The sequence below is a fragment of the Triticum dicoccoides genome, chromosome 5A, assembly GCF_002162155.2.
Source record: "Triticum dicoccoides isolate Atlit2015 ecotype Zavitan chromosome 5A, WEW_v2.0, whole genome shotgun sequence".
Classification (NCBI taxonomy): domain Eukaryota; kingdom Viridiplantae; phylum Streptophyta; class Magnoliopsida; order Poales; family Poaceae; genus Triticum; species Triticum dicoccoides.
In genome coordinates, this window is record NC_041388.1 from 53637028 (window position 1) to 53698556 (window position 61529).

Genomic DNA, 61529 nt, shown 5'->3' on the forward strand with positions numbered 1-61529 from the left:
GAAAACTTAACATCCTGTAAAAGATGAAAATATTTTACCTCGCCGGCAAGACGCTGTGAGCTGAATCCGCGGTCTTTGGAGGCGGATGTGGGAGCCTCGGCGCCTTTGGTTAGCCCCTTCCAGACATCTTCGTATGTCGTGTCGAAGAGCCTGCTCAGAGTTCGGTGCTGCGTCGGGTTGAACTCCCACAAATTGAAGTCCCGTTCTTGACACGGAAGGATCCGGCGGACGAGCATGACCTGGACTACGTTGACAAGCTTGAGCTGCTTGTTCACCAGGGACTGGATGCATTTTTGCAGTCCGGTCACCTCTTCTTCGTCGCCCCACGACAAGCCCGTCTCCTTTCAGGACGTGAGCCGCGTAGGGGGTCCGGATCGGAATTCAGGGGCTGCGATCCACTTCGGATCGCGTGGCTCGGTGATGTAAAACCACCCTGACTGCCACCCCTTCAAGGTCTCCACAAAGGAGCCCTCGAGCCATAGGACGTTGGCTATTTTGCCCGCCATGGCACCTCCGCACTCCGCCTGGTTGCCGCGCACCACCTTTGGCTTGACGTTGAAGGTCTTGAGCCAGAGGCCGAAATGGGGGAGGATGCAGAGGAAAGCCTCGCACACGACGATAAACGCCGAGATATTGAGGATGAAGTTCGGGGCCAGATCGTGGAAATCTAGGCCGTAGTAGAACATGAGCCCACGGACAAATGGGTGGAGAGGAAAACCCAGTCCGCGGAGGAAGTGGGGAAGAAATACTACCCTCTCATGGGGCCTTGGGGTGGGGAGAAGCTGCCCCTCCTCAGGAAGCCGGTGCGCGATGTCTTTGGATAGGTATCCGGCCTTCCTTAGCCTTTTGACATGGCCCTCCGTGACGGAGGAGACCATCCACTTGCCTCCCGCTCTGGACATTGTTGGGGAAGGTTGAGGTAGGAAGTGTGGGCTTGGGCGCTGGAGCTCGGGTGCGCAGAAGATGGATAGGCAAAGGAGGAAGAAGGCGTAGGTAAAAAGGTGGATCCTTATCCCCTTATATGAGCGGATGCGACTATGCGTCCCACCAGCCTAGTAAAACTCGCTTGCCTCCCAAGCGCCGTGATAGATGGCGCGGTTGGGTTACCCACGTCCGTATTGATGAGAATCCCGTAAATGGGGGACATGATCTCTGCTTTGACAAGAGGTGCCAAGAAAACCGCCTCGCAAAACATGCTGAGGTGGAAAAGTAAAAACGATTCGAATAAAGGCTTGGCCGTAGTGTGATGTCACGCTGCGGAATACGTCAGCAGATTAGATTTGTGTTAATATTATTCTCTCTGTGGCAATACGTGGAAACTTATTTTGCAGAGCCGGACACTACTCTTGGTGTTTACAAACTTTTATGAAGAATTCGGAGGAGGAACCCGCCTTGCAATGCCGAAGACAATCTACGCGCCAGACTCGTCGTCATTGAAGCCTGGTTCAGGGGCTACTGAGGGAGTCCTGGATTAGGGGGTGTTCGGATAGCCGGACTATACCTTCAGCCAGACTCCAGGACTATGAAGATACAAGATTGAAGACTTCGTCCCGTGTCCGGATGGGACTTTCCTTGGCGTGGAAGGCAAGCTTGGCGATGCGGATATTCAAGATCTCCTACCATTGTAACCGACTTTGTGTAACCCTAACCCTCTCCGGTGTTTATATAAATCGGAGGGTTTTAGTCCGTAGGACAACTTCATCGTACAACAATCATACCATAGGCTAGCTTCTAGGGCTTAGCCTCCTTGATCTCGTGGTAGATCTACTCTTGTACTACCCATATCATCAATATTAATCAAGCAGGACGTAGGGTTTTACCTCCATCAAGAGGGCCCGAACCTGGGTAAAACATCGTGTTCCTTGCCTCCTGTTACCATCTGGCCTAGACGCACAGTTCGAGACCCCCTACCCGAGATCCACCGGTTTTGACACCGACAGGGGCCTTTTCTTAGTGGGCAGGCCTGTGCATGCGGTTGCAGCAAGATAGGAGGCGATGGGACCCTTCTCATCTTTTCTTAATGAAGCGCTTCCATCTTTAATTTCTGCCCAACACCGTTGCCCTTGTAATCCTCTTTTGCCAGGTCATCTAGGTTCAACAATTTCAGGCTTGTCCATGGTCGATTTGGACTGGTCAAATTGGTTGCCTTATTTTCTGCTATGTTATTTATGGCAAGATTTCACATTCAATTTCTATGCTCAAGTGCTCATTGATGTTATCTGTTAAAGGGTCCGGTTCATTGCAATATCAGCGTGCCTTCATGCTCTCTTCTTCCTTCCACCAATGATATTTATGACTCAACAAAAATTCCATACCTTCATGGTCAACAGCTGCATCTGGAATACGTATGTGAAGCATATCTTAATATTGTACTTTAACTCCTCACCTGAAGCTATTCTCCTTATTTCTGCATTTGTCTTGAGCTAATATGGATATGATACATTGTTTTCTTGCTATCTGAACTTCATGACAGAACATTAATTATCACACTGTTGTGATGGATGTTTTTATTTAGGCTAATCTGTGAAATGTTCAGGATGTGTTTGCATAAGCTGTGTTGAATTGACACATGTTTCGAAAGAAATTACATAAATTCATACCTATGGTATATGTCCCTTCAGTCCTAGAAGCATGAACGTTCTTGTATGCCAGGTTTTGTTTTATTCAGCAAATGCTAGGAGTTTTTTCCACTTGAAAGTTCTGAATATTATGAACATAAGGGTATATTTTAATATTTTATAGCAGACCAGATTCAGGAAGGACCTCACGAAGGTTGGTTAGCAAGGTGATTATCCTAACAGCTATGGTTGTACTAGCAGGATTATCCTAGCAACAAAGCAATGTTTTTATTTAGGTGATTACACAGTTAAGGTAGCAGATTTTTTTGTAGATTTTTAGAGTGCCTAGATTGATCAATAGACATCATGATGTTGTAATTCTTGATTTTTTAGGCTTATACAATTTATATGCCAAGTTGCAAATTGGAGATAAAAACTAAGGTGTATCTCAGGTGTCAGTACTAAAAGAAAGAGCCTTCAGCAATATACAGAAACTAAAGGATGTAGATTCCCTGGAGGAGAAGCGGAGTTAGAAACAAAGCCAAACAGCATTGCATTGCATGTCAGGTGTTCATATTTGTTAAATGTTGTCAGGGTTATTAGTGATGATCTAGGCTAAGTAACCAAGACCTTTTCTTTCCTGCTAATAGAATGGGCAGCGCTCCTGCCTTACTTTACAAAAAAATCATTGAGGTTTCTATTTAGCTTTTCTGGTCGATTAAAGGGACCATTGCTTCTGTTGTTCTATTTCTTAATCGCTTCAATAAAACCTTGTTCACTCATACCCTTATTTGTTGCCAGGTATGTAATCACAATATCGTGGCAGGTGATGCAATCTGACGGTCATGCAAAAACTTGTCCTGTTAGGGCCTCATTATCCCAGGAACACCGGGACTAAGAGTGTGCGAGGACGGCGTCTGACACATTTTCGCATGCACACCTTACCAGTGGACAGGTAGTGTCGACCGCATGGACTGCAAGTGGACACAGGTAGTGTCCACTGTAGTGCATTTTTAAAAATATGATCCGACACACTAATCCAATATCTTGCCCCAAGTGGATAAGGACTGCAAGTGGTCAGGGCTGTGATTTTCTTGAGTGTCAGAAGATTATGAATTGCAATCTTCTGGTGGCTACATTTAGCCATAATGGAGAGAAGCTTATGACTGTAGTTTGATTGGAAAACTCAAAACACATTGGGAAACTTGGTTCTTTATTTATGCCTTACAATGTGCACTGTTTGGTTGAAGGTTGTTCTGACACTGATATAAAGAAACACAGTGCATTCAAGACGATACCCTGATAAGTGATGAAACCTGGATTTTCATATTTATGAAGAATTTTTCTTGTATGCAACTTGATATGATGTTGGTGCACGACACATTTACTAATTCTTATTTATGACCTATAATTAATTCTGGTATATTTCATTCCATTTTTATTCATATTATGATTTGGATATAATGTTTGGGTTCAAGAACCATTGCATCATTAGACGAGCAGTGCAAATATGAGAACAAAACAATGTATACGTGCAACAGGTTGAGTAATTATTTGTATTTTGCTTATATGTTTCAGTCCTTTAGTGTGAGAAATGAAAGGAGGTATCAACAAAAGTCTTGGATTAGTGTGTCGGATGATATTTAAAAGAACTCACTACGATTGCACTAAATAATTTCAGCTTTTCAAAATATATGGTTTTGCTGATCGGCTCAGGGATATAATGCTTGATGCATAGATCTAGGTTGGTATGCATTGCTGATACTTTCTATAATGTCTGGATCTGATTGTTATGTAGTAATCATCAAAGTTAACATTGACCAGGATGCTGCGTACAGGATCCATGCAGTGTGCAGAGAAACCAGGTCCACGTCACAGCCACTTTGCATCTTGCAAATTTAGAAAGTGGGTAGAGGATATAACAAACCAGCCCATGATCTTTTGGTCATCACCCAGGCTGATAGGATTAGTAAAGTTTGGATGGGGCGTGTAATATTGTACTGTTTGAGGGCGCTGTAATATTGTACTGTTGTACAACCAAAAACAAGTAAAAATACATTGTACATTTCGTTGGAACAGTTGAAAATACTAGGGAAGCATGGATAATCAAGAGCATGCTGTTTCTAAATTACTAGAGGCTTTTCTTATTTATCTGTTAAAAATAGAGGGGCAAGATATGGTCAAACCGCAATTTCTGTAAGTTTCAAAAGATGTGAACTGGTGCTTCATTTGGATTTGAGACATTAATCGTACAAATGTTGCATTTAGATCAAAATTTTACTTTGCCTAGGGATAGTAATCTGAAACGTTTAGTTGTGTAGTGATATTTATAAAGTAATAGGGGAATAAATATTGGTATTCGTTCCAATGTCTAAAGAGTTCATTGGAGTTAGGGGTCTACAACAACAAACGGTGGGGAAGCAGGTGGAGAGGAAAAATTCCTGGCCAGTAGGAAGGACGATGGGAAAACAAGTATTAGCTTGTCATCTCCGTTTTGATGTTGTCGGCGGGCCCAACTTACGAGGGGTGCCGGAGGAGGATGAGAAAGGGATCGGCGATGGAGGATTGTCTAGCTTTTCCCTTGATCTTCTAAGATATGGCAGACCTCACCGACAGAGCTGCTTGAGGGGGCTTGCTTCCATGTGTTTTTTCAATGGTCGTGGGGAGTAGTGAGTGAGACGCCCAGCGAAGAGACTTCGTTTAAGTGCTCTCACTAACTATCTATTATAGTTAAATTTGTACACCGCAAGTCACCATGCGACACAATAAATAGGAGAATTTTAAGGAAAGGGCCAGTTTAGTTAATCATGCTGTTGTTTTAGTTTGATTTTCTCATAACCGTATTTCTGTTTATGTTTCTCACGAGTACAAAAGTGTTTCTTTGTTGTCATTGAAGAATAAGGGGACATTGTCATTGTCACTGGACTATCATTATCTCCCACGACAGATGATAAGTGTTCTGATTTTAAATCAGAGGTACAACATGATGGTATCTCTCCATAGATGGTAGCCCTTTTAAGAAATGCCAATGCTAGATCAAGGGGTTTAAGGAGAATGGAAGTCGGTGGGTGTGAGGGATCGGGCTAAAGTTGTTGCTAAGGAGACATTGTCATTGTCATTGACTTACCATTATTTCAGGTGATAGACGAAAAGTGTTTGCATTGTGAATTAGAGATAGACCATGATGTTATGTCTTGCTAGATGATATCCCTTTTAAGCAATAGCAATGCTAGAGACGGGAGTTTCAGAAAATGGAAGTTGATGGGTACGAGGGGACATGCTAAGATGTTGCTAAGGAGACATCACAATTGTTAATGATGTAAGAAGTGACTGAGAATTGCATCTTATCGATGTATAAATGGAAACCACATGCCATCAAGAACGACATACATTTTGGTGTAAACTTTTTTTATTCCGTGGCAACGCACGGGCATTCAGCTAATGTATGTAAACGTATTTTAGTTTTAGATACATCTCTTTTTATTCATTTTGATAACAAATATTTTCGAACGGAGGGAGTATACAATGCTACTTTCAATGTTAAGTGCTTTTAAATTTAAGTGGTGTGCTATTATTTCTTCTTCTGTAACGGGGTCAGTTTTTTCCTTTTGTAATCAAAGTTCAATTGTTGCCTTCTTTATTTAGTAAGAGATCAAAAAGAATTAGGACCCCAGTAAATCCTGAATGTTCGGATTTTAAGCATGTCATCCTGAACGTTTTTTCATGGCAATTTTAGTTGAAACGAGGTGACAACTTTAGTTATTAAAATATGGCAATTTCGTCTCTGTTTGTTTTTCTGTCAGATAATTGTCATGTTTTATCAATCTCGCGTGAACTAAAATTATCATGAAAAACGTTTCGTTGTCATGCTTAAAATCCGGATGTTTAGGATTTATCATTTCCGAAAAATTATTGTGAAATCTTCAAACTGGAAAGTGTCCGGTGCAACGATTCTGCTATTCATGTCACCGGAAAGCTCGAGACTGCAAGTCTCGGCGTTTTCCTTTTTTCATTTTCCTTGAGTGGATCCTGTGCGTTTGATGTAGAATGAACGGCAGATTGCTCGGTGGCTGTGCTCTCAAAGTCGCTGAAGCTGACCTCATTTCTTATGTCAGTCTGACTCCACAAATGACAGATCGCTCGGTGACTTTGCTCTTCAAAACCATCGAAGCCGTCCCTCGAAAAAACAAAAACACTGAAGCCGAGTCCGACAAAGCACGCTCGGCCGGCGAGGCGAGTGAGAGTCAACCCAACCATGGAGTCCGGCGGTGCAGGCGAGGTGCGGCACTGGAACGCCGACGTCAACGGCGTCTCCCTCCACGTCGCCGAGCAGGGCCCCGCCGACGGCCCGGCGGTGCTCCTCCTCCACGGCTTCCCGGAGCTCTGGCTCTCCTGGCGCCACCAGATGGCCGCTCTCGCCGCCCGCGGCTTCCGCGCCCTCGCCCCCGACCTCCGCGGCTATGGCGACTCCGACGCCCCCGCGGACCCCGCCGCCTACACCATGCTCCACGTCGTCGGCGACGTCGTCGCGCTCCTCGACCACCTCCGCCTCCCAAAGGTGCGTACCTCTTGGTTTCTTTTTCCTTGGCCGCCGCGAGTGACGCACTGACGCCGGCGCCGGCGCAGGTGGTGGTGGTGGGGCACGACTGGGGCGCGCAGGTGGCGTGGCACTTCTGCCTGTTCCGGCCGGACCGGGTGCGCGCCGTCGTCGCGCTGGGGATCCCGTTCTTCCCCCGCTCCCCTCGTCCGATGGCGGAGATGTTCGCCGCGCGCGGCGATGGGTTCTACATCACGCAGTTCCAGGTGCTGTGATCCTTGTTCCAGGTGTATTCTGACTTAATTTCAGCATTCATTCTTCTTCTTGCCAATGCCATGGGGGGGACCTGATACAGCATGGAAGCAGTGAATTGGTTGTGTGAAATACTGAAATGGAAATTAATCACATACAAACTGAAGCAAATGTTCAAAGGAAAAATTATGAAGCAGATGCTGATACGAGGGGGCTAATTGGTTTGAATCTTTGAACTTCTATGCTGAAGAAGCATAGATTTATTAACCGATATTATGCATCTAAATTGTGATCCAAATTGTTTTCTGAAAATTAGAACAAATACATCATCTATTAACATTTTGCCAGGGTAACATTCTATAATCAGGACACAAACGCTAAGATTATTTTTGTGGGTCCAAAACTACAGTCTAAGGTCCAGGATGGCACCAAGATGAGAGCGCGGCGATTTGGTGCCCGCACTCAGATGAGCCCAGACATGAACAGTACAGCATTTTGAAAGGGGAAAAGGTTAAAAAAATCAATGTATTTTGTGGTGCAAGATGCTTCTGTGCGTGAACTCCGTGCAAAATTTTGTGAAGTTGGAGCTCGTGGCAAAAAAGACAAATTTTGGACGAGCTCCTGAAATGTCCAAACTTCACAAAATTTTGCAAGGAGTTCACGCACAGGAGCATCTTGCAGCACAAAAAATTTTGGAATTTTTCGAACTTTTTTTCTTTTTAAATCGCGGTACTGTCCACCGGGCTCTGGGTTGAATTATCGGTAAGATGAGCATATATTTGCCTTGTAGTTGCAGTCATGATCTGCATACCAACTTCGCCTTATTTAAAGCTCATCCCTGCAGGAGCCTGGAAGAGCTGAAAAGGCATTTGCTCGGTACGATGTCGCAACTGTCCTAAAGAAGTTCTACTCCCTTCAATTAGATGACCTTGCTGCCCCTCCTGGAGTAGAGGTCATAGATTTTTTTGAGGCATCATCATCCCCACTTCCTTGGATGTCGGAGGAAGAACTGGGACAGTATGCCGAGAAGTTTCAGAAGTCTGGCTTCACAGGACCCCTCAACTACTACCGCGCCATGGACACGTAAACTTCATTGCTTACATTCTTCCTATGATTTCCATTTTATGTAGCTCATACGCACGAATTCACGTCAAACACAGGAACTGGAAGCTTACTGCGCCCTGGCATGGTGCAAAGATCATGGTGCCTGCGAAGTTCATCGGGGGTGAGAAGGACATCGGTGTCGAGTCCTTTGGAGTCAAGCGCTACATCGAGAGCGGGGGTTTCAAGTCCAATGTTCCTGATCTTGAGGTTTCCATCATTGAAGGACACCATTTCCTCCAGCAAGAGCAGGCCGAGAGGGTGAACTCTGAGATACTGTCCTTCCTGGACAAGCTTTCTGGAGAGGAAGCACATAATAAGAACGAAGTTGGCGAGGAGGTGGGTAACTAAGAACCGAGTAAAAACTAAAAAGATAGTGTATGAGCTTGTTTTAGATTGTGAAAGTTGTCTTTTCTAAACTGAAATATAAAGCTGGTGGACCGACATACTCAAATAAATGTCAGAGATAGGCTTCAATAAAGTGTACTCCTGGTTAACAGAATACAAAGGGGACCTTCGAAGGTGAACTCCTTTCTAATGTGGTACTCCCTCCGTTTGAAAAAACTTGTCCCAAGCTTGTCCCTTAAATGGATGTATCTAGCACTAATTTGATGTTAAATACATTTATTTGGGGGACAGGCTTTTTCGGACGGAGGGAGTATGGAATAAGATTGTGTTGGAATGTATAGATTCTAAAATTCTAGTTGCTGAGCAGCCTATGTTCGGAGATCTTGTACTGAACAGTGAACATGGAGATAGTATTGAAGAAAAATGGCAACTTAATGTTGCATATATCCTTATGAAACGATAATAAATACCTCAATGTTGTCTTTTTTTTACGGGAAGCCATCCGGCTAGCTTTATTGATTGGCAATAATAGTTACACCGTTCAAAAGAGAAGTAGTGGGTTCATCGACCCAGAATACAATATTTGCAGAATTACTAGAAGACCTAGCATCCAAATTGGCTTCTCATGGGCATCCAAATTGGCTTCTCTTGGACAGAATTCAAAACTAGCATCATCAGAACCGTACTGCAGAACTTGCTGTTGATGAGAATCCACTATCATGTAAAGTTCCGATAACTTGATGAGCATAATCAGATTGAAGTATGATTTTTATGGTGCCCCATCTGCTGGTCTAGCAAGCCCATCTCTTGCTGCACTTGATTCGGCCATAACAGCGTCAAGGGCGTTGTTAAATTTTTTAATTTTTTTTAAACCGAGGCAAAAGATTTGTCTCATATATTAATTAAGAAGGAGGATAAAATTTGTTACAATTCACCCAAAAAGCGACAGGAATGATTACTCTCGCAATACAATTGACCCTAACTTCTTTGCCCCGGCGATGACCCAAAGTTTCGCCTCCCCCAAGATGATGTTTAGCAAGATTGGTGGGGGCGCGCTCTTGTGCCGAAATACCCGTGCATTATGCTCATTCCATATGGACCACGAAACTAGCATGGTGAGAGAGGCCATTGCCTTCATATCACGCGTGTGAGCACCGGTTCGGCTTGCCCACCAATCCTCAACATTGTCCTCCATATGACAAGTGGAGGTGTCCCAATCCTCAAGGCGAAATTTCTTGATGACCAAGTTCCACAACTGAAGAGAGTAACGGCATTTGTAGAAGAGGTGGGGTCCACATTCTTGCACCCTCCCACAAAGGGGGCAAAGGCCGCAGTTTGGCCGTCCCCTTTTAGCCAACCTATCGGCAGTCCATATTCGATCTTGAATTGCCAATGAAGCAAAAAACTTGACCTTTGACGGTGCCCAAACCTTCCACACCATTTGGTCCATGGGAGAGAGGACCATGACGAGGAATTGCGCTTTGTAGGCGGAAGCCGCCGAGTAGTGGCCATTGAGAGTATGCTTCCAGACAATGTCATCCTCAACAAGTCCATCAAGATGGATCTCCTGAAGCAGCATCCAAAGGGTGAAAAATTGACAGATGTGCTCAACGGTAACAATGGTTTCTGGGTTGATCTTGAGAATCCATTGTCGTTCTTTAGGGCCTCCCCCACCTTCCAAATCTTCCTCGATGAGGCCTGAAAGATGAGCAGGGCAATATCAATGGGCTTGCGCCCAAGTAGCCAGGGGGGCTCCCGAAAAGGGGTCCTCATCCCGTTGCCCGCTCTGATGGTTGTCGAGGCGTAGAAGACGTTAAGGTCCTCCTCATCACACGGGTTTCCCATCCCCACCCACATCTTGCTTGGCTCCTTCCACTTGAACCATGGCCACCTCAAGCACAAAGCACGCACAAAATTGTCGGTGTTGAGAACCCCAAGGCCTCCATACTCATGCGGTCGGCAAATAATCTCCCAATTCACCTTACATTTTGTCCTGGCCGTCGTATCGGAGCCAGACCAAAGAAAAGCTCGTTGAAGCTTATTGACATTACGAAGGGTGGTTGGTGCAACAACAACAAGGGGAGCCACTCGAAATGTCCATATTTCTTCAGAACCTGAAAAACAAGGTAAACAGGGGGCGACGGCGGCATGAACCCTAGATCAGATCCACCGCCCAAATTCGACGGAAAAATAAAGACATCGGGAGAATTTAGATAAGCTGCTTGGTGTGGTACACGGATCTAACCTGCCCCGGTTGTGGCCTGCTCAAGCATTTGATGAACTCGCGCCCACGGTTGCCATTTTCCTCCTTCACACAAGTCAAACCCTTCAGAGGCTCCATGCGCGGGCAATCGGGGCATCTTGTCAACGGCATTGGATCGTACTGCGGCCATGATTGGCGGGAGGCCGAAGTTGAGCTAGACATCACTCGTCGGCGGCGCGCTTCGTTGCCAGAGAAGAGGGAGAACAAGGTGGGGAAAGGGGAAAGGGGAAGTGCAGGCAATGGGGGGTGGGCTGACTCGGGCTCGTGGATGGCTCGGGTCGGGGCACACTGATGAGCGGGATGAGCACAAGCATGCTTATGTGGATAAGTTGTGGGTCCCGCACGCATGTGAGTAAGTGGTGGGTCCCACATTCATGTGGATAACTGATGGGTCCCGCGTGTCATAACTCAAACCACTGACCCCTTATGTTTTGCATTTCATGGTTAAACATGGCAATGTCGCATTGGAGCTATAGTTGGCTGCAAATACGTCGCACTAGAGATATTTTCGTCAACTACGTCGCTCCTTATCCAATTCATCTCAAAGATGTCGCACAGGAGCTATTGACCCGCAATAAATCCCCGGTAAAATATGTGCTCTGATTGTAGGCCGCATCGCCATTCAGCATATATGCTCCCTCCGGAGGCCGCTTCCAACGAGCATTGGTTTTCTGAATTTGCCTCCTACAGCTTCTTGTACAGTTCAACGTCAGTCGGCGCTCCAGTTGACATGATTGCCCTGTTAACCGGCTGGACATCTTCCGCATGTGTCAACTGCCGTCTTTCCCGACAAAATAAACCATTCAGCCACAAGAATAAGTCCCCTCACACGGGTTTCTGGAGATAATAATAATACTCCAGAAGCTCTTCGAGAACAGCCGCTCCTTCCCTGTCAATTCTTATTAGCACGCTACGAACAAGGTCGTCAAGTCTCGGTTTCTTCCAGATATCCTTAGTTCTTGCGCGCCTAAAGAACATATGATTTGTGCTATAGGCCTACTGTGATTAGCTTATGTTTAGTCTTTTTTCAGGAAAAAAGTCTATTTTACTACCCTGAATAAAATTGATGGTTCACATGACCTTCTCGTCTATTTTTGTGTTCCTTTCACCCTTAAACAATCTCATACCAGATAAAATCGGTCCCTATGGTGATTTTGACTTAAATGGCTGCTGATGTGGCAGTGATGAACGGTGGTTTTGACCACAGGTGGGCCTCCCTCATCAGGCTGGGGTGAGATCAAGGAGCTCCAGCCTCCCCTTACGCCCGACCCCGCCGCCTCCGGCCGACGCCGGCTACCGCCGGAGTTCCAAGCCGCTGCCCCGAGCGCCCTGTTTCTCCTTCCTCCCTTTTCTTTCCTCTTCCTTCCCTCTTTTCTAACCCCAAATCTTCCTCATATCCCTTGTTCGTCGCCTGAGGCTCATGGTCGCCGTCGCCGCGTCGATCCCGTGGCCGCCGACCTCCCCTCGTCATGCCAAGACGTCCAGTAGCTCCGCCATCGTCGTCTCCTTCACCCTCGCCGAAGGGCTCGAGCTAGGAGGCCACGTATGCTCACCATCGCCATCGTCTTCGTCCACGGCCGCCGCATCTCATCATCGATTTCGTCGTGTCCGTCGACACCCGCGCTCGCTAACCTCGTCCACGAGCTCCGAGGTGAGCTCCTCTGCCGATTCCACCTTCGATCTATGCCCGCGTGTGCCGCAGCTGCAGCTACCCACGTGTGCTCGCCCGCTGTTGCTTTGCTTGTTGCCGCTGCTTGTGCCGTTGTTGCCTTGCTTGCTGCTGCTGCCGGGGGTACGTGCTGCATCACGGGGGTCAATCCGGTGGTCGTTGCTCCGCCGGGGGTGGCCTGTGCCGCCGAGACGAGCGCCCGAGCTCCTCTCTGTCCCGCGGGAGAGCAACAGAGGAAGGAGACAGACTTGTCAAGCGGACCCCGCCTCCTCTAGGCCCCACCCATCAATCTCAGCCGCACCTGCCAAGGAAGGCCCACCCGCAGGTCAAAACCACTGTTGACTAATGCCACATCAGGAGCAAGTGGAGACAAACCACCCAGGGGTTCTTTCATCCGGTATGGGTTTGTTTAGGGGGTGAAAAGAACAGAAAAATAGATGAGGGGGTAATGTGAACGAAAAAAGTCCATTTTACTACCCTGAATAAAGTGGGTGGTTCACTTTACCCCTGATCTATTTTTTGGCTCCTTCTACCCCCCAAACAAACCAAAATCGGACAAAACACCCCCTGGCTGGTTTGTCTCCACTCGCTACTGATGTGGCACTAGTCAACGGTGGTTTTGACCTCGGTGGGCCCCCCTTGTCAGGTCGGGCGTGGGCATCCCCGTCGCTCCCTCGCGCATCGTTCCGGCTCCAGCGCAACCCCGCCGACGAGCCGCGTCGCCACCTGCTCCACCCCGCTGGCCCGCCTCCTCCCGCGGCTACGCCGCCCCGCCGTTCGCCGTGGCGCTCTCGGTGAGCATCCCGCTCGACCTCGCCTCGCTCATCCGCGGCATTGGCTCCGGCGCCGTCCGCCCCGTCGCCGCTCCGGCCGCACGTCTGCGCCGCCCCGCCTCCTCGCCGAGCTTGCGCTGTGGACCCCAGCCGCCCTCGCGCCCTGCTCGCGTCGTCGTCCCCGGCCACCCGCCGGCTCCGACCGCCCCCGCTCTGCCCTCGCGCGCGCAGCCCTGTCCGCGCCCAAGTCGGTCCAAGCCGCTCTACCCTCGCGCGCGTGAACCCATCGTTGAGCTTGGCCGCGCCCAGCCTCCCCCGCTCGACGCACACCGGCTCCGCTCGCCGGCTCCGACCACGCATGCTCTACCCTCGCGCGCGCAGTCCAGTCCGCGCCCAAGCCGGTCCGTGCCGCTCTGCCCTCGTGCGCGCGAACCCGTCACTGCTCCTGGCCACGCTCGGGGCGCGCCGGCTCTGCCCGCCACGGCCGCCTGCCGGCTCCGCGCGCACCAGCTGCCGCCGCTGTGGCCGGCTGGTACTGCAGTAGGGGGCCACCCTTTTTTTCTTTTTCTATTTCTTTTTTAAAAAAACTGACGAGTGGGACCCACCGGCAGGTCAAATACCACCTTTGACTGTGTCCACGTCATCATCTGGTCTGGGTAAACCACCTAGGGTGCTTTTTTGTCCGGTATGAGATTGTTTAGGGGGGTATAGGAACCGAAAAATAGATCAGGGGGTAAAGCGAACCACCCACTTTATTCAGAGTAGTAAAATGGACTTTTTTCAATGTGAACCACCAACTTTATTCAGGGTAGTAAAATGGACATTTTTCTTTTTTAGGGTATATGTGTTTAGTCATCTTGTGTGAGGCTTAATCCTCATTTTCCAAAATTAAGAAAAAATGCAACCAGACAGCTCTCATTTCCAATTTTTTTATCAGGTCACAAAATTCATTGTTATTAGAACTGTATTCTTTTCTAACAGTTAGGTACGAAAAACACCATTCTGGGTCACCGACTATCTCATGTTGAACCTAATCCTTTCATTTCACAAATCCATTGTCGTCCAGCCCGGTTAGGATACCTGGCTTTCACTCAGGCGACCCGTGTTCAAATCCCGGCAATGGAGCCTTATTTCTATTCTTTCAACTATACCTAAATTTCCATTTTTTCTGTTCTTTCAACTTATACCTAAATTTAAATTGCAGCTCCTGCTACCGAAATTTAAACTTTTGAAAACTACTCCCTCCGTTCCAAAATAGATGACTCAACTTTGTACTAAAGTTAGTACAAAGTTGAGTCATCTATTTCGGAACGGAGGGAGTAGCTATCAAGAAGGTTCACGTTGGACAATGCAAGGCAGACAAATTGCGTTACATACTCACATGATTTGTTACATTGCACAATGCCACTGACACTAATGTACACGCTATACAGGAAATGGGTACCGGAAGATATGATCTCCAGCTAACTAGGGAGATCACCTAGTATTATTTAGTCACAGAATGATCTCCAGCTGCTTTTTTGCTTATTCTTCTTTCTGAAAGGCGGAGTCGCCACTTGAATTCTGATGCGTGGCTCCAATTTCTTGGTTCATCAGTTTGTGCTCTTATCCTGGAGAAAGGAAAAAAATACAAGTTGATGGGGAATCACCAGAAAAGCTAAGGACAAAATACAAGTTGATGGGGAATCACCAGAAAAGCTAAGTGATTATATTTGTATACTGAATGACGGCACATTTTCCAGTGTTGCAAAATGGGAACATTATTTACTCCTGAGACGTTTGGTTTTATTTAGTTCGACACGGGATCCTGGTTTACCAGAAAACCATTATAGGGCTCTCTAGGTGCGGTTGAAACTCGCAGCCTCCAGGAGAAAATGAGGTGCACCGCTACCACCACTGTTTCTGTTAACTCAAATATTCACATTGTCGAACATTACTGTTTAGTTCAGCTCGTTAGAGACAGAGAAATTTTACATAAATGGTAACAAATGGATCCAATCTTCTAGGTTTGAATACTTCTCAAGACTTTCATCGGTATGGGTCAAAGTATAATGATGGCCAAACGTAGACTTGGGATACACTTTGTTGTGACAAAATGGAAAACAAAGTGTAAAATTCAAAGATATGGTCAATTGTTAATGCATACCTTGACAGTGAAAAGGACACTGGAGTCAAAAACTTGTTGTCCAGCGGTAGCCTTCAGCCCTTCTATATAACCTGCCCGAGGCGCCTTCACAACGTGCTGATAGAAGGAATACAAGAGAGTTATGTCAGCATTGACTAATTTGATCAACAATTTACAAAACATCGTCAGCAAGTTCATTCGGACCTCCATCTTCATTGCTTCTATAACCATGACAGGCTGACCATCTTCCACGTGTACCCCATCCTTAAGCAGAACCTTAACGACCAAACCAGCCATTGGTGCCAAAACACTCCCTTTTGGATGTGACCTTCCCTCGGAAGCCTGGCTAGGTTGAGAACTATCATCGAGTAAATGCTCAGCCCTCATGGTTTGCCTGTAATGATGGTGATGCTTCCCATGCCAGATGTGTATATGTTTGCTATTATCCTGAAAACAGCAGCGGAAGAAAAATTCAGTGATGAAATAACAGTCAGAAGAAATTAATGAATAAGCTCACAACCTCCATAGAAGGTATCAGGGCGTAACCTTCGAATAAAATGCTAATGTCACGTCTGTTTGCACACCACCAACTTCAACCCGGAAATCATGTTCGCTCCTACCATCTACTTTGACATCAAAACCAGGAGAAGAGCCATCTTCAGTCTGGTCACAAGTCACAAGGGGAACAATGAGTGAAGGTATTGGTCAAGTGTTACAAACTTGTATTAGTATTCACACCTCAGCAAAGAAGCTTCCAAGGTTTTACAATTAAACAAACCAAAAGCATAAGAGGTTCTGTGTGTTAATTAATCACCTCAATGAAGTAGCCTCCATCAGATCTATATGTAACCAATAATTTAAGGAGCTCATCACTCAACCCCTCAAGTTCTTCATCTAACTCAAATTCCATCAAACGCTTCGCAGAGTGATGCATCCTGAAAGGTGGACGGGTATACCATACCGAAAGCGTCTTGTCACCTACCGACAAACATATGTCAATATCAGGTCATGTTGCCAATGTTGTTGAGTGACAAAACAAAAGGGCAGGCACATGACATACGAAGAGATTCTTCGGAGCTAATGTGATCCTTTTTACAAATGCAGGCAGCAGCCAAAATTGCACCAAGCTTAGCTGCATCATGTGCTTCACCCGAGGCCTTAGCAGAAGTACTTTGAAAATCATCTTTGTACCGCTCAATGAAATGTGTATCAACGAGGCCTCTTTCGAAGGCATTATGGCCTGCGAGTTCTTGAAGGAAAGCAACATTTGTAGGCAAACCTGCAATCTGTCTATTCATTAACTACAGCATGATAGGGACGGAATGATCAGAAGTACCACATCAGAATCCTTAAGTTGGCAGTTTTTTCGCAAACGATAATTAGTAGTAAATTTCCAAGTAACTAGGGCTCGTGGAAAAATTAATAATTGATCAGCAGAAAGAGGACACTAAAATATATTAAAAAATCAAAGAGAGAAGACTTCTATATAGAAGTGTAAATTAAGGTGATGGGCATATATACCTGAAAGTCCGACAAACAGTTCTTTAGCTTGACTAGTGCAGCATTGCGACTTTCACCCCAAACGACAAGTTTGGCTATCATGGGATCATAATGCATGCTGACAGCATCTCCTTCTTCGACTCCAGTTTCAACTCTTACTGATCAAGAATATGTTACCAACACCACACCGAAAAATAACTAGTAAAAATTCTGTCGCTGGATATCTCCAAAACTTACCTGTTGGGGAAGACAGGACTGGTCGATAGTGATGTAAGGTCCCTGTTGCAGGAAGAAACCCTCTTGGAACATTTTCGGCGTATATTCGGGCCTCAAATGCATGTCCTGGATCAAGGTACACTGATGGTTAACAAATAGTTCTTACTTTAACTGGCATTATGATTTTTAATTGTTAATGATACCAACATAAATATAGAACCTAAGATCACCCATATAATTTGAGTAAGTAACTTAGAATAACTAATATTATTCATTTTACATAAATTAAGGTTAATGAATATTAGCTCAAGTATCAAGAGAAGACATTCAGATTATGTGCACCCTGCGCCCAGGGTTCGACTCCAGTCGGGAGCGGATTTCTGGCGCCTCACCCGGGTGGCTCCTTCTACAAAAATATGTCCTGGGTGCTAGTGCCCACGGATCTCTTTTTTTTCAGATTCTGTGCGTATTTGTTAGATGCATAAAAGGTTCCGACCCGCTTCTAGAGAATGGTTGGATTCCTTTTCTCTTCTGGATGATAAATAGATCCAACAAGGCAATAAGCTAGAGAAGTGAACAGCAATAAGCAAGTCAATTTTGCTTACTCACTAAGAGACCTGCTTAATGAGTTTAAGCACAAATAAAGCATAAAACAATGCTTGCATCAACAGCATGATGTACAGTACTATCAGGCTAACTGATAGAGGTTGGATCTTCGAAGCATAACACAAATACGGCTAGAAGAGATGGTTATGTGATGAAGCTTAAACATATATTAGTGTTGAGGATGAGAACATGAATGCTCTGCAGGGCTTACCGTTTAATGGAACCTGCTCCTGAGATAATGGCAGGCGCTCTCCATTTGCAACACGTATTTGCCACTCCACAAGATCTTGACCGACGATCATCTCTGTTACTGGGTGTTCAACCTTCAAAGATCAAGGTGAATTTGGGAGAGAGCGAGAGTATGGAAGCTAGCACATACTTTTTTGTATTTAAGCTAAACGTGGTTACAAGGCTATCCATAATTCCATATACAGATGGAATAACATATGTGATCACTCAGGCTCGTCTGCTAGATTTGAACATATTATTCCACCTTTATGGTTCTTGCACTTTTGGGTTTTACAAGGTACTAAAGCATCTATATGATCAACTGATACTCATAAACATAGTACCTGGAGTCGAGTATTCATCTCCATGAAATAGAATTCTCCTGAAAGAGTATCCACAATAAACTCCACTGTTCCAGCACTGTAGTAACCAACTGCCTTCAACACAAAGAATCCAATAAGTGACCCTGTGTATAAAATATAAAGATTAAACAGAATAACTATTGCAGAACATAGGGTGGGGGGTTTTGTAGCTTGAAAGTGTTAAATTGGGTACTGTTTCATAAATAGTGAATGAACTAAACAGTGTAATGAACTGAAAACATAAGAGCATCAGATCAACATCTTCAATCACAGCATGCAATATTGTGTAGAAACATCAAGTATGTCACCTTCGCAGCCGACACAGCAGCTTCACCAATATGAGTCCGAAACTCAGTTGTCACATTTGGCTGCAGTCAGTACATAAACGGTTAACGTTAAATGTTACTTTCTTCAAAGGGAAACCGTGGCATTGACAGGTAATAAAGCCTTACAGCTGGTGCTTCCTCGATGATCTTCTGATGCCTTCTTTGTAGACTGCAGTCCCTCTCGTAAAGGTGAATAGCATTTCCATGTTTGTCACCAAATACCTACATATTGAAATAGTGCCACATTAACCATCATGTTTCTTTTGATCGTCTGAGTAGATCAATTTAGGCAAGCTGTTGCAATAAGTTTGTACAATCATAAGAAAAAGTAATCAAAAGAAGTGGTACCCATTAATAACACAGGGCATAAATTAAAACGAAATGGCAAGTATAAGTTCGTTATAATTCATTATTCATAATAGTGAATGCAAATATCATTCGAGTCTTATGGAGTAACGACTAACAAGAAGGAGCAAACAAACAAATCAGTAGATATCAGACTGAAACTGCATCTATAAATACTTGTTTGACTGTTCAGAGAGTACACAAATGGTAGTTTATATCACATCAACCGAGGACCTGCGCGCATTGAGAGAAGGATTGTGGAAGGAATGAAATCAGAATGTTACCTGGACTTCTATATGTCTGGGTTGAGTAATATACTTCTCAATCAACAGTGTGTCTATACCAAATGATGCTGCAGCTTCACGTTGAGCACTCCGTACAGAATCCACAAAGTCATCAGGCCCTTGAACTATTCTCATCCCCTTGAATGCAAAGATCAAAGATCAAAAGAAGAACATAGAGAACAGAAGACTTAATTGAGATGAGCGATGTTATGAATAAGCACGCTCTTAAATTTGATCATGTGACTCACACACAAGAGAACCTACGACTGCATACACAAATGCATTCCACTCTGCATAAAATTGGAAACTTTAAATAACATTGTAACAAAGCCTTCCCAGCGTACCTTGCCCCCTCCACCGTGTGTGGGTTTAATCAAAACTGGATATCCAATCTTATCAGCTTCAAGTTTTAACAACTCAATGTCTTGGTCAGCCCCATGGTAGCCTGGAACAAGCGGTACACCAGCAGCACCCATGATCCTCTTTGACGCACTATTTTTTACAGAATGTCCTTAGAACGTATTGCCCGATGTATACCAAAAAAAGGGGTACTGCCACTGTTTCTAAATGTAAGACGTTTTGGCAGTTTAAATTGAACTGCCAAAACGTTTTATATTTAGCAAGTAGCAACAGAGGGTGTAACATTTATGCAAACTACATGGCAAGAATATTTACCTCTTATCACCCATATCTCGGATTGCAGATGGCGGTGGCCCAATAAACGTTAGCCCCTCAGCTTCGCAGAGCTGTGCGAAATCTGCGCTCTCTGAAAGAAACCCATATCCAGGGTGGATTGCCTACAAGAACATATATCTGTCAGGCTTCAGAAAAATAGTATCCCATCATGACACACCACGACGTAGCACATAAATTGGCAAATGCACACCAAAACCAAAAATGCAGTAGTCCAGAAGTAATAATCAGTAATGTCTTTTAGGGGGTTTCAGTTATGTTGTTAATCCTAACGAATGACGAACATTGGACAGTTAGGATGGGACTGTTATAGGACCGCATCGCAAAGCAAAAAAACGTGACCGCAGCAGCAGCCACTCGTTTGGTAATCAGCAGTTCAGCACACAACTCAGCGAGCGCATCATGTGGCAGAATTCCAAGCAAGGGACGAGGCTAAGCGTACAGAGCAGCAAGCGGTGCTAGCTGATCCGAGTGCCACATTCGCCAAAGCGTAACGAGCTGCGGCTGGAGGGGCAGTAGTACCTTGGCGCCGGTGCGGAGGGCGGCGTCGACGATGGCGTCGGCGTTGAGGTAGCTCTCCCGCGCGGGGGGCGGGCCGAGCCTGACGGCCTCGTCGGCGGCGCGCACGTGCAGCGCGGCGCGGTCGGCGTCGCTGTACACGGCCACTGTGGCGATCCCGAGCCGCCGCGCCGTCCGCATCACCCGGCACGCGATCTCCCCCCGGTTGGCCACCAGCACCTTCTCCACCGTCTGGGACCGCGGTGGTTCGTCGGAGGAGGAGAGGAGCCTGCAGGGGACGGGGCTCGTGCAGTGGTGGCGCCGGCGCCGGAGGTGGTGGTGCAGGCGGAGGAGGCGGGAGGCCATCGCCGGTGGCGTGCGAGCCGAGCGCGGCGGAGTGGTGGGGTGGGGTGGGGACTGGGGACTGGGCGAGGCGGAGTGGCGGGGCGATGGGCCTGGTCGGGGATATGTTTGTTTGGTTTGGTGCGGCTGCTGGGCTGGATAAGCGTGGTGACTGGGGACGGACGAGACGACGAGTCCCCGACGTTTCTTCCTCCTCCAGCGATGTCGGAGGCGGGTGAGGGATGGGCTGACGGCTGACGCGGACTGGCCACACTGCTCAGTGAACACACGTGTTGCATGCGCGTGCTTGAATTTGGGATCAAACTGCACAAAATCTCCCGTGAAATTTTGAATACCTGGCAAACATTCCCTGGAGAGCATTTTCCCGACGAACGCTCAAATTGCCATGCGATTTCGATTAAATTTGCCATGACAATTTTACTCGATTTGCCATTATCAGAAGAAAAGGTTGCCATGTGCCGCAAAAGAATATGCGAACGATTTCTAATAAGATTGCCATCCACGTGATCCGGGTCCAATGGTTGTGGGGGCGTTTGCTAGGAGTTCCCCAATTAACATTTTCTCAATTTTTTTGTTACACTGTTTCCGGAACACGCAAGAGCTTTTGCATGTCATTGCATTAAGAATGAGAGAAGCTTTGCAAGTTCAGTATTACAAGGACCAAAGCTTAGCCTACCACCTAAAAGCACATAAAACAATATACGTCTCACTCTGACCAACCTCCCGCCCAAGGGCGCGATTCCTTTGTTTCCATGCAAGCTGCCAGATGCGCCATTCTGCAAGGATCTTAGATGCCGCTACAGCCTCCACCGATAACTCGTTGTCAAAGGTTCTGACGTTCCTTTCCTTCCATATTGAGAACATCACCAGGTTGATCAGGGCATTTAGCTCTGCCCGACGCTTGCAAGGGGTATTGTTATGCGCTTCTTCTCACCATTCGACCACGCTAGAGTCAAGCTGGGGGGCGGATGGCGAGACCAACTACTGGGCCACTAACTGCCAAATCGTCCTTGAGAAGGAGCATTGCATAAAAAGGTGGTTGATGTCCTCGCCCTGCTGATCGCAAAGGATGCACTCCGGCTGATGTTGTACCCCCCCTCCCCCCCAGCTTGCAAATCGATCTGTCGTCCAACGCCTATTATGTAGCACTAGCCACCCGAAGAATTTCATCCTCAGCAGAGCCAGAGAAGACTATAACTGAGATGCTCCTGGCAGCCTTGTTTTGCCCTCGAAGAATGCTCGATACGCCGTTTGAGCAGAGTACACACCCGAGGTCGTCTATATCCACCTGAAGGAATATGGACTTGTTGATAATTGTCATCACAAATAGTCTTTACTGTTATTTTTTGGTCCCTTTGCCTAGAAAAAAAAAACAAGTCATTTATGTTGTAGTTGTTGTGTGGGCGGAGTTGTAAGTCGAAAGGTTGTATTATGTCTTTCTTTAGTCGCTTATTCTTTAATTTCACCTGAGAACGGAATTTAGGTCGGTCGACTTTTGGTGGGAAGGAAACAGAGGGTGCTTGGAGCATCGAGGTTATTAGTTCACCAAAGAAGCTAAGCACCGTGTCTATCTTAGGGGTGCGGGGGTGCAGGTTCGCCGGGGAATATAGGCCTCTGCATCTATCTTGTGGTGTAGGGGCTACCGGCATCGGAGTTGGAGATCGGTGAGGCTTAGAGGGATGGTCGGGGAGGTGGGGGTTGAGGGGAGGGCAAGGCTGGCGCGGGAGCACCGCTGGTTGTGGGTGGTGGCAGCAGGCGGCCCGGCCACGGCGAAGGAAGAAGAACACGATCGATTTTTCAGGAAGAAAATGTAACCTGGTCGTTTGTTTTTTGTCTAACGCTTCAGATTGGTCCTGGCAAAATTGACTTACCCAATATATGTTTTTCAGTCGACTTGTATCTAGTCAATCCATTAATGATATGCACATTTATGCATATTCTCGGTAAAAACATATTTTTGATATTTAAAAGATTGTTAGTTTGATAACCGTGTGAAGGATGCAACCCTTTCAATAATGTTTTGTTTATGATGCACGAAGTCATCGTATGACGAAAAAGGGTTTCCCCCGCTTTATATTATAAAGCCACAACACCCACAACAAACATCATCGAAAGTTCAAGATCCCAAGCTCAAGAGCCAAGTGTGACAAGGAAAATAAAGAAGTCTTGCTGGGGGTACAAGACAACAAACCCCTACATTGAAACTTCTACTAGCTCCATTGTATTATTGGCTCCAATCCTTTTTCTCACTATTATTATCCTTCAATTGAAACTTCTACTTCTTTTAGGCGATGTGAGCAGTGATACGTCCATTTTGTATCATGCTTTTATATCGATATTTATTGCATTATGGGCTGTTATTACACATTATGTCACAATACTTATAACTATTCTCTTTTATTTTATAAGGTTTACATGAAGGGGGGAATGCCGGCAACTGGAATTTTGGGCTGGAAAATGAGCAAATATTATAGACCTATTCTGCACATATCCAAAAGTCCTGAAACTTCACGGGAGCGTGTTTCAGAATATATAAAAAATATTGGGCAAAAGAAGTACCAGAGGGGGGCTACCCACCGTCCACGAGGGTGGGGGCGCGCCCCCTGCCTCGTGGGCCCCCTGGCAGCCCTATGATGCCCATCTTCTGCTATATGAGGTCTTTCGTGGAGGAAAAAATCATAAGCAAGCTCACGGGACGAAACTCCGCCGCCACGAGGCGGAACCTTGGCAGAACCAATCTAGGGCTCCGGCGGAGCTGTTCTGCCAGGGAAACTTCCCTCCGGGAGGGGGAAATCATCACATTGTCATCACCGACGATCCTCTTATCGGGAAGGGGTCAATCTCCATCAACATCTTCACCAGCATCATCTCATCTCAAACCCTAGTTCATCTCTTGTATCCAATCTTTGTCCCAAAGCCTCAGATTGGTACATGTGGGTTGCTAGTAGTGTTGATTACTCTTTATAGTTGATGCTAGTTGGTTTATTCGGTGGAAGATCATATGTTCAGATCCTTTATGCATATTAATACCCCTCTGATTATGAACATGAATATGATTTGTGAGTAGTTACGTTTGCTCCTGAGGACATGGGAGAAGTCTTGCTATAAGTAGTCATGTGAATTTGGTATTCGTTTGATATTTTGATGAGATGTACGTTGTCTTTCCTCTAGTGGTGTCATGTGAATGTCGACTACATGACACTTCACCATTGTTTGGGCCTAAAGGAGGGCATTGGGAAGTAATAAGTAAATGATGGGTTGCTAGAGTGACAGAAGCTTAAACCCTAGTTTATGTGTTGCTTCGTAAGGGGCTGATTTGGATCCATATGTTTCATGCTATGGTTAGGTTTACCTTAATACTTCTGTTGTAGTTGCGGATGCTTGCAACAGGGGTTAATTATAAGTGGGATGCTTGTCCAAGGAAGGACAGTACCCAAGCACCGGTCCACCCACATATCAAATTATCAAAGTACCGAACGCGAATCATATGAACGTGATGAAAACTAGTTTGACGATAACTCCCACGTGTCCTCGGGAGCGCTTTCCTTTACATAAGAGTTTGTCCAGGCTTGTCCTTTGCTACAAAAAGGATTGGGCCATCTTGCTGCACCTTATTTACTTTTATTACTTGTTACCCGTTACAAATTACCTTATCATAAAACTATCTATTACCGATAATTTCAGTACTTGCAGAGAATACCTTGCTGAAAACCGCTTATCATTTCCTTCTGCTCCTCGTTGGGTTCGACACTCTTACTTATCAAAAAGGCTACGATAGATCCCCTACACTTGTGGGTCCTCAAGCAGTTTCTCTAAGTTTAATGTTGTATGGTATGATTCCACTGAACTGATATAATGGCTTTGTTTTAGGTAGTTATCGAAGTGATTGATAGCGCTCGGGCATCATCAACTTCTTAGGGCACACGCTGTTATCTACTATATCTAAATAGCTAGCCCTATTACTAGATGTCTCTGAACATACATGCTTTCACATCACCTTAATTATTTGTAGCCACCGATCAAAATCTTTGACCTTAAAAGTTATGCATGTACTCATAAGTTACACTTCTTGCATCACCATGCAAACTATGCCACTTCATTAAATCATGCATGTATTTTCTTCCCCGAGAATTAATTCATAAATGGTAGACACGAATTATTTTTTTGTGCTAACTTTTGTGTAGTCATGAACAATATATGTTGGACCCTTGGAGCAAAAATATATAGTTCACGCTTCACATATTTGTTAAAAGATGGTGTCACATTATGTCAGTGCCAAAAAAGTTTCTCTTTTTATGCATCATATTGTGTCACTATATTTTATTGTTTTTAGGACATAAACAAAGAACCCTCTTATATTTGTATTTTCATTAGTTTTATTTTTAAAGCATTTATTGATGCATTTGTTTTAACATGTTTCCGCAAACGCGCGGGCATCATCTAGTTTTAGGAAAGCACGCATATAAAAAGCCCAAAAGGATGATGTTGTCCTCATAAACCGAGCGCACGCGCATCGGTAAAATTTGGTTTAAAGCATAGCTAGATTGAGGTTTCTAACAATCAAAAATTCTTTCAATAAAAATAGAGGATGTGGGAAAATGTATCATGTTTGATCCAATTTGATGACAAACTTTGTGAGATTCTAACCAACGTATGTATCCTACAAAGGGAGAGGTCGGATACATGTAGAAATCTTGAAAGTGCATTTATGCCTCTGGATTGATTTGGTGTTCATGATAGTCAATTAAGGGACTAATGAGGTCGTTAAGTGTCATATCGGGTTTCTATCCAAAGAGGGAAGGTTGTTGAGCACCGACACCCCCGTAAAAATGAAAAGAACACATACGAGGATTTCTGAAGAATATCTTGTGACCTCGTTTTGTTTCATCCAATCTTTGGAGACTCCCAACACAATGTCAAGAGGTAGCTTGGATGGCCAATATACTGTTGGGGAACGTAGCAGAAATTCAAAATTTTCTACGCATCACCAAGATCAATCTATGGAGTAATCTAGCAACGAGGGGAAGGAGAGTGCATCTACATACCCTTGTAGATCGCTAAGCGGAAGCGTTCAAGTGAACGGGGTTGATGGAGTCGTACTCGTCGTGATTCAAATCACCGATGATCCTAGTGCCGAACGGACGGCACCTCCGCGTTCAACGCACGTACAGCCCGATGACGTCTCCTACGCCTTGATCCAGCAAGGGGAGAAGGAGAGGTTGGGGAAGACTCCATCCAGCAGCAGAACGACGGCGTGGTGGTGGTGGAGGAGCGCGGGACTCCAGCAGGGTTTCGCCAAGCACTACGAGAGACGAGGAGGAAGAGAGGTAGGGCGGCGCCAAGAGGGAGAGGATCTCGTGTGTCTTGCAGCCTCCAATACCTCAAGTATATATAGGGGAAGGGGAGGGGCTGCGCCCCCACCTAGGGTTCCCTCCCTAGGGGTGGCGGCAACCCTCAGATCCCATCTGGGTGGCGGCCACAAGGGGGAGACGGGGAGGCGCACCTGGGGTGGGCCTTAGGGCCCATCTGCCCTAGGGTTTGCCCCCCTCCCCTCTTGGAGGCGCCTTGGGCCTTGGTGGGAGGCGCCCCAGCCCACCTAGGGGCTGGTCCCTTCCCACTATTGGCCCATGTAGGCCTCTGGGGCTGGTGGCCCCACCTGGTGGACCCCCGAACCCCTCCGGTGGTCCCGGTACACTACCGGTGATGCCCAGAACACTTCCGGTGGCCAAAAACATACTTCCTATATATCAATCTTTACCTCCGGACCATTCCGGAACTCCTCGTGACGTCCGGGATCTCATCTGGGAATCTGAACAACATTCGGTAACCGCGTACATACTTTCCCTATAACCCTAGCGTCATTGTGTTGGGGAACGTAGCAGAAATTCAAAATTTTCCTACGTGTCACCAAGATCTATCTATGGAGAAACCAGCTACGAGTAGAAGGAGAGTGCATCTACATACCCTTGTAGATCGCTAAGCGGAAGCGTTCAAGTGAATGGGGTTGATGGAGTCGTACTCGTCGTGATTCAAATCACCGATGATCCTAGTGCCGAACTGACGGCACCTCCGCGTTCAACACACGTACAGCTCGACGATGTCTCCCACGCCTTGTTCCAGCAAGGAGAGAGGGAGAGGTTGAGGAAGACTCCATCCAGCAGCAGCACAACGGCGTGGTGGTGATGGAGGAGCGTGGCAATCCTGCAGGGCTTCGCCAAGCACCTACGGGAGAGGAGGAGGTGTCACGGGAGGGAGGGAGGCGCCAAGGGCTCAGGTATGGATGCCCTCCCTCCCCTCCACTATATATAGGGGCAAGGGAGAGGGGAGAGGTGCAGCCTTTCCCCTTACTCCAAGAAAGGGGTGCGGCCAAGAGGGGGGGAGGAGTCCATCCTCCCCAAGGCACCTCGGAGGTGCCTTCCCCCTTTAGGACTCTTCCCTCTAGGGTTCCCTAGGCGCATGGGCCTCTTGGGGCTGGTGCCCTTGGCCCATGTAGGCCAAGGCGCACCCCCTACAGCCCATGTGGCCCCCCGGGGCAGGTGGCCCCACCCGGTGGGCCCCCGGGACCCTTCCGGTGGTCCCGGTACAATACCGATGACCCCGAAACTTGTCCCGATGGCCGAAACAGGACTTCCTATATATAAATCTTTACCTCCGGACCATTCCGGAACTCCTCGTGACGTCCGGGATCTCATCCGGGACTCCGAACAACATTCGGTAACCACATACAAGCTTCCTTTATAACCCTAGCGTCATCGAACCTTAAGTGTGTAGACCCTACGGGTTCGGGAGACATGCAGACATGACCGAGACGTTCTCCGGTCAATAACCAACAGCGGGATCTGGATACCCATGTTGGCTCCCACATGTTCCACGATGATCTTATCGGATGAACCACGATGTCAAGGACTCAATCGATCCCGTATACAATTCCCTTTGTCTATCGGTATTTTACTTGCCCGAGACTCGATCATCGGTATCCAATACCTTGTTCAATCTCGTTACCGGCAAGTCACTTTACTCGTTCCGTAACACATCATCCCGTGATCAACTCCTTGGTCACATTGCGCATATGATGATGTCCTACCGAGTGGGCCCAGAGATACCTCTCCGTTTACACGGAGTGACAAATCCCAGTCTCGATCCGCATAAAACAATAGATACTTTCGGAGATACCTGTAGTGCACCTTTATAGTCACCCAGTTACGTTGTGACGTTTGATACACCCAAAGCACTCCTACGGTATCCAGGAGTTACACGATCTCATGGTCAAAGGAAGAGATACTTGACATTGGCAAAGCTCTAGCAAACGAACTACACGATCTTTGTTCTATGCTTAGGATTGGGTCTTGTCCATCACATCATTCTCCTAATGATGTGAACCCGTTATCAACGACATCCAATGTCCATAGCCAGGAAACCATGACTATCTGTTGATCACAACGAGCTAGTCAACTAGAGGCTCACTAGGGACATATTGTGGTCTATGTATTCACACGTGTATTACGATTTCCGGATAATACAGTTATAGCATGAATAAAAGACTATTATCATGAACAAAGAAATATAATAATAACTTATTTATTATTGCCTCTAGGGCATATTTCCAACAGTCTCCCACTTGCACTAGAGTCAATAATCTAGTTCACATCGCCATGTGATTAACACTCACAGGTCACATCACCATGTGACTAATACCCAAGAGTTTACTAGAGTCAGTAGTCTAGTTCACATCACTATGTGATTAACACTCAATGAGTTTTATGTTTGATCATGTTGCTTGTGAGAGAGGTTTTAGTCAACGGGTCTGAACCTTTCAGATCCATGTGTGCTTTACAAATCTCCATGTCATCTCCTAGATGCAGCTACCACGCTCTATTTGGAGCTATTCCAAACAACTGTTCTACTTGGAGCTATTCTAAATTATTGCTCCATTATATGTATCCGGTCTCTCTACTCAGAGCTATCCGGATAGGTGTCAAGCTTGCATCGTCGTAACCTTTACGACGAACTCTTTTACCACCTCCATAATCGAGAAAATTTCTTAGTCCACTAGTTACTAAGGATAACTTTGATCGCTGTCCTATGAGCCATTCTTGGATCACTCTTGTACCCCTTGACTGACTCATGGCAAGGCACACTTCAGGTGCGGTACACAGCATAGCATACTGAAGAGCCTACGTCTTAAGCATAGGGGACGACCTTCGTCCTTTCTCTCTTTTCTGTCGTGGTCGAGCTTTAAGTCTTAACTTCGTACCTTACAATTCAGGCAAGAACTTCTTCTTTGACTGAGCCATCTTGAATACCTTCAAGATCATGTCAAGGTATGTGCTCATTTGAAAGTACCATTAAGCGTTTTGATCTATCCTTATAGATCTTGATGCTCAATGTTCAAGTAGCTTAATCCAGGCTTTCCATTGAAAAACACTTTCAAAATAACCCTATATGCTTTCCAGAAATTCTACATCATTTCTGATCAACAATATGTCAACAACATATACTCATCAGAAATTCTATAGTGCTCCCACTCACTTCTTTGGAAATACAAGTTTCTCATGAACTTTGTATAGACCCAAAATCTTTGATCATCTTATCAAAGCGTACATTCCAACTCCGAGATGCTCACTCCAGTCCTTAGAAGGATTGCTCGAGCTTTGCATACTTATTAGCATCTTTCGGGATTGACAAAACCTTCCGGTTGTATCACATACAACCTTTCCTCAATAAAATCGTCGAGGAAACAATGTTTTGACATCCTATCTGCAAGATTTCATAAATAATGCAGTAATAGCTAATATAATTCCAACAGACTCTTAGCATCGCTACGAGTGAGAAAATCTCATCGTAGTCAACTCCTTGAACTTGTCGGAAAACATCTTAACGACAAGTCGAGCTTTCTTAATGGTGACATTTACCATCATTGTCCGTCTTCCTTTTGAAATCCATCTGTACTCATTAGCCTTACGACCATCGAGCCGTTATGCCAAAGTCTACACTTTGTTTTTATACATGGATCCTCTCTCGGATTTTATGGCCTCAAGCCATTTATCGGAATCCGGGCCCACCATCGCTTCTCCATAGCTCGTAGGTTCATTGTTGTCCAGCAACATGACTTCCAAGACAGGATTACGTACCACTCTGAAGTAGTACGCATCCTTGTCATCCCACGAGGTTTGGTAGTGACTTGATCCGAAGTTTCATGATCAATATCATAAGCTTCCACTTCAATTGGTGTAGGTGCCACAGGAACAACTTCCTGTGCCCTGCCACACACTAGTTGAAGAGACGGTTCAATAACCTCATCAAGTCTCCACCATCCTCCCACTCAACTCTTTCGAGAGAAACCTTTCCTCGAGAAAGGACCCGATTCTAGAAACAATTCATATTGCTTTCGGATCTGAATTAGGAGGTATACCCAACTGTTTTGGGTTTCCTATGAAGATGCATTTTATCCGCTTTGGGTTCGAGCTTATCAACCTGAAACTTTTTCATATAAGCGTCGCAGCCCCAAACTTTTAAGAAACGACAACTTAGGTTTCTCTAAACCATAATTCATACGGTGTCATCTCAACGGAATTACGCGGTGCCCTATTTAAAGTGAATGTGGTTGTCTCTAATGCCTAACCCATGAACCATAGTGGTAATTCGATAAGAGACATCATGGTACACACCATATCCAATAGGGTGCAACTATGATGTTCGGACACACCATCACACTATGGTGTTCCAGGCGGTATTAATTATGAAACAATTTCCACAATGTCTTAATTGTGTGCCAAAACTCGTAACTCAGATATTCATCTCTATGATCATATCATAGACATTTTATCCTCTTGTCACAATGATCTTCTACTTCACTCTGAAATTACTTGAACCATTCAATAATTCAGACTTGTGTTTCATCAAGTAAATATTCTCAACATCTACTCGAATCATCTGTGAAGTAAGAACATAACGATATTCACTGCATGCCTTAGCACTCATTGGACTGCACACATCAAAATGTGTTACTTCCTATAAGTTGCTATCTTGTTCCATCTTACTGAAAACGAGGCTTTTCAGTCATCTTGCCCATGTGGTATGATTTGCATATCTCAAGTGATTCAAAATCAAGTGAGTCCAAACGATCCATTTGCATGGAGTTTCTTCATGCATATACACCAATAGACATGGTTCGCATGTCTCAAACTTTTCAAAACGAGTGAGTCCAAAGATCCATCAACATGGAGCTTCTTCATGCGTTTTATACCATTATGACTTACATGGCAGTGCCACAAGTAAGTGGTACTATCATTACTATCTTATATCTTTTGGCATGAAAATGTGTATCACTACGATCGAGATTCAATAAACCATTCAGGTTTAATACTAATCTTGATGGTAGAGGGAGCGTGCGATGTTTGATTATATCAAACTTGGAAACACTTCCAACACATATCGTCAGCTCTCCTTTAGCTAGTCTCCGTTTATTCCGTAGCCTTTTATTTCGAGTTACTAACACTTAGCAACCGAACCGGTATCTAATACCCTGGTGCTACTAGGAGTACTAGTAAAGTACACATTAACATAATGTATATCCAATATACTTCTATCGACCTTGCCAGCCTTCTCATCTACCAAGTATCTAGGGTAATGCTGCTCCAGTGGTTGTTCCCCTTATTACAGAAGCACTTAGTCTCGGGTTTGGGTTCAACCTTGGGTTTCTTCACTTGAGCAGCAGTTGAATTGCCGTTTCATGAAGTATCCCTTTGTTCCCTTGCCCTTCTTGAAACTAGTGGTTTCACCAACCATCAACAATTGATGCTCCTTCTTGATTTCTACTTTCGCGGTGTCAAACATCGTGAATACCTCAAGGATCATCTTATTTATCCCTGATATGTTATAGTTCATCACGAAGCTCTAGCAGCTCGGTGGCAATGACTTTGGGGAAACATCACTATCTCATCTGGAAGATCAACTCCCACTCGATTCAAGTGATTGTTGCACTCAGACAATCTGAGCATAAGCTCAACAATTGAGCTTTTCTCCCTTAGTTTGCAGGCTAAGAAAATCGTCGGAGGTCTCATACCTCTTGACGTGGGCACGAGCCTGAAATCCCAATTTCAGCCCTCGAAACATCTCATATGTTCCGTGACGTTTCGAAAACGTCTTTAGTGCCTCAACTCTAAACCGTTTAACTGAACTATCACGTAGTTATCAAAACGTGTATGTCCGATGTTCGCAACATCCACAAACGATGTTTGGGGTTCAGCACACTGAGCAGTGCATTAAGGACATAAGCTTTCTACTGATCGCATAATCGCTACTATCAACTTTCAACTATATTTTCTCTAGGAACATATCTAAACAGTGGAACTAAAGCGCGAGCTTACGACATAATTTGCAAAAGGTCTTTTGACTATGTTCAGGATAATTAAGTTCATCTTATGAACTCCCACTTAGATAGACATCCCTCTGGTCATCTAAGTGATCACATGATCCGAGTCAACTAGGCCGTGTCCGATCATCACGTGAGACGGACTAGTCATCATCGGTGAACATCTTCATGTTGATCGTATCTACCATACGATTCATGCTCGACCTTTCGGTCTCCGTGTTCCGAGGCCATGTCTGCACATGCTAGGCTCGTCAAGTTAACCCTAAGTGTTTTCGCTGTGTAAAACTGTCTTACACCCGTTGTATGTGAACGTAAGAATCCATCACACCCGATCATCACGTGGTGCTTAGAAGCGACGAACTGTAGCAACGGTGCACAGTTAGGGGAGAACACTTCTTGAAATTTTGTAAGGGATCATCTTATTTACTACCGTCGTCCTAAGCAAACAAGATGCATAAACATGATAAACATCACATGCAATCAAATAGTGACATGATATGGCCAATATCATTTTGCTCCTTTTGATCTTCATCTTCGGGGCTCCATGATCATCATCGTCACCGGCACGACACCATGATCTCCATCATCATGATCTCCATCATCGTGTCTTCATGAAGTTGTCACGCCAACGACTACTTCTACTTCTATGACTAACGCGTTTAGCAATAAAGTAAAGTAGTTTACATGGCGTTCTTCAATGACACCAGGTCATACAATAAATAAAGACAACTCCTATGGCTCCTGCCGGTTGTCATACTCATCGACATGCAAGTCTTGAATCCTATTACAAGAACATGATCAATCTCATACATCACATATCATTCATCACATTCTTCTTGGCCATATCACATCACATAGCATACCCTGCAAAAACAAGTTAGACGTCCTCTAATTGTTGTTGCATGTTTTACGTGGCTGCTATGGGTTTCTAGCAAGAACGTTTCTTACCTACGCAAGACCACAACGTGATATGCCAATTGCTATTTACCCTTCATAAGGACCCTTTTCATCGAATCCGTTCCGACTAAAGTGGGAGAGACTGGCACCCGCTAGCCACCTTATGCACCAAGTGCATGTCAATCGGTGGAACCTGTCTCACGTAAGAGTACGTGTAAGGTCGGTCCGGACCGCTTCATCCCACAATACCGTCGAAACAAGATTGGACTAGTAACGGTAAGCATATTGAACAACATCAACGCCCACAACTACTTTGTGTTCTACTCGTGCAAAGAATCTACGCAATAGACCTAGCTCATGATGCCACTGTTGGGGAACGTAGCAGAAATTCAAAATTTTCCTACGTGTCACCAAGATCTATCTATGGAGAAACCAGCTACGAGTAGAAGGAGAGTGCATCTACATACCCTTGTAGATCGCTAAGCGGAAGCGTTCAAGTGAACGGGGTTGATGGAGTCGTACTCGTCGTGATTCAAATCACCGATGATCCTAGTGCCGAACGGACGGCACCTCCGCGTTCAACACACGTACAGCTCGACGATGTCTCCCACGCCTTGATCCAGCAAGGAGAGAGGGAGAGGTTGAGGAAGACTCCATCCAGCAGCAGCACAACGGCGTGGTGGTGATGGAGGAGCGTGGCAATCCTGCAGGGCTTCGCCAAGCACCTACGGGAGAGGAGGAGGTGTCACGGGAGGGAGGGAGGCGCCAAGGGCTCAGGTATGGATGCCCTCCCTCCCCTCCACTATATATAGGGGCAAGGGAGAGGGGAGAGGCGCAGCCTTTCCCCTTACTCCAAGAAAGGGGTGCGGCCAAGAGGGGGGGAGGAGTCCATCCTCCCCAAGGCACCTCGGAGGTGCCTTCCCCCTTTAGGACTCTTCCCTCTAGGGTTCCCTAGGCGCATGGGCCTCTTGGGGCTGGTGCCCTTGGCCCATGTAGGCCAAGGCGCACCCCCTACAGCCCATGTGGCCCCCCGGGGCAGGTGGCCCCACCCGGTGGGCCCCCGGGACCCTTCCGGTGGTCCCGTTACAATACCGATGACCCCGAAACTTGTCCCGATGGCCGAAACAGGACTTCCTATATATAAATCTTTACCTCCGGACCATTCCGGAACTCCTCGTGACGTCCGGGATCTCATCCGGGACTCCGAACAACATTTGGTAACCACATACAAGCTTCCTTTATAACCCTAGCGTCATCGAACCTTAAGTGTGTAGACCCTACGGGTTCGGGAGACATGCAGACATGACCGAGACGTTCTCCGGTCAATAACCAACAGCGGGATCTGGATACCCATGTTGGCTCCCACATGTTCCACGATGATCTTATCGGATGAACCACGATGCCAAGGACTCAATCGATCCCGTATACAATTCCCTTTGTCTATCGGTATTTTACTTGCCCGAGACTCGATCGTCGGTATCCAATACCTTGTTCAATCTCGTTACCGGCAAGTCACTTTACTCGTTCCGTAACACATCATCCCGTGATCAACTCCTTGGTCACATTGCGCATATGATGATGTCCTACCGAGTGGGCCCAGAGATACCTCTCCGTTTACACAGAGTGACAAATCCCAGTCTCGATCCGCATAAAACAATAGATACTTTCGGAGATACCTGTAGTGCACCTTTATAGTCACCCAGTTACGTTGTGACGTTTGATACACCCAAAGCACTCCTACGGTATCCAGGAGTTACACGATCTCATGGTCAAAGGAAGAGATACTTGACATTGGCAAAGCTCTAGCAAACGAACTACACGATCTTTGTGCTGTGCTTAGGATTGGGTCTTGTCCATCACATCATTCTCCTAATGATGTGATCCCGTTATCAACGACATCCAATGTCCATAGCCAGGAAACCATGACTATCTATTGATCACAACGAGCTAGTCAACTAGAGGCTCACTAGGGACATATTGTGGTCTATGTATTCACACGTGTATTACGATTTCCGGATAATACAGTTATAGCATGAATAAAAGACTATTATCATGAACAAAGAAATATAATAATAACTTATTTATTATTGCCTCTAGGGCATATTTCCAACACATTGAACCTTAAGTGTGTAGACCCTACGTGTTCGGGAAACATGTAGACATGACCGAGACACCTCTCTGGTCAATAACCAACAGCGGGATCTGGATACCCATGTTGGCTCCCACATGCTCCACGATGATCTCATCGGATGAACCACGATGTCAAGGACTTAATCAATCCCGTATACAATTCCCTTTGTCTAGCGGTACGATACTTGCCCGAGATTCGTTCGTCGGTATCCCGATACCTTGTTCAATCTCGTTACCGGCAAGTCTCTTTACTCGTTCCGTAACACATCATCCCATGATCAACTCCTTGATCACATTGTGCACATTATGATGATGTCCTACCAAGTGGGCCCAGAGATACCTCTCCGTTTACACGGAGTGACAAATCCCAGTCTCGATTCGTGCCAACCCAACAGACACTTTCAAAGATACCTGTAGTGTACCTTTATAGCCACCCAGTTACGTTGTGACATTTGGCACACCCAAAGCACTCCTACGGTATCCGGGAGTTGCACAATCTCATGGTCTAAGGAAATGATACTTGACATTAGAAAAGCTTTAGCATACGAACCACATGATCTTGTGCTAGGCTTAGGATTGGGTCTTGTCCATCACATCATTCTCCTAATGATGTGATCCCGTTATCAACGACATCCAATGTCCGTGGTCAGGAAACCGTAACCATCTATTGATCAACGAGCTAGTCAACTAGAGGCTTACTAGGGACATGGTGTTGTCTATGTATCCACACATGTATCTGAGTTTCCTATCAATACAATTCTAGCATGGATAATAAACGATTATCATGAACAAGGAAATATAATAATAACCAATTTATTATTGCCTCTAGGGCATATTTCCAACAGTCTCCCACTTGCACTAGAGTCAATAATCCAGTTCACATCGATATGTGATTAACACTCAAGGTCACATGCCCATGTGACTAACACCCAAAGAGTTCTGGGTTTGATCATGTTATGCTTCTGAGAGAGGTTTCAGTCAACGGGTCTGCAGCATTAAGATCCGTATGCACTTCGCAAATTTCTATGTCATCTTGTAGATGCAACTACTACACTACATTTGGAGCCATTTCAAATAACTGTTCTACTTGGAGCTATTCTAAATTTTTACTCCATTATACATATCCGGTATCTCTACTCAGAGCTATCTGGATAGGTGTTAAGCTTGCATCGACGTAACTCTTTACGTCGAACTCTTTATCACCTCCATAACCGAGAAACATATCCTTATTCCTCTAAGGATAATTTAGGCCGCTATCTGGTGATCTACTCCTAGATCACCTTTGTACCCTCTTGCCAAATATGTGGCAAGGCACACATCAGGTGTGATACTCAGCATGGCATACCGTATGGAGCCTATGACAAAAGCATAGGGGACGACCTTCGTCCTTCCTCTTTCTTCTGTCGTGGTCGAGCTTTAAGTCTTAACTTCATACCGTACAACTCAGGCAAGAACTCCTTCTTTGACTGATCCATCTTGAACACCTTCAAGATCATGTCAAGGTATGTGCTCATTTGAAAGTACCATTAAGCGTTTTGATCTATCCTTATAGATCTTGATGCTCAATGTTCAAGTAGCTTAATCCAGGCTTTCCATTGAAAAACACTTTCCAAATAACCCTATATGCTTTCCAGAAATTCTACATCATTTCTGATCAATAATATGTCAACAACATATACTCATCAGAAATTCTATAGTGCTCCCACTCACTTCTTTGGAAATACAAGTTTCTCATAAACTTTGTATACACCCAAAAACTTTGATCATCTCATCAAAGCATACATTCCAACTCCGAGATGCTTACTCTAGTCCTTAGAAGGATTGTTGGAGCTTTGCATACTTGTTAGCATCTTTCAGGATTGACAAAACCTTCCGGTTGTATCACATACAACCTTTCCTTAAGAAAATCGTCGAGGAAACAATGTTTTGACATCCTATCTGCAAGATTTCATAAATAATGCAGTAATCGCTAATATAATTCCAACAGACTCTTAGCATCGCTACGAGTGAGAAAGTCTCATCGTAGTCAACTCCTTGAACTTGTCGGAAAACATCTTAATGACAAGTCGAGCTTTCTTAATGGTGATACTTACCATCATTGTCCGTCTTCCTTTTAAAATCCATATGTACCTAACAGCCTTACGACCATCAAGTAGTTCTTCCAAAGTCTACACTTTGTTTTCATATATGGATCCTCTCTCGGATTATATGGCCTCGAGCCATTTTGGAATCCAGGCCCACCATCGCTTCCCCATAGCTCGTAGGTTCATTGTTGTCTAGCAACATGACTTCCAAGACAGGATTACGTACCATTCTGAAGTAGTACGCATCCTTGTCATCCCATGAGGTTTGGTAGTGACTTGATCTGAAGTTTCATGATCACTATCATAAGCTTCCACTTCAATTGGTGTAGGTGCCGCAGGAACAACTCCCTGTGCCCTGCCACACACTAGTTGAAGAGACGGTTCAATAACCTCATCAAGTCTCCACCATCCTCCCACTCAATTCTTTCGAGAGAAACTTTTCCTTGGGAAAGGACCCGATTCTAGAAACAATCCCTTATTGCTTTCGGATCTGAGACAGGATGTTTTTGGCTGTCCTATGAAGATGCATTTATCCGCTTTGGGTTCGAGCTTGTCAGCCTGAAACTTTTCACATAAGCGTCGCAGCCCCAAACCTTTTAACAAATGACAGCTTAGGTTTCTCTAAACCATAGTTCATATGGTGTCATCTCATCGGAGTTACGTGGTGCCCTATTTAAAGTGAATGTGGTTGTCTCTAATGCCTAACCCATAAACTATCGTGGTAATTCGATAAGAGACATCATGGTATGCATCATATCCAATAGGGTGCAGTTATGATGTTCGGACACACCATCATACTATGGTGTTTCAGGTTGTATTAGTTGTGAAACAATTTCCACAATGTCTTAATTCTGTGCCAAACTCGTAATTCAGATATTCATCTCTATGATCATATCATAGATATTTTATCCTCTTGTCACGACGATCTCTCACCTTCACCCTGAAATTACTTGAACCTTTCAATAATTCAGACTCGTGATTCATCAAGTAAATATACTCAACATCTACTCAAATCATCTGTGAAGTAAGAATATAACGATATCCACTACACGCCTCAGCACTTATTGGACTGCACACATCAAAATGTATTACTTCCAACAAGTTGCTTTCTAGTTCCATTTTACTGAAAACGAGGCTTTCAGTCATCTTGCCCATGTGGTATGATTTGCATGTCTCAAGTGATTCGAAATCAAGTGAGTCCAAACTGTCCATTTGCATGGAGTTTCTTCATGCATATACACCAATAGACATGGTTCGCATGTCTCAAACTTTTCAAAAACGAGTGAGCCCAAAGATCCATCAACATGGAGCTTCTTCATGCGTTTTATACCGATATGACTTACGTGGCAGTGCCACAAGTAGGTGGTACTATCATTACTAACTTATATCTTTTGGCATGAACATGTGTATCACTACGATCGAGATTCAATAAACCATTCATTTTAGGTGCAAGACCATTGAAGGTATTATTCAAATAAACAGAGTAACCATTACTCTCCTTAAATGAATAATCGTATTGTGATAGACATAATCCAATCATGTCTATGCTCAATGCAAACACCAATCTCGATGGTAGAGGGAGCGTGCGATGCTTGATCACATCAAGCTTGGGAAAAACTTCCAACACATATCGCCAGCTCACCTTTAGCTAGTCTCCGTTTACTCCGCGGCCTTTTATTTCGAGTTTACTAACACTTAGCAACCGAACCGGTATCTAATACCATGTTGCTACTATGAGTACTAGTAAAGTACACATTAACACAATGTATATCCAATATACTTCTATCGACCTTGCCAGCCTTCTCATCTACCAAGTATCTAGGGTAATTCTGCTCCAGTGGTTGTTCCCCTTATTACAGAAGCACTTAGTCTCGGGTTTGGGTTCAACCTTGGGTTTCTTCACTAGAGCAGCAGCTGATTTGCTGTTTCATGAAGTATCCCTTCTTGCCCTTGCCCTTCTTGAAACTAGTGGTTTCACCAACCATCAACAATTGATGCTCCTTCTTGATTTCTACTTTTGTGGTGTCAAACATCGTGAATATCTCAAGTATCATCATATATGTCCCCGATATATTATAGTTCATCACGAAGCTCTAGCAGCTTGGTGGTAATGACTTCGGAGAAACATCACTGTCTCATCTGGAAGATCAACTCCCACTCGATTCTAATGATTGTTGTACTCAGACAATCTGAGCACAAGCTCAACAATTGAGCTTTTCTCCCTTAGTTTCCAGGCTAAGAAAATCGTCGGAGGTCTTATACCTCTTGACGTGGGCACGAGCCTGAAATCCCAATTTCAGCCCTCGAAACATCTCATATGTTTCGCGACGTTTCAAAATGTCTTCGGTGCCTCAACTCTAAACCGTTTAACTGAACTATCACGTAGTTATCAGAATGTGTATGTCAGATGTTCGCAACATCCACAGACGACGTTCGAGGTTCAGCACACTGAGCGGTGCATTAAGGACATAAGCCTTCTATGAAGCAATGAGGACAATCCTCAGTTTACGGACCTAGTCCGCATAATTGCTACTATCAACTTTCAACTAAATTTTCTCTAGGAACATATCTAAACAGTAGAACTGAAGCGCGAGCTACGACATAATTTGCGAAGACCTTTTGACTATGTTCATGATAATTGAGTTCATCTAATCAAATTATTTAATGAACTCCCACTCAGATAGACATCCCTCTAGTCATCTAAGTGAAACATGATCCGAGTCAACTAGGCCGTGTCCGATCATCACGTGAGACGGACTAGTCAACATCGGTGAACATCTTCATGTTGATCGTATCTTCTATACGACTCATGTTCGACCTTTCGGTCTTCCGTGTTCCGAGGCCATGTCTGTACATGCTAGGCTCGTCAAGTCAACCTAAGTGTTTCGCATGTGTTCCGAGGCCATGTCTGTACATGCTAGACTCGTCAACACCCGTTGTATTCGAACGTTAGAATCTATCACACCCGATCATCACGTGGTGCTTCGAAACAACGAACCTTCGCAACGGTGCACAGTTAGGGGGAACACTTTCCTTGAAATTATTGCGAGGGATCATCTTATTTAAGCTACCGTCGTTCTAAGCAAATAAGATATAAAACATGATAAACATCACACGCAATCAAATAGTGACATGATATGGCCAATATCATTTTGCTCCTTTTGATCTCCATCTTCGGGGCTCCATTATCATCGTTGTCACCGGCATGACACCATGATCTCCATCATCATGTCTTCTTGAAGTTGTCTCGTCATCTATTACTTCTACTACTATGGCTAACGCTTTAGCAATAAAGTAAAGTAATTACATGACGTTTAAGTTGACACGCAGGTCATAAATAAATTAAGACAACTCCTATGGCTCCTGCCGGTTGTCATACTCATCGACATGCAAGTCGTGATTCCTATTACAAGAACATGATCAATCTCATACATCACATATATCATTCATCACATCCTTTTGGCCATATCACATCGCAAGGCATATGCTGCAAAAACAAGTTAGACGTCCTCTAATTGTTGTTGCAAGTTTTTACGTGGCTGCTATAGGTTTCTAGCAAGAATGTTTCTTACCTATGCCAAAACCACAACGTGATATGCCAGTTTCTATTTACCCTTCATAAGGACCCTTTTCATCGAATCTGATCCGACTAAAGTGGGAGAGACAGACACCCGCTAGCCACCTTATGCAACTAGTGCATGTCAGTCGGTGGAACCAGTCTCATGTAAGCTTACGTGTAAGGTTGGTCCGGGCCGCTTCATCCCACAATGCCGCCGAATCAAGATAAGACTAGTAACGGCAAGATAATTGACAATATCGACACCCACAACTACTTTGTGTTCTACTCGTGCATAGTAACTACGCATAGACCTAGCTCATGGTGCCACTGTTGGGGAACGTAGCAGAAATTCAAAATTTTCTACGCATCACCAAGATCAATCTATGGAGTAATCTAGCAACAAGGGGAAGGAGAGTGCATCTACATACCCTTGTAGATCGCTAAGCGGAAGCGTTCAAGTGAACGGGGGTGATGGAGTCGTACTCGTCGTGATTCAAATCACCGATGATCCTAGTGCCGAACGGACGGCACCTCCGCGTTCAACACACGTATAGCCCGCTGACGTCTCCTACGCCTTGATCCAGCAAGGGGAGAAGGAGAGGTTGGGGAAGACTCCATCCAGCAGCAGAACGACGGCGTGGTGGTGGTGGAGGAGCGCGGGACTCCAGCAGGGCTTCGCCAAGCACTACGAGAGACGAGGAGGAAGAGAGGTAGGGCTGCGCCAAGAGGGAGAGGATCTCGTGTGTCTTGCAGCCTCCAATACCTCAAGTACATATAGGGGAAGGGGAGGGGCTGCGCCCCCACCTAGGGTTCCCTCCCTAGGGGTGGCGGCAGCCCCCAGATCCCATCTGGGTGGCGGCCACAAGGGGAAGACGGGGAGGCGCACCTGGGGTGGGCCTTAGGGCCCATCTGCCCTAGGGTTTGCCCCCCTCCCCTCTTGGAGGCGCCTTGGGCCTTGGTGGGAGGCGCCCCAGCCCACCTAGGGGCTGGTCCCTTCCCACTATTGGCCCATGTAGGCCTCCGGGGCTGGTGGCCCCACCTGGTGGCCCCCGGACCCCTCCGGTGGTCCCGGTACACTACCGGTGATGCCCGGAACACTTCCAGTGGCCAAAACCATACTTCCTGTATATCAATCTTTACCTCCGGACCATTCCGGAACTCCTCATGACGTCCGGGATCTCATCCGGGAATCTGAACAACATTCGGTAACCGCGTACATACTTTCCCTATAACCCTAGCGTCATCGAACCTTAAGTGTGTAGACCCTATGGGTTCGGGAAACATGTAGACATGACCGAGACACCTCTCTGGTCAATAACCAACAGCGGGATCTGGATACCCATGTTGTCTCCCACATGCTCCACGATGATCTCATCGGATGAACCACGATGTCAAGGACTTAATCAATCCCGTATACAATTCCCTTTGTCTAGCGGTACGATACTTGCCCGAGATTCGATCGTCGGTATCCCGATACCTTGTTCAATCTCGTTACCGGCAAGTCTCTTTACTCGTTCTGTAACACATCATCCCGTGATCAACTCCTTGATCACATTGTGCACATTATGATGATGTCCTACCGAGTGGGCCCAGAGATACCTCTCCGTTTACACGGAGTGACAAATCCTAGTCTCGATTCGTGCCAACCCAACAGACACTTTCGGAGATACCTGTAGTGTACCTTTATAGCCACCCAGTTACGTTGTGACGTTTGGCACACCCAAAGCACTCCTACGGTATCCGGGAGTTGCACAATCTCATGGTCTAAGGAAATGATACTTGACATTAGAAAAGCTTTAGCATACGAACTACATGATCTTGTGCTAGGCTTAGGATTGGGTCTTGTCCATCACATCATTCTCCTAATGATGTGATCCCGTTATCAACGACATCCAATGTCCATGGTCAGGAAACCGTAACCATCTATTGATCAACGAGCTAGTCAACTAGAGGCTTACTAGGGACATGGTGTTGTCTATGTATCCACACATCTATCTGAGTTTCCTATCAATATAATTCTAGCATGGATAATAAACGATTATCATGAACAAGGAAATATAATAATAACCAATTTATTATTGCCTTTAGGGCATATTTCCAACATATACTTGCTAAATGATGGTAACAAAGGCAAGGATTTCGAAGGTTAGACTGCATAGATGGACATCATTTGCTAGTAGACAGAGTGCTAGGTTAGACTACCTGGGGTTGCTCGATGCAATGGGATAGAGTGTCTATTGAAAATACGCCCTAGAGGCAATAATATTGTATTATTATATTTCTATATTAATAATTAAGTGTTTATATTTCATGTTATAACTGCTATGACCCTGGAATATGCAATTTAGTGGAAAACTCATATGCACGTGTGAAATGATAAACGGTTAAAATAAATGTTCCTGGTCTCGCCTCTAAGACTAGCTCAAGCGTTGTTGGTGATCATGTTTTTTGGATCTTAGGATGACGTTAAGTGTAAACGATGGTCCTAAAATAACATTGAGATTATGACATTAGAAGAATGATCATATTGAATCGACCCAAACTTGTTTGTTACAAATTGAGATAATATCGTTTGTAATCAATTGTAATAACACAGAGTGTTAACATGTGATTTTGCTCCGTAGACCATGAGAGTATCATAGTCACTTCTTACAGTACAACGGGCTTTGGGGTTTCTCCGACATCACCTGTAACACGGTGATTATAGCGACAACTTATAGGTTCATCGAAAAGTTTGACAAATGATTAGATAGCTCGAGAGTGGGATTTGCTCCTCTGACAATGGAGATATATTCTTATGGCCCTCTCAGTATGTGATGGCCTGGCTTATTAGGGATGATAGACTACTCATATCAATAAGGAATTCCTTCTTTTCCGGGAGCCCATTCGGACAGAACTCCAAAGTTAAGCGTACTCAGCTTGGAGTAGTGTCAGGATGGGTGACTGACCGAGAAGTTGCTCCCGGGTGCGCATGAGTGATGACAAAGTGTGTAGAAAAGACTAGTATTGATCTGTGGGACCAGTTTAGATCCCGCCAGGAGTAACGACCACCGGCGGGTGTGTCCGAGGCATTACAAGTTGGTATCAGAGCCGACCCTCGTGGTTACACGGATGGTTGCGGACATGTGCGTGGTCATGTTGTTCATGACGTTTGTGATCCGTCGTGGCACACGGCATGGCACATGTACTGGACTGGAAGCATAGACGTATGTGCCAAGAGGGAACGTTCCTGTGGCCCGACGAGGATGTCGGTTCCTCTGAGTGGGGGTGTATGTGATGGCCTGGCTTATTAGGGATGATAGACTACTCATATCAATAAGGAATTCATTCTTTTCCGGGAGCCCATTCGGATAGAACTCCAAAGTTAAGCGTGCTCAGCTTGGAGTAGTGTCAGGATGGGTGACCGACCGGGAAGTTGCTCCCGTGTGCGCATGAGTGAGGACAAAGTGCATAGAAAAGACTAGTATTGATCTGTGGGGCCAGTTTAGATCCCGTCAGGAGTAACGACCACCAGCGGGTGTGTCCGGGGCGTTACACAGTATGACGACATCCATCATCGTCTGACCAGAAACATGGTGACTATGTCACGGGGATGTCGGAACACGATAACGAGAAAAAAGAGCAAAATCGGTAACGAGGATAACGGTGTAGTGAGCATGCGATTACTCAAGAGGATACTAATGCATCCCGGGTTTTGTGAAGTATCGCCAAGCAAAGGAAACATCACATGATAACCAAAGATTCACCCAAATATCATCCGTGTGCTCATAGGGATCGATATGGACATCCACAGTTCCGTTGTCGATCATTGAACGAAGGGGTTTCGTTCATGTCTATGAGTTACCGAACCTATGAGGTCACAAGCTTAAGGCAATCATGATCTGCCGAGTGTTAGGAGGACGGGAGTATCGAGGATTTATTTATGGAATTGTTTTATTAATATTCAAAATAGTTTTAAGAGGAACCAGAAGCATTTCGGGTTCACTGAAAGGGTTTTGGAGAGTATCGGTAATACCGAGTATTACCAATAATTAATATATAGGTGGAAAATGTTTTCGATGATGTGAATTATATATAAAAAGTGTCTAATAATTATTAGAAGGCTTTTATATTAATTTAAATATCAACGGGCCTTAAAATACAAGAGACGGGGAAAGAATTGGGCCACCAAGGCCCAAGAGGGAGAGGCGCCCCCCCATCCCATAGTGGGAGGCCGAATTAGGGTGGAGTAAGGACTCCCCCTTCCCCCTTTGGCCGACGCAAGGGGGGGTCCTTCCCCTCCTCTTGGCTGCCCCCTCTCCCCTCCAACCTATATATACATGAGGTCTTGGCCCCTTTTGAACACACAAGTTTTGAGCCTCCTCCAGTCTCTCTAGTTTAGTTCTAGTTGGTCCTAGTTGATCTAATTAGAGCTAGACAAATCTTCTAATCCTCATAATTATAAGCCTAGTGTGGTTCTAATCTCCTACCTCTAATTCTCCGACAACGATTAGCTCTAGACGGTGAAGCGCTGCCGAACCATGAAGGTTGCACGCTTGCAACTAAGTAGAGAGGCCATGCTTTCGGTCTTCGGTTTAAGGGACTGTTCATGGGTGGTTCGTGGGATCATTCATCGACGGTCGTGGGACTCCAAGTACGATCTACACCGACACGTTCTTCTTCCGCCGCAACTCGTTGACGGTAACAATCATGATCACAACCTGTTATGCATATTCATATTGATCTTGGGTGTGTGTAGGTGCCTTTTTTTGTTTTCTACTACGTTTCCCAACAGTGTCCGGGTAAGTGTCTTGGCCAGTGGCCAAGGTCGCTCAACCACTATGGCGAACTATCTTTGGTGATACTCGGAGTGTTCAAACATGGGCTAGGACGATGTCTAGATCAGAGTGATTCCCAATGGTGATAGCTTGGACTCCTATGAGGTAGGAGTCACCGATAAAGATTTGTTAATGTGGATTTTCCCAAACCCTGTGAAGGTTAGAGGCAACCTCAAGGTCCAATGCTAGTGGACCGAGCTCATACTTTGTGGGGGTGAGGTCCAAAGATAAGAAGGTGAAACTTAATTTGGGGGTACGTCGTGCTCTCCACGCTTCTCCAATGAACATTAGCTTCCCTCCAAGGAAGTGAACTTCCGAATACATCTTTGTCTTCTTTGCTTTGGTTGTTTCCATCTTATATCATTTCATTTGTGGTAGTAACTACTTTTTGCATGCTCATCATATACGGTGTCACACTTAGTCATATAATTGGAGAACTTATTTATCTACAATACCCTATTTTCTAAGAAGGATTGAAATTTGTAGTCCCCTATTCACCTCCTAGTTGATATATTAGGCCATTCGGTTGGTATAAGAGACAATGACACTTTATTAATTGTTTGCTGCCTAAAGAGTAAGATGACGAACGAGGAGGGAGCTCAAGTAAGCTTTACCTATAGGGGGTGCGGAAGACAAAGTTAAAAACCAAACTCACAACCTCCATATGTGCAAACATGAAAATGAGTTAGCCAAGCCCTTAAATTCATGTCCCTTGCGGCTTCTAAATCCTCTTGCCAAAGAGGTTGATAAATCAGAGGACAATAACATCATCCAGTGAACCTGAGAATTTTGTTGACATACTTTACCAACATATCCCTCCACCTACGCCCCTTCCACATATTCATAACCTTGACCACACACACATATTGGATGGAACATGTTTTTCTCATTGTTCTCATGGAGTATCATTGTTGTAGGGAAGCGACCATGGAGCTTCAGGGTTCGTCTCATCGTCATTGAGTGTCACGAGCCACCGGAAGCAGATATGATGCCAGAAATGCGAGTTCGTCAACCCAGAAGGAGTAGGACATGTCTGCCCCAACTAGAAAGACTTAGGACATGTTTGGTTCAAGTTTTAAACAGTAGCTGCATTCTGAACCCAGCCTGGTTGAGCAAAAATAGCCTCAAATGCGTCATCTACAAGTTGTTTGGTTGCTTGCATCTAGGGTCCCTTATTAGGTAATACGTAAGTGCACTTTGTTTGGTTGCCTGCATTTGCCCAAGCGGCACATGAACACGGTGTTTGGTTGCATACGGCGTACATGCATGGTGTGCTTACCTTGTACCCTAGTTGGTGAGCTCACCCACAATGATCACACCTAGCACACCAACGCCACAACACAGCAATGGCGATGAACTGGGCGAAGATGATGAAGTTCTTCAACTTCAGCCCAAACTGACGATCCACCTTAGCACCTTCCACTTTGACACCTCCAACCTTGCCACTGTCAACGCTGCTGCCTCCGTGCTTTCGCACCCAGTCGGAGTAAGCTTGTTCTACTGCCTGCCTAGTCTTGAACCCTCTATGGTTGTTGTTGCTATACGATGCCACTTGTGCACTGGCTTCTTCCCATGAACTGTAAACCCCTGGAGCCTTACCGATGAACACGACATACCACTTACCCTAGCAATGCACAAGAGCAAGAGTTGAAGCAGCAAATCAATGGAGCACACAAGTAGAGAGCAAAGTAGCACACAAACAACAATGGAGCATAAGAGAAAAAGTAAAGCATGCATGATCATACGGCATAGCAAGTTCTACCTAGCACTACCATGGTGTTATCCTACCACCACATCCAAAAGAGGGTGTCGTCCTAGCACCGCAAGTTCACCATCATCGTGAGGGGTTAGTATGTACCACCTCACCAAAATATACAGACCATCAAATAGTTTTCCAGCCCTAGCTACACAAAATGTATGTCGTCATCGTCATCATCGTCGTCGCCACTGCCATTGCCATCGGGGATCATGCACGCTCACAGGCAGCACTACTCTAGTAGTAGTGCTTGCCCAGCCAGCTCCTGAGCCACAACAACCTGTGAGCGTCTGCCATGGCAACAAACCCAACACCCTGAGACTTGTTGTCAAGCAGGTGGATGAGAGCTTCCATGAGAGCCTCGTGGCCGAAGCCACCCTGGGTCATGACAACGCCATATAGGTCAGGGTGGATGTCGAGGGGATTGCACTCCCTGATGGCTGTTGCCACCTCCTTCACCGCCTCAATCATGCTGCAAAAGACATTGATCACCTCCTCCATCAGGCCTCCTCTCTTCCTCTTCCTATCATGGCCGGGGTCACATGGCTTGTCGAAGGGCTTCTCGAAGGGTTTGCCAGGGCCATCAAGGACCTCGACGTCTGGGGTCCCAGGGAAGTCTGGCATGGGAGAACCAAGAGGCTCCCCCAAGCCCATGGCACGCTTACTAGTTGCCAGCCCGAAGGAGAAGATGTGATGCATCTGGCTGTAATTCTGTATGGGTGTGTTGAGGAACTCAACGTTCCTTGGGTGGTCCTAAGAATGAAACACAAATGTTGTTACTTGCGATTAGGAGTAGGCAATGGTGGATAGTATAAAAAAGGGCTATGAGCTAACCGCGACATGGCCGGCGTAGTGCTCTGCCTCCAGAACTATGGAGCAAGTGTTCTCATCCCATGAGGCGCCGCTAAGGTCTCTCAGCTTGAACACTTGGATCCATCGACCTCTCCACTTCCTCAGGTGGTTGTACACCTGGGTGGCGGACACCTTCTGCCCACAGAACTCGAAAACCCGCTTCGCAACGGTGTTCAAGTGCACCTCCTTGAAGCCCTTGTCAGTCCTAACTCCACTAGAGATGAGCTCACACATCTTGTTCAGCACAGACGTGGACATGAACGGCTATCACTTCATGTTGTTCGACCTACCATCCTTCTTTGCCTTTGTTGTTGCTACCTTGAGTGCAGCGGCAACAACAGTAGCAGGAGGAGTTTGCTCAACGAGCACTGCACATAGACAAAATCAGACGCGAACACCTCTGAATCAGGTGCCATCTCAGACATAGACTGCGAGTCCTCGACAAACAATGGAGCAAACTGGCTGTCGGACAGGATAATGGCCTGACTAAGATCTTGCGTCTGCGTGGTCATGCACTACAATCGTATCACGCATTGACAGTAGGCATAACACACAACATACCGGACAATACATGAAAGTAGGAGCATACATGTACATGGTTCATCCCTATCATACCAAGCACATGCTTCATCACTATCATACTGAACACATGGTTTATCGCCATCATACTAAGCACCGGACAATCTATGAGCAGGAACATACATCTACAACAAACAACATGCTACAAATGGACCACCAATAGTTACAAATCACAGATCTAAGCACGAATCAACACAAGCACAAGGTTCAACTTCAAACTCTACTACTAATCTAGCCTACCACATGCTTGAACATCTAACCCTACCACAAATTGCAACTGCAGCATAGCAATCAACCATATGAGCTCACAGATTAGAGCACTAATTAACCATGCATCTACATCAAACCCTAGCTACAGCTCAGATCTAGCTAGAAGGAACATAGAGAAAAGGGGGATTGAACTCACAAAGGCCATGGCTGCAACTCGAGGACGAGGGGGGAACGGTCGTAGAAGATCACCGCCGGCCGGTGAAGTACCGCCAACGTCGTGGACCGCCATCCGATGAAGATGCACCGCTTACCTGCTCATCGGTGCCGATGCGCGTCGGTGGGAAAGCTCGAAGGGAGAGAGAATGGTGGCGGGAGTTGGGACGGTGAGGGAGAGGGCTAAATAGGGGCGGACTCGGCGGGAGGTGAGCCGAAATCCTCCCGCCGATTTTTCGGCGACGCGGGCGAGCTCGCGCCATCTCCTTGGTCGCACAAGGAGAGAAGCGCGTCGCCCTCCCCTGTGTTGCCCGAGCCAGGCTCGCGAGCTACTGCCGATTCGGGAGTTTCCCCTAGGCCTGGCCTGGAGGTGCTTTAAATTTCATGCCATGCGGGCCGCACAGTAAATGCAGGCAACCAAACGGGCCAATTTCTTCCCGCACAGGCCAGTCTGGGGCATATGCAGGCAACCAAACACGCCCTTACAACAAGGATCTTGGTGCTCATCCTTTCAAATACCATCCAAACAGCCGGATGGGTGGGTGGGTGGGGGTGGGGGGAGGAGGGTTGGGGGCTCAGGTCTCCAACGCTCTGCATGACTTCTTGAAACATCCACCCTAGTCATCACCCACACAGGCGAACACTCCAGACGAGTTCAAAACAAAAAGCGATAAGTAGCCGCTGTAAAGGTAATAAGAACACACTTCGCTTAGAATTAGAAGTTAGAACCACTTAAGCTCGCCATCATGGTCCACATCGAAGCCTCCCTCGATCTCCCAGCTGGAGTTTACCTCGCATTCACAGGTGCCTCCCAGCTGGAGTCCACCCACACTCACAGGTGCGTCCCAGCTGGAGTCCACCTCGCATTCACAGGTGCCTCCCAGTTGGAGTCCACCCACACTCACAGGTGCGTCCCAGCTGGAGTCCACCTCGCATTCTTAGGTGCCAGCCGGCGCCGTATGTTCCAAAAGCCAGCAAATTTGTTTTTGGACAACATAACTGACTTGGTAGGTTTTAGCCAAAATTAACTATGTTACTGGCATTGTTATACTCCTATTATATAATAAATAAAACGGGCTGCATGTAAATATTTTTGTTTTGCCAGTTGGCCAAAGTGCTGTGTGCCCCACACACTCCCAGTTCCCCGTTCCCGTCCCATTTTCCTAGCCGAAACACATCCATCTTGACCGACCCACCGACAGCGGCGCCCCACCGGTCAGTGCGAAAAAATGGGGTTCCCGCCCATGGGCGCCCCCCGCTCAAAACGCAACCCACCCGACCACGCGGACGGACCAGTGGCACTAGTACCCACCCGCGGTACAGCACTAGTATATCTAGCTAGGTCGAAGAAAACAAACGCGAAGGCCCAGTAAAAATTCTTCATCATCAGCGGAGCGCTGGTGCTCATGCCACTCATCACCCCTCGTCACTAGCAGGAGGCGGTAGAGTAGGGTAGGGTAGAGAGAGCGAGCGAGAGAGGGGGCGGCGGGGAGGCCGATGCGGGAGATCCCACGGGGGGTCGCCGCAGCCGGAGGAGGAGGAGGACGAAGAAGAGATGGACACGCCCGATAGGCCCCGCGCCGGCGCCGCCGCCGGATTCGAGGTCCGCTTCTCGGCCCGGGCCCTGATTATTTCCGGGGGATTTAGGGGGGAGCGATTCGTGGGGGATCGGGCTTGCGGGCTGGGGGTCGGCGGCCGGTTCGCTCCTCCGGTCCGTGGACGCGCGTGCGTGGATTTGGTAGTGCGGTGGGCTGCCCCCTTGTTTCCGGGGGGTTCCGGGTGCTTGGATTCGTTCGGTGGGTTAGGTCTAAGGGGATGCATTTGGTGTGCGATTAGGGTTTTCATTCTGGCATTTAGTCAGCACTTTGTGGATGCTGTATTGGTGAGATTTAGGGGCCTTTCCTGGCGGTAGAGGGGCTGGGGTTTGACTTCATTTCTGAACAATCATGCGATCTCCAATGATGTTATGGGCGTCCTCCCTCGGGATTTTGTCCATTCTTATCAAATGAACAGATTTGATTGTCGATACTGGGGTTTAATTGTTTGCTTTGATTATCCTCTTCATTTTCCTCAAGTATTAGATGCTCTGATGCGTGCATTGTTAAGAAACAGAGGTTTAGTATGGGAATTGGTTTTCAGATCCGTGCCTTACAGCAATGGCTGCTGATTTAGTTACATTGTTGGTGGCATATCCATGGGAAATTGAAGTTCTTGCCGGCTATTCATACTTCTGACTAGGGATTCTGCCTTCAGCTTGGACACAGAGTTTTATTAGGAGTACTACTTGATCATGCATAGTTGCATACATGGTTGTGCCAATAAGAAATGATGATACCAGTGTACTTTGCCTGGTGCTAGAAAACTTGTAGTCCTGATGTCCCTCACATTCTTCACCCTTCATTTCATTTGGTTGTGATTGAGAACTCTGTTCACCAGGCCTTTCTTAATTCTGTTAAATAATGATGTGCTAGTGGTCTACAAATTTAGGATTTGATTGTGCCAGTGCTCCACACTAATTTTCTTCCGCAGCATTGGGTTATTTTGCATATTTACATGAGTCTATAATCTGTAGGTCAAGGATAGTTGTTTGTTTGCTAGTGTAACCTATGGTTGATCCATAATTGGTACATTCAGGATTCACCCACCCTCTGCATTTGTTGATTTTGTAACCTTACTAAGTTGGATAACATGTACATTTTCTTGCATCTGAGCTCACTTTAATACCTGTGAGGAGATGAATATATGCACTTTCAAATCCTCTGAAAGATAATCCAATAGTTTGTTTGCTAATAAGATTTTTCCTACCTGCAGGACTCCCCCGTCTTCAATTTTATCAATAATCTATCTCCTATACCACCTCCTAAACCTCAAGACACATCACATAATGTGCACCTATTCAAGTCGTCTGACTTGGCTCCTGTTTCTTCAATCTTTGCCTCACCCCATGTCAATCCACCAAAGGAATCTAAACTTCTGATAAGGTAAATTTGTATTATTTTTGTAACCTGTGTTTAGTTTCATCCATTTACGCTTAAGGTTTACTATGTCTTTTCATATTAACCAGGGATGATTCTGTTCAACTTTCTCAAGATTCAAACTCTCCTAATAGTGTCAGAACTCGACTAGGGAGTGCTATTAGGTTGATCAAATGCAAAAACATTGTTTCGGAGAATTGCAGTTTCACCTGCCACCTAAATCAGGGACCTATTGATTCTTCTGCCAATAGATCAAACTCTACAAGTAAATTGCCTCAAACCATCCAGTTTGTTGGTGACAGTTCAGAATGTGGTAAGAATCAAAATGCTGATGGTAAAAAAGATCTTGCTAGAGATCAGGAGAGCATAGAACTAGAAGGTGCCCTCCTTGATCACACTGGCCCAGATAAAATCGACTCATCACAACCTGGAAGAATCGTTCATGAAAACCAACAATGTGAACAACAAAAGGATGGATTTACAGCATATGATGGGGATTACTTGATTACACACGAATCAAGTATGGATATGCTGAGATTAGCCCCACCATGTGAGACAGATACACAGTTAGTGAATGAGACACTAAACGCTGATAATGTGTTCTCTGGCAATTCCTTGCTGACCGATGGGCCAAGTGGCTCTTACATCAGCAATGCTGCACATGATCCAAATCTTTACTGGGATGGAACGGTTGAAGGGCCCACGACAGATTATACCCCCCAATTGCTCCCTGGTGCTTGTCAAAGTCAGTCAGTGTCAAATGATCAAATCTGTAATGCAGTTGAAGAGCCCAGTGATCACATACCAATCGACCAAAGTGTATGTATACTTTTATCTTCTTTGCTGCTATGATTGTTTTTGGACATGGTCCTCATATTGGCTTACAGATGAATAATAGTTAGGTGTTTAGTTTTCTAACTGGATGAGATAATGGTTATTTACCCTGGATGTTACATCTTGCAAGATTGACAATTAAATGTAACAGAACCGAAAGTTTATTCGGATTCTGCTTCCACTTTGACAATTTGTTGTTGATATCTTAACAACCTTAGCATTAAGGTTTAGCTCTCTGCACTCTTTATTTTTTAAATAAATCTAATCTTGCATACATTGCATATTGCTGGTTCTTTTACTACCTGTCACTAATCTGGCTGAAGAGTCAATGTTCTTATCAGTTATCACAGCAAAATAACTTCTCTTACTGTTCTGGCAGGCCTTGTCACAGAATATGCGTGGTATGCGAAGGCGTTGCCTTTTCAATGAAAAGGCTGGGGCTGTTAACAAAGCTGCCAAGAAGACCTCGGATCGCCATTCTGCAAATACAACTACCCCCAGATGCAAAACTAATTCTGGTGATAAGCCTGTGCGAACCCCTCCATGTGCATTGCCTGGTATTGGCTTGCATCTGAATGCCCTTGCCCCAATATCAACAGACAAAATAGTCCCCCAAGCTGCTCAATCTTCCATAAATCAAGCCAGCAACTTCCCCTGTGCTGTCAGTTCTTCAACATCTGAACCAAATATTGTAAATGAAGATTCCTCTCAGGCAATCGTGGTTGCAAATGCTGATGAGTCTGGTCAGGGCAGTCCCAAGAAGAAAAGGTACAATGTCTATGCCTGTCATTTTATGTCACCAGCACCATTTTATTGGACAAATCATGGAAATGCAATATTACCGTGCAGACACAAGTTTGATGATGGTGATGGGACTTCATGCAAGCGTTGTAGCTGTAAGAAGTCAAAATGCTTGAAACTGTAAGGTCTCTTGTACCTTTTCTTTGATTTCAATCTACTGGATGCCACAAGATTAATCCAAACATGAACAAGTTTGAATATTGGTTCTCTAAATGTACTGGCGCTGTTTATGCACTTGAGGTCGAAGATGCAGGTGTGCAGGGTTATCATGCTGTATCAGCTGCTCCAAATTTTGCTGTAGATAAATCACTGTAGCCTCTACATGATTCTCTAGGCTTCCTTTTATAGTCATCTCCCTCTTATGATTACCTCATTTATCACTGCATTTCTGAGCTGGTTAATATTCAACATTTTCTTTAGGTTTTGTGCTTGTTGTGATTCGCTGCGGAGTCTAGTTATGGTAATCTTTACAGGTTTTAGCAAGATTTTCCTGTTATGCCTTGAACAAAGATGTTTTTGAATCTCATGTAGTTACATCATCCAATTTAGAATAATGTACCACAAAGATAAACACAGCCTTGTTAGTTGGCCACATAAGTTTATTCTTTTTTTCTTTCTGCTGGGCAGGTAGCTGAATAGTTAGATTTTGCGGGTCCTCCAGCTCTTCAAATTTTCAGTTTTTCTGTGTACCAGTTTGGTCACATTAGCGATGCTTGTTTTGACTGAATTATTGTCAAAATTGTACTAAAATTGTTTTCCTGTAATTGTTGCACATTTTGACCTGTGCAATACTGATAAAGGAAAATCCTCCTGACCTATATTTTGGATCTCTACAGATTGTCGGAGATGTCATATAATTTTACATATCTTATTGCTGAGAAAAGTTAGTTTAGTTTATTAAAAATTACCAATACCTTATGCCTACAATATCCAAATCTCTCCGTATCCACCTTGCTGGCCTCTTTCTTAGATCTTCATCTTGCAAAACTGAAATATGGTCAGGAATTTTGCCAATTTATATAGAAGGTTTCCCACAGAAACAAAAACATATTGGTGGGTGTTTTTTGTTTCCAAACCAATAGAAGACTCAGCCTGGAACACCCACAATTACTCCCTCCGTCCCACAATATAAGATCGTTTTTCAACCTAACATAGCTTGCAAAAAATCTTATATTGTGGGACAGTGGGAGTACTACTGTAGTGTTTATGGCAAAAATTGGTGAAGACTCAGTCTCCAGCGCTCCATGTGGTTTGAGTCCCAGCATCATCTAAGGTTCTATTTGGCATGACACTATATGGTTGAACTGCTTTTAGATATTTGGGTGTTTAGTTAGCGTTTTTTTTCATAAGAAGCCAGTTGCAAATGGATACATTATTGTACTTTAGAACATACGAGACTAGGATACTATAACAGTTGTTGGATAACATAACTTTCAACTTTATAATCTGCTCTACTTTAGAGTATAGACTTTTTCACAACAGTTTAAAGTTAAGCACAGCACAGCACATTAACCACAGACTGAGCCTCACAGTCCTTCACCTGTTCTACACAGCAACTGATGGTGGTATACTGACATGATAATTAGTCGTGTTGTAAGGCTTCTATCTTTTCTGATGACATAATAATCGGCATAATTCAATATGAGCAAAGCCTAAAGCAGAAAGCTGTGGTGCACTTGGCTAATACACAGTCACACTCACTGTATCACCACATCTGGTCTTCTAGCCACCCCTATATACTTTAATGAAGGCCATTTTGGTCTTTCATCACTAACTGTGTAAGACTTAAACTAGTGGTGTAAAACGTTCTAAGGGTACAGTGCAACTGACTTAGGATTTAGAGGAATTTAAATGAAGATATCTGGTATGGGTTGTTAGTTGAGCTATCAGCTACTGCGGTCATATGCATAATGAACTTGCTGCCATAGCACCACACCGCTAGTGAGGTAGCTAGGTATGCCTCCCAAGAATACGACCATAAAGGGGAGATGCTAAAATATACTTAAGTATAGATAGAAACAGTACTTGAAATGTCCATGTCTGTGTGAGACTTCTCTTTTTCTTTTAGATATGCACATCAACAACTGCAGATACTATTACTTGAAATGAATTTGGTTTGACTGGTTAAACTATACTTCTTTTGTTAACAAATCAGTTTGATTTTTTAATTATTTTTGTTGCCAAAAGGTGCTGAAAACGCAGACAAATTTAGATGATGCATTCTATCTGATGTATTGATGACTTGGCTAATTCTCATGCAGTTACTGCGAGTGTTTTCATGCTGGAGTCTTCTGTTCAGAACCCTGTTCATGTCAAGGCTGTCTGAATAAGCCTAGCAACATGGAGATAGTTCTATCTACTCGAGAGCAGATTGAATCTCGTAATCCACTAGCATTTGCTCCTAAAGTGATTCGGACATCTGAGCCTGGTCAGGAATCAGGGGTAAGAACAATTCTTTCATATTTAACTTTCTTTCCCTTCACCATCACTCATACCATTTGTCCAACATTGTAGGAGTACTCTAACAAAACTCCTGCCTCGGCTCGTCACAAAAGAGGCTGCAACTGTAAGAAGTCATCGTGTCTAAAAAAGTACTGCGAATGTTATCAGGTACATACTCTTATATGGTTTAATATTCTTTACTTAGCTGGCTAGCGTACCTGAATTTGTATTACTGTACTCTTCATCAAGGGTGGCGTGGGATGCTCCATAAGTTGCAGATGCGAGGGATGCAAGAATGCTTTTGGTAGAAGGGAGGGTGAGCTCCTTTTATCTCTTTTTATATACACTTATCTTATAAATCTGCAAACTTCTGCATGCATCACAGCGCATAGTTTCATCTTTAGCCTTTAGGTTGACAGCACTTGCTTCAGACAAACAAAAGTACAAAACATACCCAACAAGTGTTCTTTGATTTGTCAATACATGTTACTCTCTGAAATGTGCTCTATTGACAATGTTTTGTAGGAACGATGTGATAAGTTTAGTTTTTTTTTTCCGAATCATGTGATAAGTTTAGAAGACCTGGCTACACTGGTTTAGTTTTAATTTGGACCATTGCCTGCTGAAAATATAACCTGTTTCTGTTAGAGGCTGCCAGCCATCATTTCCTTATAACCACAATCACACCCATACTACCACATCATTATTGGTGTGCTTCTGCAAATTTTTGAAATGAAAATATACAGGCAAGACATCTGATGATTAGCTCGTAAATGGGTGGTGTTATTTTGTGTAAAGTAAGATGTCACAGTACATTGTAAACATGTACATAAATTCTTTTTAAATGCAATAGCACCAAATAGGCCAATGAGAAAGAAAAGGGATAATCATCTTGGTGGAACCAAAGTTTTGGTACTTGTGTGACTGACATATCTCTTTCTTGTATTGTTCACTGAAATTTTGGTGCTAGCCATTACTGTTAAGTAGAAGGTCGTAAGTCTTCTTGAAATTTTGTTACTAGCCATCAGTATCTACCAGCTTTTGATGTTCCTTTTGTCCATTGAAGGGCTCGGACCGTTAAGCATTGAGGAAGCTAAGCAGGGAAATGAGGAAAATAGTGCTTGTGTGAAGGAAGAAAAAAAGGAAGATGATAATAATCAGCTCGTTATCTGCCCAGCTGCTAATCCAGCTCCTGCTGAGAATGTACTGACAACACCTTCAGCTATGGATATCAGGTTTGTGAGTCACACCTTTGTGGCTTTGCACATATGTTACCATGAAATGTGAACCTACTGTTAGGTAAAATACTGAACTTTGAAGCAATTTTCTATTCTTCAGACCCTTGGCTTCTCTTCCACCTTCAAGCTCTAAGAGGCCACGGTCTACGACAAAGGTCCTCGGACATCCTTCTCGACTATGCAACTCTCAAGCTCCTCTGAAGACGGACACTGTGCTCTCCCCATTTGAAAACTATGCAGAAATTATGTTTGGGGTGGGTACATCAGATAGCCTGAAAGGAGGGTTATCTCCTCAAACTTCTGTCAAGGTCGTGTCACCGAATAAAAAGAGGGTATCTCCCCCGCGCATTGGTACTGGGTTGTCTCCAATTTGCAAGAGTGGCAGGAAGTTGATCCTGAAATCCATCCCTTCATTCCCTTCTCTTGGTGGTGATGTAAATAACGCGGATACCAAGACCACCTTGCCAGCTCCTTGAATTCATCAAGCATTTGTCACTGAGGTAAACCTTTATCTTTTCCTCGTCGAGATGTAAATTCAGTTTCCAGTCTTTATTCATCCAGTTAACAGCTATTCCTATGCAGGTCATTTCATTAGTTCCTTGTTGATTCCCCAGATGGCCAATGCCTCGTAGCTGCATCAGCTCCTTATCCTTGAGAGTTTAATGAACATCCAAGGGAGTTTTATTTCGCCAGTTCTTTTTAGAGCCTGATAAGTATCCCATGATCCTATAGTGGACCGTTGAATAATAATGTACCAAAATACCCCCTCGAGAGTCTTCGGCATGCTAGTAATTATATCCACACCTGTGGAGACAGAGTCCTTGTTGAGTTGCACATCCATGTTCATCTGTATAATTAATTTATATATTTTTGAATCTATGTAACTGTAACTGAGATCAAATCACCGAGCCTTAGATGTACTTATGGTCAGAAACCTTTAAGATTTATATGTAAGAACTCTGGGTATTTTGGGCCTTCGAGTATGTGTTTGCCAATGAACTTGATGAAATGTCTGATTCCAGTACCAGTGGAGTGAAGGAGTCAATTTTGCTCCCTTCCGATCACGGAAATATTGGCCTACATAGTATTAATGGAACTACTCCTATAGAAGTTGTATACGGAGTACTACTAACCACATCATGAGGAGAACGGTCGACCAAGGGATAATAGAAGAATCAACCAATGAGCTACTCTATGGATATATTCCACAAACGGCGAGGTTTTAGATTGTGCAGAGACGAACACAGCGTCTTCCTCCCGCTTTGACACCCTTTGACCACTGTGTACCTGACAAGGCATTGCCTTCTCTTTCACCTATACTCCACAGACGTGAGGCTTTAGCTCATGAAACATGATTCTAAAGAAAGGCTTAAGATGAGCTTGACTTTGAATTAACAAAGCCATCAACTCATCAGGATTACATCTACCAACATTGAAACGAAAAACCAAAAGATACATAGCGATGTGTAAACACCTAACTTGGAGACCCCTGCAAAAAAAAAGTTTCGTCTAAACCACTAACAAAGATATGGGAACAAAGGCACTACTGTAGCTAGAAGTCAAAGAAGCCATCCACAACGAGTAGACCACCACATAGATACACAAGCAAGACCTTGAGGAGGAGGAGGAACAACCTGTTGGTAAAGTAGCACCTTTGTCAGCTCCATGAGGTTTGGCCGACTCGGTAATGACCTCTTTCATCTCCGAAGGGGGCTCCCTGCCCCCTTTACCCTGTCATGGAGGGCGTCGATCTGTCGAAAGATGGAAGACGCCCACCCAAGGGCTAAAGCGTGAACCAACGCCACTGCCATCCAGAAGACCAAATTAAGGCATCGCCACCGTACTTACTTCAAGCTCAACCAAGGGAAACTTTAATGTTGATTAGGCACCCGCACACGAGGAGAAGCAACTACATGGCTAGGTTGTTGATGACAAAGCAACAAAGGAGTAGAGGCAAGCAGATAGAGTTAAGAGACAACACCAAGTTCGCAAAGAAGAATCCTGAGCTCACGCCACCCCTGGTAGGTCATGGCAACCCCAGGAGGGGAACCCTTTTTTTTAGAAAAGGAGGATGACCCCCGGCCTCTGCATCTGGGCGATGCATACGTCCACTTTATTAATTATTGTCACGAGACCTTACAAAGTCATACAAAAGTAAGACTAAAGCCGCCGTCTAAGCAACAAATTGTCGCTATACCTATCCAGTTGATGAAGGGGCGCAGATAGCCTGGGCCTAATACCAAACAGACATCGCAGCCAAGCCTAACATCTAAGACCTGAGACCCCAACCTACCCTCTTGCCGGGTCTGGGGCACACACTGGTCCGGCGTGCTCTCAGAGGCCGCCGCCGCCAACTGCCACCGCTCCATCTTCAGAATTGTACTGATGCATCAACCTTGCACCAGGAGGGGAACCCTATCCCATGCTCGATTGTCCTCCGTAGGACGCCGGTCTCAGACGAGAAGGGATGACCATGAGCGGCCAGAAAAGAGGCAAATAGGTGCGGCCTCGCCGCACCAACACAAGCACACAACCTCCGACAACGTCACCACCAACCGCCGAACAACCAGACCAAGCACACTGGCACCCAAAGCGCATCGAAGGCGACACCCACTAGAAGGTGACGATTCCCACATCGTTGCTCTGCCCGATCCAGAAGTAGGGGACGACGCTGTAACACCCACGATGCGGCTATATCTCCCACGTGTCGGAGCACGACTTAGATGCATAACCGCATAGTAGGCATGTCGCAAGAAGGGGTAATCTTTACACATCACATGTACTGAATAAGAAAGGGATAAAGAGTTGGCTTACAATCGCCACTTCACACAATACATAGATATAGCATACATCATCTAGAATACAATCAAGGTCCGACTACGGAACCAAATAAAGAAAGACAACCCCTAATTGCATAGATCCCCGATCGCCCCGACTGGGCTCCACTACTGATCAACTGGAAAATGAAACAACACAACCGACACGATCTTCATCGAACTCCTCCTTGAGCTTGGTTGCGTCACCTGCACGGTTATCATCGGCACCTGCAACTGGTTTTGGAAGTAATCTGTGAGTCACGGGGACTCAGCAATCTCACACCCGCGAGATCAAGACTATTTAAGCTTATGGGTAGGAAAAGGTAGTGAGGTGGAGCTGCAGCAAGCACTAGCATATATGGTGGCTAACTTACGCAAAAAGAGAGCGAGAAGAGAAGCAAAGCACGGTCGTGATCTAGAAGTGATCAAGAAGTGATCCCGAAACTACTTATGTTCAAGCATAACACAAGAACCGTGTTCCCTTCCCGGACTCCGCCGGAAAGAGACCATCACGGCTACACACACGGTTGATGCATTTTAATTAGATTAAGTGTCAAGTTCTCTACAACTGGACATTAACAAATTCCCATCTGCCCATAACCGTGGGCACGGCTTTCGAAAGTTCAAAACACTGCAGGGGTGTCCCAACTTAGCCCATCACAAGCTCTCACGGTCAGCGAAGGATATTCCTTCTCCCAGGAAGACCCGATCAGACTCGGAATCCCGGTTACAAGACATTTTGACAATGGTAAAACAAGACCAGCAAAGCCGCCCGAATGTGCCGACAAATCCCGATAGGAGCTGCACATATCTCGTTCTCAGGGCACACCGGATGAGCAATCCGTACAACTAAAACCAACCCTCAAGTTTCCCCGAGGTGGCGCTGCAAGGGTCTCTAGTTTGGA

General features: G+C 45.3%; 3 protein-coding genes across 3 annotated transcripts; 2 read left to right on the forward strand and 1 right to left on the reverse strand.

The window, feature by feature from the left end:
- The first annotated feature begins 6755 nt into the window (after window positions 1–6755).
- Window positions 6756–9248, forward strand: LOC119299236 (epoxide hydrolase A-like). Its single transcript, XM_037576484.1, has 4 exons — window positions 6756–7116; window positions 7185–7361; window positions 8192–8430; window positions 8508–9248. The coding sequence occupies exons 1-4, from the start codon at window positions 6814–6816 to the stop codon at window positions 8797–8799; spliced, it is 1011 nt and encodes a 336-aa protein (XP_037432381.1). The 5' UTR covers window positions 6756–6813; the 3' UTR covers window positions 8800–9248.
- Window positions 9249–14842: 5594 nt separating this feature from the next.
- LOC119299238 (methylcrotonoyl-CoA carboxylase subunit alpha, mitochondrial) lies at window positions 14843–21127 on the reverse strand. The gene is made up of 16 exons (XM_037576485.1): window positions 20709–21127; window positions 20169–20290; window positions 19838–19985; window positions 19494–19631; window positions 18991–19086; window positions 18847–18906; window positions 18521–18613; window positions 18160–18271; window positions 17364–17468; window positions 17148–17284; window positions 16687–16912; window positions 16441–16604; window positions 16173–16289; window positions 15831–16073; window positions 15648–15743; window positions 14843–15111 (listed from the first exon to the last, which is right to left on the reverse strand). Exons 1-16 carry the CDS (start codon window positions 21048–21050, stop codon window positions 15094–15096), a joined length of 2217 nt encoding a protein of 738 aa, XP_037432382.1. The 5' UTR covers window positions 21051–21127; the 3' UTR covers window positions 14843–15093.
- A 29720-nt stretch (window positions 21128–50847) lies between these two features.
- On the forward strand, window positions 50848–58791 carry LOC119299239 (protein tesmin/TSO1-like CXC 2). The gene is made up of 11 exons (XM_037576486.1): window positions 50848–51121; window positions 52330–52499; window positions 52583–53312; window positions 53707–54095; window positions 54177–54248; window positions 56390–56570; window positions 56643–56738; window positions 56820–56886; window positions 57637–57805; window positions 57909–58308; window positions 58391–58791. Exons 1-10 carry the CDS (start codon window positions 51074–51076, stop codon window positions 58282–58284), a joined length of 2298 nt encoding a protein of 765 aa, XP_037432383.1. The 5' UTR covers window positions 50848–51073; the 3' UTR covers window positions 58285–58308; window positions 58391–58791.
- Window positions 58792–61529: the final 2738 nt, after the last annotated feature.

What these genes read in the sequence shown, in the direction of transcription:
- LOC119299238 (XM_037576485.1), bottom strand. Translation starts at nt 21,050, where the DNA reads ATGGCCTCCCGCCTCCTCCGCCTGCACCACCACCTCCGGCGCCGGCGC. An exon ending in GGAGCAGGTTCCATTAAACG is followed by an intron (nt 17,469 to 18,159) that starts GTAAGCCCTGCA and finishes ACCTTGATCCAG; the next exon opens with GACATGCATTTGAGGCCCGA. An exon ending in TAGAAGCAATGAAGATGGAG is followed by an intron (nt 15,744 to 15,830) that starts GTCCGAATGAAC and finishes TCCTTCTATCAG; the next exon opens with CACGTTGTGAAGGCGCCTCG.
- LOC119299239 (XM_037576486.1), top strand. Translation starts at nt 51,074, where the DNA reads ATGGACACGCCCGATAGGCCCCGCGCCGGCGCCGCCGCCGGATTCGAG. An exon ending in GCGCCGCCGCCGGATTCGAG is followed by an intron (nt 51,122 to 52,329) that starts GTCCGCTTCTCG and finishes TCCTACCTGCAG; the next exon opens with GACTCCCCCGTCTTCAATTT. An exon ending in AGTACTGCGAATGTTATCAG is followed by an intron (nt 56,739 to 56,819) that starts GTACATACTCTT and finishes CTCTTCATCAAG; the next exon opens with GGTGGCGTGGGATGCTCCAT.
- LOC119299236 (XM_037576484.1), top strand. Translation starts at nt 6,814, where the DNA reads ATGGAGTCCGGCGGTGCAGGCGAGGTGCGGCACTGGAACGCCGACGTC. An exon ending in ACCACCTCCGCCTCCCAAAG is followed by an intron (nt 7,117 to 7,184) that starts GTGCGTACCTCT and finishes GCGCCGGCGCAG; the next exon opens with GTGGTGGTGGTGGGGCACGA. An exon ending in TACTACCGCGCCATGGACAC is followed by an intron (nt 8,431 to 8,507) that starts GTAAACTTCATT and finishes CGTCAAACACAG; the next exon opens with GAACTGGAAGCTTACTGCGC.